We start from the raw sequence: 72089 nt of genomic DNA, 5'->3' as shown, positions 1-72089 counted from the left end.
TGTTGGAATGTAAACGTGTTTTATAGAATCTATTTTTATGGAATATGAAGTGTTTTGGTTAAAAGAAGAAACACGTCAAGCATCTCTTATTTCTTTTCGACATTTTTCTGGATTTATATTAAAGTGAATTCCTTTATGGTTTGTCGATAGAGTGGCTGTGAAAGAAATGATGAAATTTCCTTTTGAATGAAGTAATGAAAATTGCATACATACAAAGATAAGTGTACAAATACATCACGGAAAGTACCTAGGATTTATTTTTAATAGAAAAAAATTGTTGTTGTAGCTTGGAATTCTGGATTTATTTATTGCTTTCATATTACTATTTCTTCGATCTCTCACTGGATCTAATGAATGTGATTTCCCTAAAGGAATATGGATATAATATTGACTATGTGCTTAGTAATGTTCACCGGTACAAGTCATTAAATTCTCATTTCACTATGGAATAGTTCACAAACTATTCCACAGGAAAAGGTAACTTTTCCACAGTAGTAGCAGTTGATAATAGTCGACTTTGTCTCAAATAAACCTCAAGCTTTACCCATAGATGACATCACAGCCATGTTTAAAATAATAGTACTACATGTATTCTCAGATCGCTGTTTGATAAACATATCCGTATATATTGTATCAAAAACGCTACATTGAACATGTTATAACCCTCATCATTGTTAAACGGTCTGAAAATTGAAACTTCGATCCGCACTATTTTTTTTCCATTGTCACATTTTTAATTCATCATTGCACAACACATAACCAAAAACTCACATTGTTAATAAATCGATCTTCCAAAGAAATAAATAAACGCATTTGTTTTCAGAAACAGCAGGTGTTTATACATATATGGGATGCTATTTAAATCTCCATATCGAAATGACGATTGTGATACAAGATGCAGCTTTGATGAACTTGGATCTCTGTGCTGAGGCATGCTCCCCTTCGTCTGTACAATTCTTTGCTATAGAGGTATTGTTTGCTACTTATAATGATTTCACTTCGTTATATACGTATTTAACATTATCACTGCCTACGCTAAGGAGTGAGCTCGCTATAGTGCGGCTAGACTCACCAAAGATAGATATGTAAATATATGTTAGTGTATAGATATGTAAATATATGTTAGTGTCGTCTGAACGTTCCAATTTATCGAACATGAGTACGAGTCTTATTTCATAATATTGCACAATTTTCTTAATATACAGTGATTGTACCATTGTTTAATCATTTTTTTTATATTTCCGCTTTCCGCGGCGACTTATTTGCGTTCTCATCTAAACGTTCCATATTTTCAAGTATCATAATGAATATGTTTAATGAATTTAAACTTCATATTTAGCAGGAATCACATTCGAGGGCTTTTCGCACCAAAACGTTTGCGATAAAATACCATCGTGCTATTAGTATATAATAATGCTTCATATTTAGATTTTTACATTTACATTTTATATCGATGTTCCTGTTCAATGATAAAATAACATCTGATCAATGTAAGAATGTTTAAAGACAAATTGTTCGACCATTAGTTTAGGCTACTTCATAATATTGCACATTTTCCCTAAAACATATATTGTAAATTTGTTTAAAACCGTATTTTTTCCATGTTTCTCGTTCCCTTTATTCTGTAAACCACCCGGTTTCCATGGCGATTTGATTTCGCGTTATCATATCTCAATACTTTTTCACGGATATTAAATTTCACGTTATCATCCCTCCGTACTTTTACACGGATATTTAGTTTTCCGTTATCATCTCTCAGTACTATTTCACGGATATTTAATTTCACGTTATCATCCCTCGGTACTATTTCAAGGATATTTCATTTTTGACTTTAAACATATTTTATTGTAAAACACAAAAGGATCAGGCACAAGTTATTCCAACTTAAACAGCCGTCCCCTAACATTATAACACAATTAACATATTGTACATGATGACTTAGATATCTTATACAGATTAAACAAATCAAATTATATTACTTTAAATAAATTTTATAATAATAATTGTGTAGTTAAAGCTGTTGTGTGTTTAAAGCTTATATGTATGTTCGAAATCTTCCACTGGACCTAATATACGATTGCTCATGTTCAAAGCCAAATTTTCATAACCAAAAAGCAAATTAAGGTGTATTTCCAGATTTTGCTCATTAATTTCGCTAATTAACTTTGTACGGGCATCTAAATAATTTGGACATTATAAGAAATATTGATAAGCATTTTCACAATGATTTCCACAGTTTGTACAACGAGAATTTTCGAATATATTTGAACGGAAAAGATCGACATTTAGAGTGCTACATTTGTACCTCAATCTGGTGTGAAAAATATTTAATTTTCTGTCACCATAGCTAAAATAAATTGGTCGGTGAGAGACTATTTGTTGGAAAAGAGCAATCTTAAAAGAAGAAATGGGTAATGACTTAATATCATGATCTAAATGATTCCAGTTTCTTAAAGTAGAAGGTAAGAAAGACTTGAGAGTAGAGGAGAGTCGATAGGTTGGAATACAATGGCCACTTTATTTCGCATTATCAACCCTCATTATTATTTCACGGATATTTGATCGTGTTATCATCTCTCAATACTTTTTCACGGATATTTAATTTCGCGTGATGATGCCTCAGTACTTTTCCACGGATGTTTAATTTCGCGTTATCAACTCTCGGTACTATTTCACGAATATTAAATCTCACGTTATCATCCCTCAGTACTTTTTCACGGATATTTCATTTCGCGTTATCATGCCTCAGTACTTTTTCACGGATATTTGATATCGCGTTATCATGCCTCAGTACTTTTTCACGGATATTTAATTTCGCGTTATCATGCCTCAATACTTTTTCACGGAATTTTCGCTATCATTTTCACGATATTTCGTTTTTCACGGATATTTATTCGCGTTATCATGCCTCAGTACTTTTTCACGGATATTTAATTTCGCGTTATCATGCCTCAATACTTTTTCACGGATATTTAGTTTTCCGTTATCATCTCTCATTATTTCACGGATATTTAATTTCGCGTTATCAGCCTCAATACTTTTTCAATGATATTTCATTTTTGACTATAAACATATTTTATTGTAAAGCACAAAAGGATCAGGCACAAGTTATTCAAACTTAAACAGACGTTTATTAACATTATAACACACTTAACATAATTATACATGATGACTTACATATCTTATACAGATTAAGCAAATCAAATAATATTACTTTAAATAAAAAAAATAACATAATAATTATCGAGCAAAAGCTTTTGATTTCGCGTTATCATGTCTCAGTACTTTTTCACGGATATTTAATTTCGCGTTATCATACCTCAGTACATTTTCACGGATATTTGATTTCGCGTGATGATGCCTCAGTACTTTTTCACAGATGTTTAATTTCGCGTTATCATGCCTCAGTACTATTTCACGGATATTTAATTTCGCTTTCTGATGCCTCAGCACTATTTCACGGATATTTGATTTCGCGTTATCATTGCTTAGTACTATTTCACGAATATTTAATTTCGCGTTATCATGACTCAGTACTTATTCACGGATATTTAATTTCACGATAAACAGTTAAACTATTATATTTTAATAATAACCTAATCCTCGCTACGATTTATTTCTCGAATTCAACCACCCCGCGAAATACACAAAATAAATCGCGAAAATAAGTTGGTTAACAGCATGATGAGAACATTTTTGGCTAAATGTGTGATTTCGCACGATATTACAGTATCAACATGTACAAAGAGAAAAAAATCGAAAGAGTACCTGTAAACATATTGTTATTTTGGAAGATACCTATGATATGAATCTACGGCAGTTTTGCTTACAGAAGTTTGGGTTTTCCGCAGATTTTGTCAGAATAAACAAGAAGCTCAACAACTTGCATAACATCAGTTACATGTATAGTTACCCATGATGCACAATTATAGTCTTAAATCAAGTTAATTATTTTGGCAAATTGTATCAGAGAAGTGACGTAAATGACTTATATAGAAATGCAAAATATCACTTGAATAAAATGAGGTCACCACCTGAAATAAGAGCACTTGAAGTCGTTTTAGACGTTATATGATCTTGACTACTATTTGTTTCAGTACAATACGCGCTGTTTCTGTGGCGGGTTTGCGAGCAGTTATCAGGATATGGGAATTGCTTTTTGTAATACCTACACGTGTGCTGGAACCACCGATCTGTGTGGTGGGCCAATGGGCTACTTTGCAGTGTACGAAATGTTGATAGGTATTTTTTTTTATTTTTTTTTATAATTATCTTTTTATTCATGATTTTCATTCAGTGCAATTAAATATACAAATACACTCAATAGACTCTCAAACACATACATACTTACTTAAAACTTAAAAAATCATACACTCATATATTTAACACATGCATATACATTCACATACATACAAATACGAAGCTTAAATTTCTAGTACATAAGGAGAAAAAATGATACATATTAGGAGTTTGGAGATGAGAGGAAAAATTATATTGTACTGAATATTAAGGAAAGGAATCAAAGACAGGATTAGAAGAAAAAGAAAAGAGTGATAGAGTTATAAAGAAAGAACAAGGGAAATAAAAAAAAGTTAAAAGAGTCTAGGTAGGATGGAGACGGAGGAACAATTATAACTGTATAAAAAATCTTTAAAAAAATGCAATTTCGGCTTTGTGCAGGGAAAGGGGAAAGTGGGGGGGGGGGGGGGGGGAAGGGGGGGTAAAATGAAATAAAAAAACTAAAATATAAATATGGATTTAAAAAGTTTGATATAGTAAATGTGTGACAAAGTGCAATTATAACTTGATTAGTTTTTCCCATTTTCTCCATTCATTTTCAAATTTAAGTTTTACTTTTTCATCTTTACTATTTGAAATATATTTTTGAATTGTATAATGATCTTTAATTGTGTTGATAAGTACGTTAATGCTTAATGAGTTGTGTAACATCTCATGCTGTAAATGTATTGCTTTATAATTATGATAAATTCATTGTCCACTCTATTACTATGGAGATAATTTTCATGCAAGAGTCCAAAAAGAAAGGATTTTTTATTAACAGAAAAGGGGATTAAGAGAGCTTCTAATAATGTGTCAAAACTTTCAAGTAATCCTTGCACTTCCTCACACTCCCATAACAAGTGTGTAATAGTTTCAGACTCAGTATTGCACAAAGAGTACACAAAGAGGGGAGATAACTACTCTGATTTTAAACAAAAATGAATTTGTTGCCAAAATATAATGGATTAATCTATATTGGAACCACTGTAGTTTAGTATTTGTTGTAACATAGGTATTATCCAGTTATCATTATACCAGTGTGTAGCGAATAATTTACAGAGATATCCACAGTGATTGATCATCGCGTGTAAACATTTCACCAGCATTCATCAATGCATTTTCCATTTTGAATGTCTAATGTAATAGGTTTTGTATGTATACTAATAACTAATGTTTTTCGAATACTTTCTATACAATTTTTAATTTTTATATTTAATTTTGATATGAATGCTAGATTAGGAAATGCACATATTTTTCTTAATGAATGTTTACTCGTAATATTTCTGACACAATTAAAGATGTTGTTCATTTTGAAGGGTATTTATTGGTTATTGCTATTGCCATTTCCATTTAACAATTCATGGAAACAAAGAAAAGAAACAAATTCATTTTGTAGTCTCACATACCCTAAAATTTTCCCGTTCAATATTCTTTAGATTTGTTCTATGAAGTAAATATGCTATTAAGCATCTAAAACAATATATGCATAATAAAAATTGACATTCAGTCTATTTCAAAGAAAATCGAACAACGATTTTTCGAGAAAAAATCTTTTTATTACCATAAAAACCTTTTTATTAAGGACGTTATCAGAATATAGATGTCTCCCTTTCTTTTATATATTTTATCATGCATTTACTACATGGTTTCAATTTATAATAAAACCTAGATGTCAATATAAATAACAATATTTAATAAATATATGTTTAACATAAACTAGCAATATAAAGTTGATTGGGTTATTAATGTTGCTATTTGTAAAACTAATAACAAAATTCATTCATAATTTCAAACTTCAGGAAAAGGTTATTTAATCAAATCATAGACATTCAAATGTTTGAAGAACTTGAGACACTGTTAGAATTCAAGCGTTTGCATGAACATATCATAAGTTGTCTCCCGTACCAGGAGACTACATTCTTAAGATGTAAAAAAAACTGCAACGCGATGTTCTCTGTATCAGATAAAGGTAACATAGGAATCGTGAAATCGAAAAAACTTGTATTGTTCTGAATTTATAAGTTCACTGGATGTTTGTTAATGGACTGAATAGCAAGTGGAAAGACACTGATTGACGTCTTCACATTATATAATGTGGCGAATTTTTTTTTTCATTATTTAAAGAGTAATTTGATTTCGTCGGTTATTCTGCAATAACCTTTTAAACTCACTTCAGGGAAATTCCAAATTGAAGACTTTTTGCCTAAGTACATTTAGTCCTAAAGCTTCAGAAAGGTTATCTTAAGTTGACAAAAAAATCATACTTATCTTTTTATAAAAGTAACATTAGTGTGAATTAGACAGTTTTTAGTTTATTTCTTAAAATAAGTTTATATTTGAAGAACTGAATTGTTGTAGAACCAGTACCTGCTACTGTTCCAACCCTTCCACAACCTATATTGAGGATGACGTTCCCGTATAAGCATACTCTGGGAAAACTGGTAAGATATCATAACCATATCATATTTCATAATTGTTCTTTTTTTATTTAAATATATTTTATTGCCAAATGTGCAATGGGATTGGGCACAAATTGTACAACTTAAACTTATTTAAAGCCCGTTTCCTAATTTTAAAACATTGAAATTACATAGACGAATTAAATATAACAGCAGACACGAAATCCGATTGTATGAACCCCTCAATACGTTTAAGTGAGTGGATCTGTCTTAGGCACTTTTTTATTTCTATTATATATAAATGATATAACTAATATTGTTACTAATGATGGCCGAAAACGGACTAACAGAATCGTGTTACTAGTAACACGTTTTTGTCAGCAAAATATGTACGGGACGTATAAATTTTGTGATTTTTTGTCAAAAACCTATTGTTATAAGGATGCTATAGTAGTACGTTTTCGTCAACAAATTGTGTACGTACATATTGTGTTGACGAAAACCTGTTGTTTATCAAGTAGTAGATTTGTCTGTACATGAAATGTGTACATGACAAAAACGTGTAGTTTGGAAATCTAGTATCCATATACCAATTAACATTCCTTTGTTTCTTTGATTGATTCTTACACGGTCATATGGTGACTTTACCTGATAAGGGCAAGGTATCAAAAGCAAAACGCGATGTTTACTTTACTGCAATGACTCACGATATACAATGTGTAAGACGTTCTAAATAATCACCCATTTAGACTTATTGTAGTGCTATACTGTGAACTATATGGGCCAAGATTAGCCCCCCTTCTTATCCCTCGTTTCGACGCAAAATTTGTACGTACATATTTTGCTGACGAAAACTTGTTACTAGTAACACAATTCTGCCAGTAGAAAAAAACCCACAAAATTTCTCGAATTATGAATATTACTTTGTGTCAGCTCAGATATTCCTGTAGCAACCTAAACTCTGACCTATTTCGCGATCCTGTGGCCTTGGTGATAAAAGAGCAGAGCACTATTTTTTTATATGTCCATTATTTATTGAACCAAGATCATCACTCAGAACGAAAGTACATAATATAACCCTAATATTACCCACTTTAACACAAAAATTCTTCTTCATGGCTGTGACCATTGTGATGAAGAAAATAATACATATTTATTGCAATGTATATCAGAAGATATCTGAAACTAAAATTTATTTTTAAAGATTATCTACGGTGATAGTTTTAAAGAGATACACTAATAATATTCATTCAAGATGTAATGGTAAATGTTAAAATATTTTACTGATATTTGTACTGTACCGAATTTGTTTGGAGATGGCTAATATAGGCTTTGCCTGATGCTTAATCCATTTGCATCTTATTTGCAATAAAATTTGTTGAAATGAAAAAAAAAACCCAAAAGCCTCAATTCGTTAAAGTGAGTACCATTATATCGGGTTTTCAATTGGTAAGAACATTGTAATCAAAAACGGAAAAGTGTACCCTAGAACCTTAAATTACATAAATTGTGTTTAATGTTTTTTATTACAGGTAGATATAGGTCAGCAGGCATCTTTACCATTTTATATGACGTCGATAAAGCTAGAATTTCCCCTTCTCCTTCATTTCTCCTATACTGTTCAATACAAACAGAAGTACCCGTGCATCTACGCTGAGAGGAAGCAAGTGATTGACATATTACAGAGTACAGAAAGGGTATGCTCATATTGTCACCATTTTTGTTGTCTTTTGGTGTTTAATTGGCACAGTGATAGATTTGTTCACATGGCTATAAGTACTGGATGTCCTCCTGTTACAGTTAAATAACTACAGTCAGTGAGGGGTATTCTGTATTCGTTGTTATTATTTTAATATACATGGTAGGTGCGCAAATTCACGAAAGAATATCTTTATTGCATTGTCTTTATCTAATATTACTGTAAAATACCCAATGCACAGAGCTTTCATAGTACAAGCGAAATGGAAGTGAAACAATGCCTGCAGTTAATTAATTTGATAGAACATAAGTTAAGTCTTATACAGCTTTCTTGTGGCAGATTTCGTCTGACTGCCCTATTGTCTCCCTTCAGATATAATTATACTGATTACATGTAGTCTGCTGTAGGTGTGTTAACTAACGTATTATTACAGTTATGTCACATCCCTTTAGTTGGGAAAATTAGCCTGGAACTACCATAAAACCAAATAAAAAATGGTTTATTTCCAGGTATTTGTTGGTTTGATACTCGAGTCTGTTGGCATTATTGAGGTTACTTGTATTTGGATTGAAAGTGAGTTGATCCTTCATCAGACTGGACAAATAGTCCTGGAAAGAATAGGTAAGTGTAGACTACATAGGGAGGAATATATCAGTACCTATATTTGTCTATCATATTGTAAGACAATGCTGTAAACGTGGATATGTTCGTGAGTACTTAATTTGGCGGTTTGCATGTATAAAACTTTCACGGTGTTGTTATTTTCGCGATAGATACACTTGTAGAATCTAATAACTTAGTTCACACATGTACAAGATATTACACGGGAGGGAAATTTTCGTGATCAAACGGCCTTCGCGTAATTGACGTAAATCCCCCCCCCCCCGCAAAATGTCCACGTTAACAGTATAAATTTTTTGTGAAAGCCAGTATCTTTATGCACAAATACCAATTTGCTACTACCTTCCGGAAATCATTTTTCTTTAACATCAGCGTTACTTCTGACTCATTTTATTTTACGTAACTACTAAATCCATTAGCTATTTCTCAATACATGTTTACAAAAAATGAAATAGCCAAAACGACGACCATATGGAATTTTATTACCAATATTAAAGCTAATATTTTCTATGTTAAATGCTGTTTTATTTTCAGTTTATTTTCTTACTTAATCTTTATTCTTTCCTATATTGATCCAATTGCGTGTATTTATATATATAGAAACATCAATTCTTGTAAATAAAAAACTAGAACAAAAACCAATCTACAATGTGTATTTGTTCTGGTGTTGACACTATAATGTAACTTTGTTACGTATCGGTTTTATTTACAGATCCAGACGTGACATTTATTTCAGCGCCCTACCTTGCGGTAGTAGGACTATGGCCAGGTAAGTTACACTATTTCTTTCATAATGTACATGTATATCATGTGTTGTTAGGGAAACGACGATTCTATCTTACACAGGGGATTAGGACTGCTCACACGCGCTAGACAATAACGTGACATCAATAATACAAATGCGTACTCATTCATGCATTGTCGATAATATCTATCACCATGTTCCAGTGGGAAAGGGTAACGGAAGTGATTCTAAACAAATACTATCATAATTTGTCTTAGAATAAGGCCAAGAGTACCCAACATAGATCTGTTTAGTTTTCAATACCCAGTAAAGAGTTGGGCTTCTTAGAAATTGGTAGACCTAGGGCTGACCATCCAAACTAATTCACTCGTGTAGATATCTCTCAGTCTAATCTATATCCAATCATATTTAAAACTCTATATTTGCTAAAATATTTCGATTTGTTGATATTTTATTTGAAATGTTAATTCGAGAAAGCTTAACGTTTCTGAAATTGAATAGTATATATTGGATAAATAGTTTAATTATTCTATTTAGTGCATTAAAACTCACCGTATCATTTAATATTTACTTTTTTCGATATTGTTATAAATAATTTTCATCTTTTACGATCTTATTGTCGTGATATTTAATCATAGAAAATATCGTAAAATATCGTTTTGGTTTCAAATGTCATTTAATCAGCACACCTGTACAGCGTCAAACTCGACGTGATATCGGTGTGGAATGTTAATTGTCTCAAAAGCCAGACACTCGGCAATACGGCTGATATGGACCACGCGTAAGGATGACAAAACAGTTACTTTAGTAAAGCAGTTGCGAACGAGTAAAATGACAAAACATGTTGGCAAGTGGTTTTTTTTACTAAAGCAGTTGCCACAACAACACCCCAAATCTTTGTACAACTACAGTTTATAGTAAAGCAGTTGCCATTTCGGCTTATATGGGCCATCGTACACAGGGTTCATAACATACGCAATATTTGAGATGATTGACAATCGCAAATTGAATGACAATGACAAAAACAGGACTCGATGTGTATGCTTTTGTAAAGTCGATTTCGTTCAAACAAACGCTCCTTGTACCTGATATAGACACTAACAAAATGATAACATTTGGTTATTTAGTGGCATAAATATGTGTTGATCCCTGTGGACTTGCATGTTTTCCTTGCATATCTTATCAAAAGTTACAAGCTACACGATAATTAACCAGTCAATAGTAATGACTTTTCTTATCAATGTTGATGTTCGCCAAAGAGATGACATTCATTGTAAAGACAAGCAAAAAATCACTATTTTAAACAAGAGCTAATAACAAATCCCTAATGTTCTTATATATGTACATGAGCGAGATTCTCGTAAATGCAATAAATAAACATGAAAGTTGACAATTGTGCTATGTAAATACACTGTTGTGAAAACTATTTGAGCCCGTCTCGATAAAATGTGCATAGTTTAAAATGTTAGCATTTTACAAAATGATCACATGTACTCATTTGTGTGTAGGACATAGTGATGCCAACAGCTATTAATTGATGTCGTATATGTTATAATATTGTTTTTAATTTTGACTTTGTATCCAACCGACAGAAACGGAAACAACAACTGCTTTGGCAACATCTACTGAAACATCACTTGGACCGGAAACAACAAACGCCGTCAAAACAACGGAAACAACAAATGGATCAACTGAAGAAACAACGGCAGACACGTCTACGGCAATGTCTGACCAAAGTACAGCTACTGAACCAGTGACTACTGACCAATTGATGTCCAGCATGGAATCGTCTACAGTCAGTTACGACCAAATGTCCACGTCCAGGACGAGCACAATGGTGTCTGGACAAACAAATGTTTCCAGAAGTACCTGCTTTTGTAGATGTACTAACTTCTCTAATATGACCAGAGAGGAGCTGCTTCGGAGGAAAGAGGCCCTGCGGAGGGAACTCGGAGTAAACGTTACACAACTTTCCTCTTACATTCGGAAATTCATCAGCGTCCCGGATAACCGTCCGTCTGCGGCAGGGGTTGGTGCTGTCGGTGTTATGATTTTGGCATTAGTGATTTGTACTATCATGATACTAGACCTTACAACGTTAAGGAAACGGAAGAAGTGAAGGTTGCTATACATTTTAGAAGTATTCAAGATTACACGTACCCCTTCCTTGTCACAAGAGTTGGCTTGGTTATCAAGGGATAGTATTCAATAACCAAACCAGGTTGTTAAAATCACTTTAACAGACGGCACGCTATAGATATTACAAGGCCTGTGTACGATAACATATATAGTCGTTACTTTACATTTGATTGTCACATGATTGTTTATGTAGGCGTTACATATGCTTTACAATTCGTGTCTGTCACATAGAAACGAAATACTTACATGCAATCTCAACTGTGTATTTAATATGAAATATCATAGATTATATTCGTTGACTATTTAATCCCACAATTTGCCTGACATCCAGTGACTTTGCCCGTGTAATATTTTGCATATGTCACTAGTGAGATATAACCTAGAGCTATTTTCATTGGCGGTGCCCGGCAGCAAACCCATTGTGACTTTAGAACAGAAACAATAAAATGACGTCAGGAAAAATGACGTAGTCGGCTCGACAAGGCTCGCAAAAATACAACCCCTAAGTTTCGTTTTATATTAAATGCCTTTAATGACAAAATTTTATTTAAGATGAACTGAAATAGTTGTTAATGTGGTGGGATTGTTGTCATGGTTTTTCTTAAATGCTAAAATTTTATGTTAACTGTAATTGTACCTTTTTTGTATCGATTTAAAACTGTTTTTACCGAATGAAAAAGGGTACTCAAAATGAGAGTTAAATTCATTATTTTGCAACATAGTGCAACTTAAGATACAAAAATAGATTTATGAAGATAGATGATGACGGTCATGTTCGTTATTTTGTAGCCAATAGCCACGTGGAAGAGTGTGATATGAATTAGACAAAGTTTCTAACGTTTAAATGCAATAAAATTAACAACTACTCATCATTAGATGATGAATGCTAAACTTTAATCTTAAACGTTAGCCAGAATCATTTACATATAACATACAATGTCTACTTTAGATTTTGCCTCTATTCACCTCTTTTATCTCTATTGCCATCAAGGTTTTTCAAATTTTGTTTATAGAGAAGGAAACTCTCAATATAAGGGACATAACCGCATTTATGGTTGATTATATCATTCTTCCTTGTCTTATGTCAGATACATCCTTGTCGTGTTAGATTTATCTCCCTTATTATGTTAAAAATCAAAATCAATGGACTCAAGTGAGGGGACTGTCAGAAAGATGCTTTCTTTGTTATATGAAAATAGTTTTTTTAAATACATTTCAATAACTAATATTTGTGATTGTAATTAAAACCTTTAATCTAAATATGTCTTTGACTTGACGCTGCATTATAAAAAATGTAAACGTAGATCAGGGAATGCTTCACTTTGTTATTATCAACGGAAGTCTTATTAGAAACAACATTGCTGTTAAATTACCATTGAGTTATAGTTAGTACGAGAATTAGGACGTGTATTATGCCAACCTGTAACCTTGATATGTATTCAAATTTTATGTATTTCATTTTCATTGTTTTACTACTCAAGCAATAAAAAGGTTTTGTATTCAATTTATTCTGATGTAATTTAACTACAAGGATATGCGATAACATTTAATTGCAATTGTTTAAATATGTGCTAATAGTACAATTAACCGCCATATCAAATTGATACAATTGCTAATCGACAGTTTTCCAATTACGTAAGTTTATTGAATATTAGATAAGAATACGTATTTGAAACGTATAAACTGTGCTTTCAACAGTTTGATTTTTTTTATTTACGTTCTATTGACAACCAGGGTCATGTAAGGTATGAAGTACAAGTGTGGATGTTTGGAGACTGTGGTATATTCGTGTTGTGTCTTTTTGTATTATGGAATTCTTGCCTTTTTTATAGTGATATATCACTGAAGCATACTGCAATACACCCCATCCGTTCACATTATACTGACAACGGGCGACCCATTCGTGCCACTCTCTTTACTCTGAGAGCTAAGCAGAAGAAAAACCTAACATAGACTATGATGTGCCTCGGCTTGGGGACAGAACACAGAGACTACCATACAGGGGCGAGCGCTCAACAGACGGGTAAAAGTGTGGCGGTGTTAAAGGAGACGTTAGGAAGAAGAAAGTTAAGAAGAATTAAAAAGATAAGATCGTAAATTTAGTCACCTTTAAGATCATGCAATAGGGGCAGCAGGTACAATTCTAACGCCCTACCTGGCCCAGTCTCAACAGAGGTTTCCTATCTTCCTTCAAGAACAAAATGCAAATGTGCCCCAAGAATATGCCTTAAGACTAGTTGTATTCTTATAGATTAATGAATTAAACTCTTTGACGATACTTCTCTCTTTGAATGAACAACTAGTAACTACTGTATGTGGATATTGTAGAAAAACTTACCAATGATAACAAATATGAATACTAGGGCAACAAAATGAGTGAATAACTTCAATCCATCAAAGACTGAATTTATACTTTTTTCCAGGAAAAGACACATATGTAGCCTTTATATTTTATATACAAACATCTGGGGGTTACATTTCTTAGTGATAGTAAATGGTTCCAACAAACAAGAAATATTTATAACCAGGCCTTCAAAACAATTAATATACTAAAACTCCTTAATACATTATGAAGATAGAAAAAGCCTGCTAGATACATATAACACCTTTATCAGCACAGTTTAAGAATATAAGGAAAATATGATAATTGTACAAAGCAAGACAGAGATTCATTAGAATCTGTTTATTCATAAGCAAACATTATTACAGTTCTGAAATAAGATACTTCCAAAAACAAATTGTACCCCTAACACACAGACGAATACGTCATATATCAATATAATGTCGATGTCAAATACAATTGTAGATAATGAATGCCCTGGATACCTAACTGATTTAGTTGAACTACATGTATTTAAATGATAAAACTAACCAACCTTTTACATTGCGGAATAATTGCCTCTTTAATCCCTTTCTCTGTTGAAACGATATTATGCTTTAGATATTTTTTCGTCAGTATTTAGAGACTTATAGAGAATTTCTTGCATTTCTCAAATTCTATCTATTATATAGCTTAAGTCACAAAATATCAGGGCTAGGTGAATATTGAACATACATTAATTGTTATTAGTTATATCTATTTTCATAACGTCATATAACTTTATACAGATTATGATTTATAAAATATCGGATATCTCCATAGTCCTGCAGGTTGGGCGTAAAAGGCGAATAAATTTAAAAATTTGATTTTTTTTCTCCTTCATAACGCCTTTCTTGACACCGCTTCTTTTTTGGTCTTTCAACTGCGAGACGTTGATGAATATTTCATGAACATTCATGAATAATTCATGATAAAATAAATCAATATTCTTCAATTATTTAAGAATATGTTCATGCAATTCATGAACTTAAAATTTCATGAATAATATAGGGGGAAAAGTTCATAGACATTAATGAATCCTTTCATTCATGAATTTATGAACGTTCATTTTGAAGAATTTTAATGAATATCAGTCAAGCATAAAACTTCGTGGATAATTTTTGACACATTGATCATGAATGTTTTATGGATTCATAAAAATTCATGAAGTGTTCATGAGAGTGATTTGATGAATATTTATGAACTTTTTCATGAACCAGAATCTGCTAATATGCTTGAAAGTTCATGAAACATTCATGAATATTTATGATGTCATTAATACCATCTCGCAGAGGCTGCTTGAGCGCTCGCCCCTGTGAGGAAAGCTCAAGTGGCTCAAATATATGTAGTCATGTCGCCTGTTCCAGATTCACCTAGCAGCGTGTTCCATTTAGCGGATTGTACCGTGTCATTTTTATTTTGCAGCATATGAAATCAGATTAAAGGATAACAGATCCTTGTGTATGAAAATATAAAACCAGTAATTTTTGAAAATTCATAAGGAATTTGATATACTTTCTTGACCATGTGTAAGACGAGCTGCAAAGCTCTATATGTAGATCTAATCAAGATTAAATAAATATATATTGAAAAAACATGAACATTGATCAAGAAGATTGAGTGACTACTGTTGATGTAAACTTTAATATTTCAATATTCATCTTTAAAGAAGTTATCAAACAGAAAAAAAATGTATATATCATATCAATTTTCAGCTTCCACATTTCATATTATTTACAGTTCAATGATGATCTTTAAAAAAAATCTGTTTTAATTTGATATTTTAAAGCTTTTTTAACTATTATACCTGCAGACCCTATCTTGCCTAACATTGCATATAGAATGCTAGCAAAAGAAGAAGACCTTGGTTCTATTCTGGTTGGACCATATTTGTTAAAAACGAAAGGTATTTCATTAGGATATTTTTGGAATATATATACGCCTAATTGATTTAAAAACATACTTAACCGAAATGGCTTTTATCTTCATAAAGCAAAATTCATTTCGGTTGTATATAAATTAAATAAATAAATCCTTTAAAGTGTACACGGAACGGAAAATAATATTTAGATATGTTATTTTCTTTGATCTCCTGACAAGAATGTTGAAAACCGCATCAAAATCGGCCATTTCAGTACCGAGATACCGCCCTCCGAAGTGCCCGATTTTTACCTGTATATCGACTGCTAATCAGGGAATCGGCCTCTCACGCTGATTTGGGGAATAACCGGATGTGACGTCACGGGGACAACGGCAGTGAGGTGTTTGGTAGTGGGGTTATAGCACAAAGGTGGACATACATATGTATATGTATTCCTGAAATGGGGTTACGAGAATTTTACAATTATATATGTAGTATACAGTTAAGACGACGTTTTAATTATATATAAAATAGGAAATATTGCAACTGAAATCAGGCTAAATACATAAGTAGATTAGAGGATTCATGTATAAGTTATATGTTTCTGGTATAAGCCCTTAATTGTGTACAAACTTTTAACTAGAAATCTTATGTCTGTTTTAACAGCTTACTAAATTAACAGACCTCGAGAATATTCAATTTTCATTATGTGATCTAAAAACAGACGAATTCGAAAAATGATGGCCATATAATTATCCATTTGAATATGTTTCTGTATAAATAAAAATTCACTAGGCCTATGGATTTCAAGAATCAGCATGACGAATAGAAAATGTGTGAAATGTATTTCATAGTTCAATACATGTAAATATCATAGACATAAATTGGGGGGGGGGGGTTAAAAAAAAAGGAAAACCACTTGAGAGATTGAATTTATGATATTTCATTCATCTATAGCTGTAACAAGTCTCTCTTCCTTTTAAAGCTACAAGTACCTGTATACCGACATGTGTTATTTTAACAATCTTCAACGGTACATTTTTTGGTCATGTAGATTATCATTATTGGTATTCAATAATGATCGATATTGACCAAAATTCACTAAGAATTGCATATCCGAAATCTTGCAACTATCAGAAATATCAAAATTCTGACATTGTGCATTTTATTTGTATTGTTTTTTTTTCGACATGCCATTTGTAAATAATTTTGTAGTTTCTGTTATTAAAATGCATATACATGTAACCAGAAACATATTTACGAGACAAATGTATATGCATGAGTCTTTCTGAAATATATACATCTAGTGATTGATACACTTGTTACATGTTATGTACGGACGGTATATTTTACTGTAAACCAAGGATTTATAAGTGTAAACAAATATTACATTATACAACAATTCCATGATGGTCCATCGCTAACTTACCTGTGATCTTACTTTTTACACCTGACGAGAGCTAATTAACAACGCGTGACAGGTCACTAAACACCTTTCTTACGTAATCTGGTTAGCCCCTTCATTAGTCTCGGTTGACCACGCGTTTTAGTTACTGCAGTATACAGGTATAGAAATTTACGCAGCACGACATTGGCAATTCGGAAGTATTTTGATTTGGATACTAGATATTTGGATTAGACATAGACATCTTCAGTCTCATTTTTTTCGTCTGACCCGTGCATGATTTATTTTTCAATTAAAGACACTAATGATTTAACTTGAGCAAAATATCAACAAGTCGTCGGATGTGCTGTATTATATGAAAGCTGAATGTATTTCGTCAAAAAACAAATGGATCGATTTCAGTTATAACGCAGTTAAAAGATGCATTTATATATATGCAAAAAGAACTCTGTTAAGAATCATACCTTAATTTGTATTGACAGGCCTAGGTTATATGAAAAAGTCAGAAATTTATAAAGCGAGTTTGACAAGTAGACATTCAACGACACGAGACGGGTTTTGGATAATCCTTGGTATAATAATGATGTATATGTGGTTTCTACAACGTACGTGGATTATTATGTACATTTTATTGTGTATAATTATGCAGTAATCGCGCAGAGATGTTCATTTATCTACGACAGGTACATCAATATATGCATGGTATAAATCCCTATCTGTGATTGAGGATAATATTAATTATGTATCGGACATGTAAACTGGTATTTGTGTATTTAAAATCGATATTTACCAACAGATAGTTTTTATAAGATGGCAGACACCGAAAATCGCCACTCTATCTTATGCGAGTAGAGTAGGGCCCGTTGTCCTCGTGACGTCACAGGTCAGGGGTCCCGAATCGGGGTCAATGGCTTGGGGCTTCAGGTGTGTTCTAGAGAATAGTCGCATTATCTCCAATACCGTAACCGCTATGAAGCTCGCACTTTCTCCATTCTAAATTTTATCCAATAACGCATTTATCAAGCCATATATGCCTAACCATTCCGTGTACACTTTGAATATTGATAATATGCAAAAATGTATGTATATATGTTCATGTCAATAATTCCTTTATTGTGAAGGCAAATGTAAATTTAAAAAAAAACTTACTGAAAACTGATGTATATTTTACAGACATCTTTGCTTGATGTTATACATATGTTACAGAAACCAACTGTCCAACTGAAACTACATGTAATGATGCTACAGGAAATGGTGATAAAACCACAGGTACATATTGTAAAAGCACTTAGAAAAATCCAGAGCTACTGATACACATGTAACAGCAATTATATTTTTGATTCCAGAGTAATTCCCCCTTTCCAACATTATATTTAATCTTTGTGCATTGATGGATACCATTATGGGTATGTTATTATATAATTCAGTCAAGCCAGTCCATATACAATATGACCAAGGGGGTAAAGAAAAGCCAATCTGTATAGCCAATTTAAGAAGTCTATATGTTGTAATTGACTATTTGGCAAAGATGTGTCACCCAAACTCTTAAGACATCTTTTAGAAATCATTTGAGATATACATTACTGAACTGACACACACGATCCAAATACAAAGACAATTACATGTACCATAAGCAGAAAAATAAAATAATTGAAATCAATGATACATTTATAATGAAATTGTGATGTAATTCACTAATTGGAGTAATTACATTTTTTTAAAAAGTGTCTTATTTGATGAATGTTTATTTAATTAAATATATACAATTATATTATGGAATGAAGGTGATACGGAAATCAACAATGCCTCTAATGATACAACAGGTAAGTAGAAATGTAGCTATTTGACAATACGTTATTGGTATATTGAATTGAATTGTTTCATCATTTTTCTTTATTCAATATAGGCTTACATCATTTTCAAGGATAAATGTTATGATTCTATTAAATGAGATCAATATTATGCAGAATCTCATATCTATGAATTGATGAATAAATTCTAAAAATTAGCAATTGTTTATTTCAAATTTTCAACCCCAGACAAGTCACTAATAAACAATGGAAGAACAACACAAACAAAACCTGACAGTATGATTTAACAATGTTTATCTGATACTTCTTTGGATGGTGATAAAAGTGGCATAAACATGTACATTCAATTCTAATATACATATGTATACATATTTGTTTCTTTTGAATAGATGAGGGAAGAACTGAAGCAGATGGTAAATTTATGTTGAATTAATATATAGACTTATTTGTGTGCAGTAAAGAGTACATTTTAATTAAGAATTGCAATTGTTCAAGTTTTGAATTGAAACAATATATGGATATGCCGGTAGTATGACAGTGCACTGATATGTCTATCATACATACATATGTAAACAATGACTAGCCATCAAATTTCTTCCCAAAACGGAAATATTTTGTTCAATTGTAATAGCTAAATTGTACCCTTTTCTCTTAGTAAATTATGATTGTTATGCAAAGTATCATTGCCTTTGTCATACTGGAAGTGTATGACAGCCAACACTTTGCCTGATGTTATCCCTGTTGTATTGTTTGTTGATGTTAATTACTTGTATGTTTTTACTTTTTAGTAAACTAACTTTAAAGATGCCACAGATTGAATACCAGAGTAACCAACAACTTTGTACAATCACTATTTCATAAAATTAGGAAAAGCACCAATGGATTTCTCTGAGATAATGTTTAAGAGATTTTTTTTTTAAATTTAGCACAATACTTTATGTGTTATTAAATATACACATATATATATTATACATGTACAATGTGATATCTTAATATCTGTAATATGACAGTGTTTGTATATATATCTATCATTTCAGAAAAATTCAACTGGACTACAGAGGCTACCAAACTCCTCATTAGCTTGAGACATGATCACCAGGGCCTTTTTGACAACCATGCAGTAACAAAGAAAAAAAGTGTGGCAAATAATAGCCAAAAAATTTGGAGAAAAGGCTAAGCCAGTTGACTGGAGTCAACTAAAGGGAAAATGGGCAAAGTTGGAGAGAAAGTACAAGGATGTGAAGAGTGGAAATGGTAAGAGTGGGAGTGGGAGGAGGGAGTTTTTGTTTGAGAGGGAAATGGAGGCGGCTATTGGGGGTAACCCAAATATTACCCCCGTGGCTACCTTCAGTTCCATGAATGAGAGTGGGACTGTGAGTGTGGAGAATGAGACAGGTAGGCCCACAAGTAATGAAAAAGTGAGCGAGGCAATTGAGAGAAGTAAGGGACTGAAGAGAAAGAGGGAGAGCGCATATGAAATGTTGAGTGAAATGAGAGAGGAGAGAAAGAAGCAGCATGAAGAGGAAATGAATGTTATGAATAGATTTTTTAGCTGTTTTTTTTCTTCAAAAATGGTGCCAAAAGAACAGTAAATGCTATGACAACATGATTTGTTTAAATATTTTATCTCCACAGGCTTGTAGAGTAGGATATGGCAAGCCACAAGTATAAAGTACTACATTTTGTATACCACCTGTATATATGAAGTGTCATGTAAGTTGTCACTTATTCATGAGGCAGTGATGATACAATTACATGTACTGTAGTACACTGTATTTCATTTGATTGGAAAAATATTTGACATGAATTTTAAACAAAACATAAAAGAGAACTTCTATAATTTGAATGCATTTTATCATCACTGCTTTATGAGTAAATATCATCTTGGCTATAATGACCACCATGAAGTTTATTACTAGTTCGTTATTCAAATAACTTATTCTGTTGCATAATTATTTGTTTGCCAGACAAACTGGTTACACAAGCAACCCCGCGATATAATCTCTCTTGTTATGACCCGTGCTGTTTATGTCATCAGCTAGCCCGTTGTTGTCATCTACACCATCTTCTTCAGCCTCAGGAATGTCTTCTGGCCCATCCTCTACCAAGACGAAGTTGTGTAAGACGCAGCTTGCAGCAATTACCTGACACATACTATCTACTGAAGACATTTCCAAATGATGTAGTCGTCGCCATTTCACCTTTAGCAGGCCGAAAGCTCTCTCTACAACCACACGTGTTGATGAATGTTTTTTGTTGTAGTTTCGCTGCTGGAGAGATAGATGGCCATTATCCCTATATGGTGTCAGCATGGTCCTGGAAAAAAACACCATGTAGTACCTTACACGTATTTTCTCTCCCTTTTTGAGGCCTCAATTTCAATTGCCCAGATATAAATAAGGACCAAAACTACATAAAACGGTATAAATTTGCAATAATTTTGACTTATTAGCACCTTTTCATTTTTATCAATTTTTAAGTGCCCTGGGCGCTTATTGGGTCGAATACGGTATGTACAGAAAATGACACAAAAGCTTACTCACTTTGATAGCGGGTATGCGCCATCTCCAATCAAATGGCCTTGGATTGGAAACAGTTCTGCTGATCTCAAATTAATTTTGCTGTTCGCATACACCCGCGCATCATGAACCGATCCCGGCCATCCAACGTATATGTCTGTGAATCCCATCTGATGGTCAACGACTGCCTGTATAAATTCACAATCAATAATAACTATTCACCTCTACGCAAGTTTTAGTCTCGTTAATGCCAAGTTGTCGTTTATCCAGGGACCAATGTTTATCCAAAATGTATGGATTTATACAATCTACATGTATGTCTCTGAATTTATAACCATATCTTTGTTATTTTTGACTACATTAAGCACACAATATACATTGGTATTGCACAGGGTAACTAAATGGAGTCCGGATACATTGTACCTTTTAGGGTTCAGTTATTTGTGATCGACATCGCAACACTAAAATTGCTAATGATTCAACCGGATATGAATAGTTCAATGATTTATAAGTGATATCCTCATTTACATGTACGTCCTTTGGATAGTTATATTCGATGTTATTTGTTCCTTAGTACATTAACGTCTGTCGTCATAAAAGGTTGGCTGAAATTCTGCTGTTTTTTTTTTTTTTTTTTTTTAATTTTGAAATGCAACTATTCTCCGTCGAAATATACTCGTAGGTAAGTCTAATTTTCCATGGCACACAAGTATTTGTAATATGCTACCGAAAATCAAAGGAAAATCCCAAAACTGAACCTCCACCCCATCCCCTCTTTAAAATACGGACAAGCGACCACAAACCATTTCCGATTCTGTTGCAATTATGGCAATGAATAAAATGTATGTTTGACTAATTAAACATACAGGTAAACAATGGTGTAGCTACAGATCTAGACCTGGTTCGAATTCCCAACCGACGGTATTACTACTATACGACATAGTCCGCTAAACCTGCCTATATTATTAGGATTTTTTTGTCTAATATATATTAGGCAAAAAAAAATTAAAATTAAAAAGCCTAATAATATTGGCAGGTCTAGCGGACTATATACGACATAAATCATATATATATATATATATATATATATATATATATATATATACAAAATGTAGTTAAATCAACGGTTCTTGTCTATATGTTTGTCCAGTTATCCTGCAGTTATCCATATCCAACATGGCGACGGTACAAAAATTAGAGACAATCGTACTGTCTGTTCACAAAATAGACGGGTATTTTTCTTGCATAACCGCCATAGATCGTGTCTTTTAACAATATTAACAAAATTTGAAGAGTAAGTCATATGCACAGAGATCCACAGTCGTTAGAATCAAGGGTTTCCCCCTGTGATATATCTTCGTCATTGAACCAAAGAGACCGACACCGTTTCTGTTTGACAAGTCACACGTTTGTAACACTGAGTGCCTACGTATGTTAATAATATCTAAAATTATAATTTTGATATTATTTAAACTGCACACAATTTTAATAAACTTTTCATTAGATAAATTGCTTAAGCCTTCGGCGATCGCAACCAATGCAATATAGCGATTGACCGAAGGGTACATCCAGACCGCCATTGTCTTTGTAGTTTATTCATGTTTTATATGTACTTTTATTTGTTCTTTTTTTTGTCTTGACAAAGGAGCAGATCGACTCGAAAATTCGACGATATTCTGTCCACAGTTAGAATTACACTCATGTATTTATACTGTGTGTACCAGGTGTAACGATGGCTGTCCTCGTAACACAATTAAGGTATCCCGCCATATTAAATAAATAAATACTGTATCGCCATATAATGTATCTCATAAGATCCAACTTGGATATACCTTGGTCCATAAATAAATGATATTTTGGCTTGAAATGCTAGCGTGTATAGTCGTTGACAATACATGTACTCTTTTCGTCAATTTCTCGGTGATAGATCTATGTTAAATAAGAGCCAACATTGGAGACTTTTCAAGCATAATTTACAGTTTAAACCGGAAAGTGTACAACATACATTGTATACGTAATTAAAGGTATCAATTGCATACATTTGGACATACCTACAGATATGTATATGTAAAGTTATACATCGTTAGAATACAAATTGCTTTCAGATTAATAATTTACACTTCAATTAAAAATACACGTTCAATAATGGTAAGCTGACAACACCTATATTTGGACTAATTGTACTAAATTTGGTTGTACCTGAAGTACCAAGGAGTGGTATTTTTTCCTATTCAGATAGGAAGCCTTGTGATTTTTTGGCGGTACTATGCATACATTTTGTATATGCGTTCCATCAATAGCACCAACAACCCCCGGGAAACCATTTATCTCGTGGAACTTCTCTTGTATTAAATGTAGTCTTGGTCCTTGATAAACATAAAACGTTAAATGGATAGGTTTTTAATTATTTTTATGATGTAGCAAAATCGTTTCGCTTAATACTGAAACATAATTACTTAAGTAGACGTAGCGTTAATAAAATTAACTCAGTAACGGTGTAAACCTGAGATTTACAATAAAGGATGAATATTCTTTATAAATTAAATGTTTTCATTTATTTTCAGCGGATATAATGTGAAATGAAAATATTCGCAGTAAACTTCAGTGAAATGTCAATCTTGTAGACCTACACTCTTTAACATAAAATAAATTACCAATCGAATGCACCAAACAGAAGAGTTATCGCTCCTGTGAACTTTCAACTCGCCATGTTTTGATTTAGGCCTACTGCCAGTCTACAAAACCTGAAACTGTTATGGCTTATGGCGGCCATGCAAAGTGAGAGAAGTGCGGACTTTTTAACTCATCAATAAGGTAAGTGTAAGTGTTATAGGAAAAAAATGATTACCAGTAGGCCAGGTGATGAATTCATTCATCAAACTAGTGATGGCGTTCACAACACGGGCCTTCGTCCTTGTAACACTGCTGCCAGTGATGTTGAACCTATCGGCAATTTCCCGGTGAGAATCTTTGTTTGCCAAATACCATATTGTAATCAAAATTTGTTTTTTAATTGATATGGGTTCACGACCCCGCTCGTGATAAACTGGCACTTTATCAGTTGCAATGATTAAGTGCTGCAAAAAAGAAAAACATCTCCGAGACATTCTAAAATGCGAATGAAATTCATTTTCATTATAGTTTGCAACTACATTTTCCACATATAAAGGAACACGGGTTCTTTCCCGTGTCCTGAATGCAAGAGAGGTGGCGATTTCATCAAAATCATCCTCTTCATCGTCAAAAAAGAAAAGAAAAACAAAAGGCAGCAGACAATATCTGGCTGTTGTCCACCATATTGGATTTCGCGTGCTTAGAACGTGAAAGGATCGTGAGTATACCATTTAACGAACCCGTTCCAAGTTGGAACATCCGGAACGTTCCGCTAAATGGAACACGTTGTAGAAGTGGTAGTTTCTGCTACTACTTAGCGATCAGCATGAAAAGAGTAGGTATAATGTCAGTATAATGTGACCGGGTTGGATGGATTGCGTGGTGTCTTCGGCGGCATGTTTCAATGCACTATATTTACACTTGCTAGGCTTGGTCACTATACGCTAATACTAGCCGATTTTGTTTACCATAACTGCATGGTAACATTGAACTTTGAACTTGCGTAAGGAAATGTTCTGTGCAACGTAAAAGGACTACTTTTTTTTAAAAGAAACACATGGCTTTGTTTACATTTTGACGAAACATTACGTGTATATTGTTGTTTTTCATAGAATTTTGGAAAAATGTAAACAATATATACATGTTTTATATTTATATATGATTCAAACAATTTTTAAATTAACAATTGTATAAAGAAACGGAAAAATATCCCGACCGGGGCGACGTGCTTTCATTTTTGTTAAAAATGATGGGTGTCAAATGTAAACATTACCTCTGTGCCTATGTTCGTCCTACGATCGAGCCTTTGGGGTGGACGGGTGTGAGACCCTCTGATAGAGGTCAGTTATAAACATATCCTCTTGTCTTTGTTCTTTGAGTATTTAATCATGTGTATTATAAAACATGCACCGCTAATAATCCACGTGTTGACAGTTCCGCGTCACCACAAATACATTGTATCCATCGAACACAAGTGAATTTGTTTCATCTATCGATGGCGATATGGATCTAAACGTAGATTATATAATCACATGGCTCCCAAGGATGTAATATCGTCAAGTCAGACGACATCTCAAACACATTGAGCTACTTGAAAATCGGTGTTTTCACAACTTCCGCAAACTAAAGTGTGTAAGCGTGCGTCAGCTTCGCCTCGCTGCACAATAACGGTCACCGAGTTCACACATGTGGCCGTGTACAAATTCTTTATGTTATTACGCTATATATTAACTTTTAGCAAAATTGAATATATATTTAAAGTTCTGATCTGATTAAATAAAATTATCTCTGAAATTTACTTTGTTTGTCATGTTTATTTTACACTAAAATATTGAACTTTTTTGTCGTCGCGGATGAATAATTCTACCTTACGTGAAGCGTCATCATTCGCTGTTCAATTGAGTAAGCTCCTCCCACTTTTGACCGACTTTTATTGAATAATTACGTCACTTTCAAATGACGATTTTATTGCATAAAATATAAATAAAAAGTCGTGTGAGTGTAAATATAGGGATTGGATTTCGTTTTTATGTTAACCATGCTTGTATGGAGCAATTCCTCTAAGAATATATTCAATATGGGGCGCTAACGCGCCCCATAGAATATATTCTTAGAGGAATTGCTCCATACAAGCATGGTTAACATAAAAACGAAATCCAATCCCTATATAAAAATGTGTCCACTATACAAGAAGACACAAAACGAATATACTGCATTCTCTAACTACAAAACAGTCGCATCTCGCATTTTACATACAAAATTAAACGCAATCTCCCTTAAAGATTTTTTTTTCAAAATCAACAAACCAAAATAAATGCCAAGTTATTGACAGACAATATTGCAAGGGGATCTACATTCCAAGGAAATGGGTCAATGTGTATAAACACAGGGACTTTATGGTCCATCATCGCCTTGGATGTACATATGCAAGTACGTTAATAAATGCACATTACTTCAATCTCGCATTCGAAGCTATTTCATTAGCTTTATCATATAAGTAAGTTAACTTCATTATATTATCTACAAAACTTAAGTTTGAGGTATCAACTTTTAGCTATATTAAGATATTCTATATACTTTTATTTGTATGTTTATTTATTTGATAATTTAATGAAGGCATAATATACTGTATATATATTAAAAGTAAATCGAAAATGACTTAAATAGGCGTAGCCTGATGTCAATTTGCTTGATGAATGTAATATCATTAAAATCTTGCTGAAATTGAAATAGCATAATTAAAAGACTGAAAGTCTCAAGACTGAATTCTCAACTTTTGCGTGCTACTGTTAATCCACTGCAAAAAAAAAATCATTGGCTTGAAATTCATTGTGACATCAGACAGAAACAATGAAATGACGTCAAGAAAAATGATGTGACGTCAGAATTACGAGAACGGCGTGACAAAATGGCGATCTCTGCTGGATCTCAGAGTATACATTTTGACGTGAAATTCTTTGTTATGTAGGTATTTGGAGTTATGTAATAAAAAGTATCTTAAATTTGTGTTTATTTCATATGAGATTTTAGGAAATGAACACTCATGTATGATCTTATATATATATATATATGAAAAGTTGTCATTGTTCTAGATATATGTTTTCCATTTAATATGCCTTCACTTGGAGGTTGAACCAAAAATTTAAAACATCAACAGAAATGGCTCCCATTATCTTGTACCCATATAAGCGGCTTATATGGGTAATGCATGTTTATATTAACACAGGTACTAGTAGATCAAAAGGTATAGTGTAGTTTATATGAACCGGAAAAGTTCCCAAGGCTGTTTACTCCAATATCCTGTTATCAAAGGTCGTGATTCACATGTAATATATACAATAAGACTGTGAAAGCCGATAGGCATAATCACTATTCAACTATACAATATATATGATATATATACACGCATCAATAGTGCATATGTACTGGCTACAATAGTAGCATATGTCTAATAGAGATCTGTAAGATTAAGTAGTTTATACTTGTACGTTTATTAAAAGGTGTTACACCCACGTCGAATGATACATTTTATCTATCAAAACAGGAGAAGATGAATTAATATTTTTTGTTCAGTAACAAAAGCTGCTTACTTTACGCTATCACACTTGAAAAGTTTGACCATTTTATTTTACATCCGATTAATGATGTTTTCTTCTGAGGTTTCAGTCCCATTGAAGTTCCATTTCGACAAAGATCAAAAAGTTATTAGGAGATTTCAAATACAATTTATCAATATCTGTAGCCAGTTGCCAGTTGCAAATTTTGTCAAAAAAGTACATTTCTATTTTAGGAGATTTTTTTTATACGGAGATTTCGAGAAATGACCCATTTGGCGGCCATTTTGAAAATGTGTCTTTTTTCGCTTTGAGTAGAGCCACAATTTTACCAATTTTTTTACTGAATTTGTTTTTACTTAAATCATCACTGCGCCACCATTTTTAGCTGTATTGTGGTAATTTCTGCTTTAAATCTTTACTAGGTTCCTGGTAATTAAGATATTGAGCATTAATATGTGAAATGATACACTTTGTTACTTTATTTTTACATTTATTGGTAATTTGAGCACTTTTATTTTTCACTATTAAGTTTTGAAAAATAACAAATATTCGAATGGGGCAAAAGAGTAAGCAAACGGACCCCCGTTTTTCTGCCTGATTTGGAAAGTACAACCCTTTCCCTATTGATACGCAAAATATTAACGGTTTAATACCATGACATTTTCTATAAAGGGTTAAATTTGGCGAAAATGGCTGAAAATGGTGCATGTTGTAGCTCAAAATTAAGGGGTAGGGGTAGCATATGTTGTTATTCTGAGAAAAAAATATGGGTCTTATATATTAAAACTGGTATATTTTAAGGAAGACCACTGGAAAGTAAATTCTACAAACATCAATACATATCAAACACCTAATTGGGAAATTATGGTTTTAATCTTGTATATTTTGTCAAAACGACTAAATTCCTATAAAATCCAATGTTGTCAACTAGGCATCTTTGAGTGGCAATAGCTCAAAAACGAGCACATGGGCATATGTTTTTTCTTCCATTTTCTTTTATGGTATGAACTCCTATTTCCAAAAATCTATAGGAGGAAAAAAAGTTTAATACAAGATAAATTTAGACTTCTCAGAGGTGTACATCCTTAAAAGTATTAACATACTTAATTGCAATCCTAAAAAACCCACATTGTTATGGCACTATGCTATGACGTTCGGATGGCGATGCAACAAAGGGGAATCAAATTATAATACGTTCATTCTTGTATTGTAAATATTATACACAGTTATGTTGTATGTATACGATTAAACATAAATTATTGTCCAAATGATAAATATTGTCTCTGTCGGCGGTGTAGCATCTTTAAATATATTTTATACAACGATTGTAAAAAAAAAGTTCCAACCAATTTCTAAAATACTGTTTTCATGTACACTATGTGACTATGGTATGTAGATGACGTGTCGATTCTCAGTACAGAAAAGCAACACAAAAGTAGGTCTATTTGGAGCTTTCAGTAGGTGTGTTATAAAATGTTGTGGCAGAGATAAAAATGTATCTTGGAATCCCCGTATGTCATTTACCTTTTGACTCGGTTACACCTCAATCGAAAAACAACAACAAAAACCACAAAAAACACAAAAATGTAAAATGTGTTCATTACTTATCAAATGCGATAACATCAAGATAGATCAAAGACGAAGTACACGACATAAGTGTATAAACATCATGCTTTACGCCTCCTTAACAGACGGATTAGCCGGTAACATAAATCGAGTGCATTGGATCGGATGGAAACATAATTTTTTCCAACGAATCCGCATTAAAAGACGGAGACAGGTGTTTGTGTAGGACTGCTGGATCTGTATATAACGAGGCTCGACGACAATCGGACCATCCTCCGCTTCAGCTGCAAACATGAACCTTCTTCTTGTATGTGCCCTCTTCGGGACGGTCGCCATCTCACAAGGTATGCCTTTGCTATATCGGATGTGTTATGTTTCCCCTTTAATACATCTCGGTAATTTCAATCAAATACATTGTTCGAATCCAGCAATGTTGGTGTAGTTAATTTTAATAATGTGTATATTTTAAATTAGGTGCAATATACTGTGACAAATAAATAGAAATCAGCTTAATTATTATGTGTGATAAGTCTCCTTGTTTTTTGACATTCGTTATTCTGTTTGTAAAACTATCTTTGTGTGATACAGTTAATGGTTCAGCTGTTCAAAATGTGATGGGGAACTATCCAGTTGTTAATTGTGGTAGATTATCATGAAGATGAATCATTGATGTTTCAGTTTCTGCCTGGGTATGTGAACGAGGCTGGGTGCCATACTGCAGCCATTGCTATTTCTTCAGTACAGATAAACAGTCATGGTACCAAGCAGCGGTATGTATATATACTAATATTTACATTTCCGTTTTCTCTTTGCTATATAACCTTACCAACGGCGAAATCGTTTACACTTGCTTAAATAAAGTGGTTGCCGCGCAAGAATACACACAGCGGAACACTGACTTCCGCAAGTAGTGTGAATGCGCATCCGGTTAGGCCTATTGTTTCTGTATTAAACATCTTCAAAAGATTGCATGTTTGAATGCTATGTAAATCTTAAATCAAATATCAGCAAATAACAAAATAACAAATATTGTGTAAATGGGATGAAAAAAGATAAAGTCAATGTGGAACTATATTTTGTGTACTCTCTAAATTTGACAACATTTCCCACCATATTGAAGCCAGTTGTTCCGGGATTCCATCAATTGACCGGCTGTTCCAACGATCGTATATCATTGGAAAAACAGAGATTTATTTTATTTAAACACTGATTTGAATGAAATGGTCAATCGAAATGTAAATATAAGGAATAATTTTTATTGTTTGTTGTTTACTGGTGTGTAAACTGCATTTTTGTACATATATCTCAACATGACGCGCTGACGCGCGTCATTTAAAATATATGTACAAAAAATGCAGTTTACACACCAGTAAACAACAAACAATAGAAATCATTCCTTAAGTATATACATCTAATGACAATAAGCGGCATTATCGAATGATAAAGTATATTGTAATAAACAATAGATAAGATAAACATGTATGGTAACATGGAGATGTAGAACATATCTAAACGTCCGTCACTTAGCATGACAGACGTTATATCCATATGAATCACATTTTGATAATACAAGGAAATAACCCTGTTACAAAGAATAATTTAATATAAAATCATACTGTCTAATATAACTTCATATTCGACAACAGACGTTAATGAATGTTGGTATTTTTTGTCTTTGTTGCAAAATTCCAGTTTACATGCGCCGCTAAGGGAGGAACTCTGGTTGCCTTCAACACAAGAGCGGAGATGTACTGGGTCAAGAGCTACGCCAAGAGGAGAAGCAGTGAGTTGCTTCTTTCTCACATTCTGTAATAAGTTAGAGGCCATAATCGAAAACCTAGTCTCAAGTGGTTTTCGACACGATGATATGGGGATTTAAAAGAAACACATTGCAGTAAAACTTGTTTTCCGCTCTACACTAGGGATATTTACAGTAGCAATCGTCAAAAACGCGTACTTTGTAATAGTAATGAGACAAACATTCCTAAAAACTAAAATTGATGTAACAGATAAATGGAATAAATATGAATGCATTCTCTCTTTCAACAACGTTTAAAACTATTTTCAATTAAGATGATGCATGATACCTAAATATTATTTGTAATTTAATAGTTAATAAGGAGTTGTCTCTTTATCTATTGTTTGAAGTAGATCCAAATAATTAGACAAATACTACTATTATATTCATATCTTGTTCATTAAGATATTGTTATCAAACAGAAAGTTGAAAGGGAATCTGAACACATGTCACGTGTCATGGATGTGTTTAAAGAATTACACTCGATAACAGATATAATTACTGTATAGATTGATTAACCGGTCTAATTCATCCGACAATATGACCTTAGTCCATGAGATATTTTTATTGTGTGGTATTGTTGTTGAGAAATGGGTCATCCATATTAGCTGTAAAGGCTGATGACAAGCAAACACAATGATTGCTATATATAATTCTACCATGATAATTATGTGAAGTAGTTCAGAAAGATCTGCATTCAATGCTCGTGGACCAAATTTTACAATGAAACCATATTCATAGTCACACAATCATTCAGCATAGATAATAATATGTAAACGGGGTATTTAAAATCGAGTTTCGTCGAAAACTATAAAAGAATACATCGAACCAGTGACTTTCCATCCCATCAATCAAAATATACACAAATGAAGAGAGGATGATATATTTGTATTGATAATGTTACCTAGACACTGATTGGTGGCTTGGAGGAAATGACATCAGAAATGAACATAGTTGGGTATGGCAGGCGTACAACACCCCCGTGAACAGGGACTGTGTCGACTGGGACCGTGGACAGCCTGACAACCATCAAGGCAACCAGGACTGTATGCTGCTGTGGGCCAGAGCAGACTTCAGATGGGACGACCAGAGCTGTGCCAGCCATAAAAACTACATCTGTGAAAAATACATGGTAAGTCAGAACGTCCGTAAAATCAGCAAATTATCTTTAGCTTGAGCGGGTACTTTTTACATACGTGGTATAATGTTCAGGTAGAAATAAGTACCTTTTATTTAATTGCTGACATGTTATCTACACTTTCTATTGCCTTTTTATTCTTGTTATTGTTATTTCGCTTCGATCAGGTTTTACCATAAACGTTTTGCCAACAATTTTACCCAACATTTGCAATCACATTTTATAAACCGATAACTGTTATATTCCTATGTAGTATCAACGATGCCAACGACATTTATATAGCATAATTCTGCTATTCTGTTTTATTTTTTCTCACAGGGATCCCAAAACGTATGCAGGTGTTTGGTTTAATTACTCCTATGTATACACTAAAGATATACAGTATCTACCCGTACATATATGTTAATCATGATTAATTAAAATTATTGAATCACTGATGTGAACGGATTGTTTTGCTTTTAATTAAAGTGTCACAAACTTTCTAATCGATATTCTAATGATTATGGTGATATTTGTTCAATCTTGTAAAGTACCATAAGAGTCTTTAGCCAGCAGCAGATTTGTTACTTGTAACCCCAATACCGAATACGCTGTTAACACAAGTAAACACATAACAAATTGTGATGTGCATATTTATCATTGGAAATCATAGGTATAATATGAAGATAATTTTATTGTTCATGTTCAAAGTTGTGAACACATGTATATATATTATGGTCCTTATGCTCTATCACTGTTTCCATATGCCAATTGACAGAATATCGAATTGCATTTTACCCTTCCGTAGGGGAATATTATTCCGCCAGTTGCAACGGAACGGCCAGATAAACATGAAACATTCAAAACTGTTTCATTAAATTACTTAATAGCTGTCCCAAACATTAAATTTAAACAGTAACAAAATTAATACCGGTTCTTTATTTTGAAGAGGTTATATTAATTGATGCTAAAACGATCGGATACTAAAAATCACTTTTATTTGTTCTTTACTATGATCTAATAAACAAGTGTACTATTTATTTAACCGACGTTTTAAAGAACACGTTAACACTTATACTGTCGGGGATCAACCGGAATGCAGATGTTCCGGAATCAGAATTCAGATAAGATTTAAAGGTATTACATGTGCAGCAAATTCAGGCTCAGGATGATAAGTTGTACGTACTAAAAATAGCATTACATGTATATAGTAGTTCTAATACGTCGCCGTACTTTTCTGAAGCATAATAAATTCAGCCAATCGACGTTGAAAATATTGATGTTCGGATGTTTGTGCCGCCATAAAAAAGTATTGAAAAGAAAGAAACGCTCTATATAAAGTAGCGCACTGTAGAAGATACAAAAGGTACTGAATGGTAGGGTAAAAATCACACTTTTATGTATGATATTCATTAGTTGAACAATAATTGGTGTTTGATCATGTATATATATATATCTAATTAACACAAAAAATAATATAAAATGCTTCATTTCGCCTTTGATGCATGCGCAATCAGTACTTCCTTCCATATAGGATACAGTGACACGGAATTTTTTCGGGATGCAATTAATTATTTTCCATATTTTTAACTTGAAGTAAAATTAGAAGCTCAAACTTTTCAATGATGGTAATGGAGTAAAATAAGTAACTTTTGTAACTAAAGAAAAATATTTAATCGTCTGTTCCTGTTTTTAATAGTGAAAAAATACCATTTGTCAGCGGTGGAGCATCTTTAACTATGATCTAATAAACAAGTGTAATATTTATTTAACTGACGTTTTAAAGAACACGTTAACACTTATACTGTCGGGGATCAACCGGAATGGAGATGTTCCGGAATCGGAATTCAGATAAGATTCAAAGGTATTACATGTGCAGCAAATTAAGGCTCAGGATATTTAGTTGTACATGCTAGTAGCCCTGATACAGCCCCAGTACTTTTCTGAAGCAAAACAAAAAATCAGCCAATCGATGTTGGAAATATTGATGTTCGGATGTTTGTGCCGCCATAAAAAGTATTGAAAAGAAAGAAACGCTCTATATAAAGTAACGCACTGTAGAAGATAAAAAAGGTACTGAATGGTAGGGTAAAATCACATTTTTATTAATTGTTGATTCAACGATGCCGTAACTTATAAGATATATTGTGCAGTGGATACAGAGTGGAGCAGAGTGCAAAACTATACTAAATAATTTTAGAGCAACATGATTATGTTTAATACATGTGCTATACAATAGACCAGAACTATGAATACATACATGACACTGATGTTATGTCTAGGATGTACAGCACATGCGATGACAACAGCATCAGAATGTATACTTGCATTTCTCTAATTACGTCGATGATGTTTTGAAAGTTAAGCAAAACTTATCCAGTCAGATAGCGTGTGCTTCTATATGAATGGCGGAGTGTTATTCATATTCCTACAACCAAGCCAAAGAGGAATGTCAAACGTTTACCAGGGAGCTCTGTTCTGATGATAGTGTCAACCAGTCCTCAGACATCCTGGTGTATGTGAAGAAGAGAAGACACAATGGTAGTGGTATGCTATCGTTTTAATCATCAATATACAAGAACTGTAAATATTACTATTACATCTGTGTCTGAAATAATCATCTACATCACAAAAGAACCTGCATCACAACATTTATCTTGTCTTATCGATCTTAGTATCAGTTTTCACTTTAATATCAACATAAATTTCCTAGATTTATATAGGAATATTGACTAAATTTGCCCTCTTTCGTTCATTTATTTTTCCATAATTTATTCTTGTTTTATTTCGTATTATTCTCTATATTGTTTTATTTCGTATTATTCTCTATATTGAAAACTCAGGCGAATTTAGCCAAAACGGCGTTTCATTGCTTCGCGCGCAGAATGTTTCAAGCATTTCGTCTTATTTACGATTAGATGTCGGTGTTTCGAACATTATGACCAAACCTCACACGATTCCGCTATATATTTATAGCCAATGAGGTGGATACTGTGTGCTTCGATTTCGCGAGTGACAAGGATTCCGATTTGGATTCATTATACAGCAACTGTGTGGTCATTTCATCATCCCCAGAAGTGTTCAGAACCTCACTGACAAGACCAATAAGTTTGTTTCTGCGTGATTTAAAATTTTGGATCTTGGATATCATATTTTTTTATAAAGATGCTACGGGCACCGAACATATTGTACATACTCGGCTTTCCAAGTGGTTTGCATACTTCTCTTTCTAACACCTAATGGATTGGAGTGAAACCAGTCTATCGGTGTTGTGTGGCTCAAATAGCCCCAGTTAGTTGCTGCAAGTGAAGGTCCTAATTAGTTTTTTTGTCCTTAAGGAAACAGCTTATGGTCTGTAGAAACCTTCTAATGTAGCGTTCCACTTGCCCATTTGAATCTGAAAGGTATGGCGACATACATATCGTAAAATTACAGCAGCTCACAGATTCCAGACACCATGGTTTCATCTATATTTGTACACTGACACCGATTACCAATCGCAAGGTAGGGCATCCAAAGGGACATTCTCACAGTATTACTTGGAATCCGGCAATCTATCGGACACACAGGAGAGACCACCAACATTTACGTGTTCTTTCCCTGTACGATGCTGGTCTATCATCGCAAAGGCAGACAACTCTTCAATCCACCGTGCCAAATGACCCTCAATATGATTGAAACTAAATAGCCTGCTATGTTCCGTCCTGGCAATAAATGGCCTGCAGTAATGGCGTAACTGAGACAGAGTTCTCAATTGGACTGATATGCCATCTTTTGAATTTTCAACTTCATCACTTTGGGCCTATACAGTAAATTATGAAGGCCCTACCTGATACTCGAATCTAGAGGACCTAACAACCGACCTTACACAGGGAATGTCATGCATGCTTGAGTCAAGCTCATCATCCGCGAATGTCGATCTTTATTACCTCAGAATTTTGTTTTGTCACCAATGTTAATCTTGATAACTGAAGTAATTTTAAGTTGGACACACCCTCTAACATTTTAAGTAAGGCCCTCCAAATATCTAACATACAGACATTATTATTTTGCCACATGCCTCCCCAATATTCTTTAACTGGGTAAGGTAACCATGGGAAGCTATATTAATATTCATGATTTTTAGGTTAATTCCCGACTAAATTATATAATACTATGACACGTGGTTAACGCGAGTGAGTGATACAAAATTCAAATAGCAACGACCTTGAAAGGTTAAGCTCGCTGAAATTTTGAAAATATCCAGGCTACCATATGTCTTCCTCACTAGTCATTTGATCCATGGACTAGCAATTTGTCTCTTCCGTAATACGTATGTCGACTACTTCAGAACAGCGATGGCGTTTTAGTGCACTATTGATCACCCTTTACAATACGGTGGTTTCCTAAATCCCTAATTAGTCCCACTTTCCGGTGATAATCATGTCACAGAATTCACGTGAAATGTTGACGTCATAATCACCGAAAGGTGGGACTAATAGACAGTAATTTGTTCTTTGGGTTCGTCGTTTTGGGATCTCGAAACCGCCGTATTGGTACGGCCCATTATATTGTTTACACCATGTGTTACTAAGGTACAAGGATACTCAACGCGTATGTCATCAAGTGTAACTTTCATGAAATACAAAAATAGAAAAAAAATATTCCAAAACCATACTTTGTAACCTGTTGATTTAATCATTAAAGATTCAAGACTAACAGCCGACATAGAAGTTTGAATTCAAATAAATAGAATATGACACTCAACATACACTGTCAAAGCCTACCCTATCTACCTGTAACATTCCATTTAGAGATCTTTTTTGTTTGACATCCCCTGAATACGTTTGAACGTTATCAGATAACTGGAAGGCTCACCACGAGAATAAAATTTCAAAACTTAGATTGATGCAAAGAAAATCAAAATTAAGGTACCTGACAGGTCTATGAAACTGGTATAAATTTAGTTTCCAGTAGCACCCCGGTGGCTGTACTCAACGCCCTGTCGACTGACGCGTTTCACGCTTTGCTATGGGACACATACATTATATATAGATATAATACGTAAAAATGAATTTCTGCAAAAATCATTTGAAGATGATACAGGTTACAACTGCCTTTAAATTGAATAGTCGGGTAACGGAAGGCTAAACTAACAAATGCTTATAAATTTAATAATCGGGTTACGGAAGGCTAAAAAGTTGGTAAAAAAAGAATATATCAAGTATAATATATAATCTTCATATTCTGGGCTGATTCAATAGTTTTATTATAATTGCAGTTTTCATATCTTTTACTGATAAAATGCATAAGAACGGTCAGTTTCCTCAGATTGCTTAGACTTGTAGTTATTAAATGCTTGTCTAAGGGATTGTTTAAATGTGACTTTTGACGTTTTATAATCCATATGATAAAGGCTATTTACATGTTTTAGTCTAGCCTAGTTTATCCAGCTGATTAGCATTTTCATTTGAGTGTCATAACATATATATCATCAGGCCATGGGCTAAGAGGGTCCCACATGCACCCCTCCCCCGTAAACTCCGAACCAATATTTTTCTGAATACTTATGAACCACTGATCACAAATCAAATTGTTAAAATTGTATATGTCGGTATAAACTTCCGGTTATGACGTCATCGAGATGGCCGTCAGCTCGAATTTTACTAAAAATGAAAAGTAGTAAAAAAATTCACATTTTTCAATAGAAGTAGACAAATGAGGTATCAAAATGTCGAAGGCATGGATCCATTTCTTCTCTGGCCGGGACCACGTGCCTATCATGAAGGCACGGATGCTGGTTGAATCATCAGGGGATATCATCTAGATACTGTGAACCAACTTCGTTTCGCGTGCAATATACTTTCACGAATTTCGCAATTCGAGATCAATATATTTGATTGATAGAATAGCTGCTTCGCCATGACGATAATGATTTGTGTATTCGTTAAAGGAGCAAGTCTCTTGCATTTCAAAAATTATCATCAAAAAATATTAACTATTAGCTTGCTCTTATTTACAGGCATTGTGATGATGAAAATCGAGTTGGCAGTATCGAGCTTTTGTCAAAGTGGGTGTATCTTTCTTTTTGTGTGAGCTACAACGGCGATCATTTCGTGCAAGTCAGGGTAACCCATCTTAGATGAGAATCCATGACAGTCTCTTGATCTGTTCTACAGAGTTTAGAAACTCAATGGATCTTAGTTTTCAAAGTGCTGACAATTGAGTGATGTTTATTTACAATCTAACTGTATATTAATATATAATTTAATTTCATATGTTACACTCATTTCTATTGGCTAGATCTTTGAGTTTATTTTTATATAGACCCAAAGAATTGCACGTCATGTATTATGACTTCATATATACAAAATGATTTCGCGGGGAATTTCGAAGCGGCACAATCATTGGCCAAACTGATGTATTGGATAAGATATCACTGCACTACAACTCAATTTATTTTATTGTAAAAGTAAGTAAAATCACGGAAATGTATGCCTAATTAGTACCTGAGTAAGTTATCATAATTAAATTATAAGCATTATTTTGAATATCCTTCATAACCCCAAAAGATATTTAGAATAATGCTTAAATCTATCAAATAGCTTAAGTCACAAAATATCAGGGCTGGATGGATATTAAACATACAGTAATTGCTTATTTCTATTTTGATAACATCATTTAATTATATACATATTATGACTATTATAAAATATCGGATAGCTCCATAGTCCTGCTGGTAGGGCAAAAAAGGCGACTTAATTCAAGATTTTAGTTTTCTCTTCTTTCTATTTAACTTTCTTCTTCTTAACGTCGTCCTTGACACCGCTTCTTTTTTGGCCTTTGCTTGAGCGCTCGCCTCCTGTGGAAAAACGTAAGTGGCTAATAAATGTGGCCCAGATTCACCATACTAGTAGTCTATAGAAGTGGTAGTTTCTGTTATTACTTAGCGATCAGCATTAAAGGAGTAGGACGACTGGTTTCCACATTGTCAGTGTAATGTAGCCGGGTTGCGTGATGTCTTCGGAGGCATGCTTCAATGCACTATAAAAAGATATTCACTATACAAGAAGACATAAAACGGATAAAACTGCATTCTCCCACTGCAAAAAAAGTCGCATCTCGCACTTCACGTAAAAAATTGTACTCAATCTCCCATGACGATTTTTTTTCGAAATCAACAAACCAAGAAAATGCCAAGTTGTTGAGAGACTCATCCTCATTCCAAGGGGATCTACATTCCAAGGGAATGGGTCTAAGTGGGTCTAAGTGTACAAACACAGAGACTTTATAGTCCATTATCTCCTAGGATGTACATATGCAGGTACGTTAACAAATGCACATTACTTCAATCTCGCATTCAAAGCTATTTGATTAGCTTTATCATGTAAGTAATTTAACTCAATTATATTATCTTCAAAACTTAAGTTTGAGTTATCAACTTTGAGCTATAAAGATATTCTTAATACTTTTATTTGTATGCTTGTATATTTGATAATTCAATGAAGGCATGACATACTGTATATATATATATGTTAAAACTAAATCAGAAATAATTTAAATAGGCGTAGCCTGATGTACAATTCGTTTGGTGGATGTAATTTCATTAAAGTCTTGCTGAACTTGAAATTGCATCATTTGAAGACACTTAATTTTCAATGTTTGTGTGCTACTGTTATATATATGAAATGTTGCCATCGAAATAAAATCTAGATATGTTTTCCTTTTAATATACCTTCACTTGGAGGTTGAACCAAACATTTAAAAATCAACAAAATGGTTCCCAATATCTATTTAAGCGGCTTATATGGGTAAGGTATGTTTATATTAACTCATGTACTAGTAGATGTAAAATCGAAAATTGTAGTATAGTTTATATAACCGCCCAACTACCCAAGCCTGTTTACACCGGACCCTGTAATCAAAGGTCGTGATTCACATGTAATGTATACAATAAGACTGTGAAATCCGATAAGCATAATAACTATTCAATTGTACAATATATATGCAAGTATCAATATACAGTTGTTGACTGGGGTTGAGGGCAACAGATGATTTGTTGAACCCGAAGACACACTGTTGCCCGAGGTTGAAGGCCAAGGACAACAGTTTGTGTGAGGGTCAAACAAATCATCTGTTGCCCGAAAACCCAGTCGATAACTGTTTTGTTATACCCATTGACTCAAAACAATGCATTGACGTCACGTATTGTAGGTGTGACGTCACTCCGGTCCAACAGCACATTTTACCAGTCGATTTTAACAGTTCTTTGGACCGCTCGACGAAACAGTTAATTTATTGACATTTTTGGCAATAGAGTTTATATAGGAACTATTTTATAGGGGTATAACAATAGTGCATATGTACTGGCTAAAATAGTAGCATATGTCTAATAGAGATTTGTAAGATAAAGTAACTTATACTTGTACGTTTATTAAAGATGTTACACCAACGGCGAATGATGCTGTTATGACCCAGAATAACAGAAATGAGAAACCAGCAGCTAAATTCAAAACACAATTTAATTATATATACAATATTATACAAAGATGGTTTACAATATCTAAAGTAATCGGTGGTGGTACAAGACAAGAGTAATACGATGATTCAAAGTGTTACTTATCTGTATGCGAATATTCTGGTATAATCCGTTATCCTTCCGGGTTTCAAATTAACAATAATCACAAATCCACGAGGAAAATGAATATCCACAGATGATTTGTAAAGTTCCAGGCAGTAATAATAAATCCACACAAAGTGTTGTAATAATCCACAGATAAAGTCACGATAGCTCTCCCAATAGAATCTAATATGGCACTGTACAATTCTTGATGTGTCTCATTACCGTCTCATTACAGTTCTGTTTAGCTTTGGACAGTTGGAGTATATATAGCTAAACCCTAATTCAAGAATATTGGAGAACCTTCTACTTCTAGAAATATCTAACTAAAAACAGTAAACAAATAAACACTCAGAACTTTCTGGAAATTGATCATTCTAGATCTCTACTTATAATCAACATGTTTACAAACCTAAATAAATGATATGACCTTGATAGGATGTATTGATAATAAAGCTATAGGAGTTATCTCCCTTATCTAATAACAACATGTATTTAGTGTCATACATAACACACCCCTCCTTAAAGAAAAGAAAGTTTTCTTGGAAAAGAAACTTTCTTAAAATATCAAGTTACATTTAAATCCTTAATAAAGCATCAGCCAGAATATTGTCTTTCCCTTTGATATGTTTGATGTCAAGATTGTACTCTTGCAAAGTCAAACTCCACCTGAGAATTCTTTGATTTTTGTTTTTCATTTTCCCAATGAATGTCAAAGGGTTGGGGTCGGTGAAGACTAACACAGGCACAACTGTAGTCAGAGATACACATCGAATTGGTTCAAGGCCAAAATCAATATTAAACATTCTTTCTCAATGGTGGAATAATTTCTCTGGTGTTTGTCAAATTTTGTCGAGAAATAACAAATTGGATTGTCAATTTGTTCAGAACCTTCTTGCATCAAAACAGCACCAACACCTACATCGCTGGCGTCAACAAACAGTTTAAACTGTTTATTAAAATCTGGAGCAGTCAGAACTGGTGAGTTTGATAGTATGGCTTGGCTTTCAATTTCTCAAAGGCAGACTTACATTCGTCTGACAAGCAAATTTGACATTTTTCTTTAACAAAGCAGTAAGTGGAGCTGCTATAACAGAGACATTTTGACAAAATTTTCTGTAGTATCCAGCCATACCAAGAAATCTCATCAGCTCTCTCTTACCTCCAGGAGTTTGAAAATCTATAATTGATTCTACTTTGGCCTGAACAGGTTTAACCTGCCCCTGTCCTACAACATGGCCTAAAAATTCAACAGCTGCATGAAAAAATTCACATTTCAATAAGTTTTCAGTCAATTTCATGGTAGTGAGTCTCTCGAAGAATTCACGAATCCCGCGTAGATGGTCTGCCCACGTGTCGTGGTAGTTGATGACGTCATCAATGTATCCATCACAGCCTTCCAGGTCTGATATCACGCTGTTAAGAAGACGTTGAAATGTTGCCGGGGCATTCTTCATACCAAACGGCATAACTTTGTACTGGTACAAACCTTGTAAGGTTACAAATGCCGACACTTCTTTAGCTCGTTCTGTTAATGACACCAGCCAATATCCTTTCAACAGGTCAAACTTGCTTACGTACTTGGCTTTGCCAACTTTGTCAAGACACTGTCTGTTTTACTGACAGAGTTTACTTTTCTGAAGTCAGTACAGAACCGGTATGTCTTGTCTGGCTTTGGTACCAGAACACATGGAGAGCTCCATTCACTTTTGCTTGGTTTAATAATATCATTGTCCAACATGTATTGAATTTCTTTCTTTTAATGTTCTTCTTTCAAAGGATTGACACAGTAAGGATGTTGCTTGACAGGTGGCGCATTGCCTACATCCACGTCATGATAGATAGCATCTGTTTTGCCTGGTGTATCCGGAAACAAATGTTTATACTCAAGTATAAGATCTTTCAGTTCATTTCGTTCCTTTTCCGATAAATTACATAGTTTCTTGTCCAAGTTCGCGAGCACATCTGAGTTTCGTAACTTAACACCACAGTCTAAACCTACATCTTGTACACCACCATCTGAGTCTAATTTACAAATGTCAGCTGTACTTTCACTTTGTGATGGTACAGAGGCCAAAGTAGCAATAGGTTGAGAGGTCTTGCTCTCTTCTCTATCTACATATTTCTTAAGCATATTAACATGACATAATTGAGTTTTCTTGCGCCTCCCTGGAGTTTGTACAATGTAGTTAACATCATCGACCTTTTTCTCAACAACATAAGGTCCAAAATATCTAGCTTGCAAAGGCTGACTCGGTATTGGTAATAGAGCCAAAATTTTGTCACCTGGATCAAAACTTCTTGCACGGGCATCTTTATCATACCATGTTTTCATTTTGTTTTGAGTAACGGCCAAATTTTCTTTTGCCAGTTCACATGCCCTTGTCAATCTTTGCTTAAAGTTAGACACATACTCTAAGAGATTCACTTTAGAATCTTCGTCCAAAATTTTGTCTTTCAAAATTTTCAAAGGACCACGTACAGTGTGTCCAAACACAAGTTCAAAGGGACTGAAGCCAAGAGATTCTTGTACAGATTCTCTAACGCCAAACAACAACATGTGTATACCTTCGTCCCAATCTCTTTTGTTTTCAAAACAATAAGATCTCATCATATTCTTCAATGTCTGATGAAAACGTTCTAAAGCACCCTGAGACTCTGGATGATAAGCACTAGACTTATACTGCTTGATCTGGAGCTGGTACATGACTTGTTGAAAAATACCAGACATGAAATTCGAACCTTGGTCCGATTGGACAGCTTATGGAAGACCAACCAGTGTAAAGAATTTAACCAAAGCCTTGACTATGTTAGGGGCCTTAATATTTCTGAGTGGAATGGCTTCAGGAAAGCGTGTGGAAGCACACATAATAGTTAAAAGATACTCATTCCCAGACTTAGTTTTGGGTAGAGGACCTACACAGTATATAATGACTCTACTAAATGGTTCCTCAAATGCTGGAATGGGGTGCAGAGGTGCCACAGGGATTTTCTGATTAGGTTTCCCTACCACCTGACAAGTATGACAAGACCTACAAAAATCAGCCACATCCCTTCTCAACTTGGGCCAAAAGAAGTGATCTAAGATCCTGTTATAAGTCTTGGTCACACCTAAATGCCCTGCCATAGGTACATCATGAGACAAACTAGGAATATCTTGACTATACCTCGGTGGGACAACTATTTGATTGACAACCTTCCAGTCTTCCTCGGGAGTCACATCAGGGGGGCGCCACTTGCGCATCAACACACCTGACCGACGGAAGTAACAAACCGGGACTTCGCAGCCTCTTCCTCACTCAAAGCCCGATTACACAATAAGGAGATTTCAGGATCTTTTTCCTGTTCTACTATAAGCTCCTCTCTAGACAAAGATGATTTACTCATCATGTCAGCCAAAGAAGTACCTTTGTTAAGAACAACTCTATCACTATCAAAGTCTACAGGATTGCTCAAAAGATCACACTTACTCCCGACATCCTCTATATCATGAACCAAGAAAGTGTCACCTAACCCTGGACTATTATGATCCTCAACTACTGCAACATCAGAAACCTTCTTACTCATTGAACGAGTTACAGCACAAGAAGGGAAAATACCAGGGAAGTCCTGTTGAATAGTCTCAGCATCACCTGTTTTATCAGGAATACTGGACACTAAGGGATCTACCCTAACTTTCTCTCCAGCCAAGTCATTGCCTAAAATAAGCGACACGCCCTCTATGGGAAGTTCCGGTCTAACACCTCTGACTTTAAATAAACACAATGGAGAGGCACATTAACAAAACCTAACTCTACACCTTGATGCAAAACACTACTACCACACGAGGTCTCATCAGAGAAAGGCACTACGCCATCTAATATTAAAGAATGAGAAGCCCCAGTATCTCTCAAAATCTTCACAGGTTTCAAGTTGGTGATATCACTAGTAAGTGAAACAAAACCTTCAGAAATGAAGGGAGAGTACTTCTCCAAGACACTATCAGACTCTGGGCTCTTAATCTCAACAGACACTTTAGAATCTTCCCCAATATTACTAAGTTTCTGACTAGGCATTGACATAGCTAACACAGAAGGAACTGACTGTTTACGCCTTTGCTCCTTACGCTGGAGAGAATAACATTCAGACATAACATGTCCTACTTTCTTGCAGTAATTACAAACAGGACCAGAAGGAGACCACACACCTGCCGTATGATCTGTTTTAGAATCAGTCTTATCACCTAATTTAGGTTTGTCGTTAGAAGGGCCACTAAAGATTGGGTTCCTAGGCTGACCAAATTTACTAGTACCTGTGGTACTGTTTTTGTCTTGAGAATTGTTTTTAACAAATGAGCCTTTGTGGGTGAGAGCGTAATCATCAGCCATTGTAGCTGCTTCACTAAGTGTTTCAACTTTTCTCTCATCTAAATGAGTTTTTATCTTTATGTGGACACAACGTTTATATCCTCTATCAACAATAATTGCCTCAATTTACCGAAATCCTCATCAATTTCTTTAGAATCACACCACCTATTAAATAATTGTTCTTTTTCTCTGGCAAATTCTATATGAGTTTTTTCATCTCTCTTTCTCGAGTTTCGAAATTTCTGGCGGTAAGCCTCAGGAACTAACTCATAAGCTTTCAAAATAGCTTTCTTGACTACTTGGTAATTTTATATCTCATCTACAGACAAAGAAGAATAAATGTCTCCAGCTTTACCAATCAAGACACTTTGAAGAAGCATTGTAAGCTTATCTTTAGACCATTTCATACTATCAGCTATTTTCTCAAAATGCAGAAATACTTGTCAACTTCTTTCTCTTGAAAAGGAGGAACTAACCTACTGTTTCTACAGACATCAAAACCTCTGTTTCCTTGTAAATCCCTAAAAGTTGGATTACTTGAACTGTCCTGAGAAGCTAGCTCTAATTCTTTAATTCTAAGTTCTGTTTCAGTTTTAATTTTCTGCTTCTCTGGCTCAAACATCTGATCTCTCTCAATCAGTTTTCCTCCTAACTCCTTTTCTATTTTTCTTTCTCTCATTTCTTTCTCTATTTGTTTCATTTTCATATCATGTTCAAGTTCCATTTGTCTAATTTGGATTTCTGAAGTGACTGTTTCCTCTATATTATCTAATGCACTAGAGTCAAATTTGCCATTGTCAACAAAATATCTTATAATTACATTCCGAATTTCAGCTTTCCTCAAATTAGTTTTGATAGTTAGGCCTAAATTTTTACTCAATAACAGTAAATCCTTCTTATTAAGTTGCAAAAGAACGTCCAGGGATGGCGCTTCAACAAACTGTTCTACCTCCATAATAGTCATGTTTATCTAGCTGTTGGTTTCAAATGTAAACTCAAAGTTTGTACACAAATTTTGAAAATTTCTTAATTAATTTTTCAAAGTTAGATTTCACAAATAAAATATCGATCTCGGACACGAGCCCCCAATTCTGTTATGACCCAGAATAACAGAAATGAGAAACCAGCAGCTAAATTCAAAACACAATTTAATTATATATGCAATATTATATAGAGATGGTTTACAATATCTTAAGTAATTGGTGGTGGTACAAGAGTAATACGATGATTTAAAGTTTTACTTATCTGTATGCGAATATCCTGGTATAATTGTTCAAATGATAATTATTTTCTCTGTCGGCGGTCCAGAATTTTAAAAACATTTTATACAACGGTTGTAAAAAATATTAGAAAAGTTCCAACTTATTTCTTAAAATATTGTTTTCATGTACACTATGTGACTATGGTATGTAGAAGACGTGTCGATTCTCAGTACAGAAAAGCAACACAAAAGTAGGTCTATTTGGAACTTTCAGTAGGTGTGTTATAAAATGTTGTGGCAGAGTAAAATATATCTTGGAACACAAACAACAAAAGCACAAAAATGTAAAATGTGTTGATTATATATCAAATGCGATAACATCAAGATGAAATCAAAGACGGAGTACATGACAGAAGTGTATAAACATCATGCTTTACGCCTCCTTTACAGACGGATTAGCCGGTAACACAAATCGAGTGCACTGGATCGGATGAAAACATATTTTTTCCAACGAATCCGCATTAAAAGACGGGGACAGGTGTTTGTGTAGGACTGCTGGATCTGTATATAACGAGGCTCGACGGCAATCGGAGCATCGTCCGCTTCAGCAGCAAACATGAACCTTCTTCTTGTATGTGCCCTCCTCGGGACGGTCGCCATCTCACAAGGTATGACTTTGCTATATCGGATGTATTATGTTTTACCCTTTAATACATCTCGGTAATTTTGATCAAATGTATGGTTCGAATCCAGCAATGTTGGTGTGGTTAATATTAATAATGTGTAGATTTTAAATTAGGTGCAAAATACTGTGACAAATAAATAGAAATCAGCTTAATTATTATGTGTGATAAGTCTCCTTGTTTTTTGACATTCGTTATTCTGTTGGTAAAACTATCTTTGTGTGATACAGTTAATGGTTCAGCTGTTCAAAATGTGATGGGGAACTATCCAGTTGTAAATTGTGGTAGATTATCATGAAGATGAATCATTGATGTTTCAGTTTCTGCCTGGGGATGTGAACGAGGCTGGGTGCCATACTGCAGCCATTGCTATTTCTTCAGTACAGATAAACAGTCATGGTACCAAGCAGCGGTATGTATATATAATAATATTTACATTTCCGTTTTTCTCTTTGCTATATAACCTTACCAATGGCGAAATCGTTTACACTTGCGTAAATGAAGTGGTTGCCGCGCAAGAATACACACAGCGGAACACTGACTTCCGCAAGTAGTGTGAATGCGCATCGGGTTAGGCCTATTGTTTCTGTATGAAACATCTTCAAAAGATTGCATGTTTGGATGTTATGTAAATCTTAAATTAAATATCAGCAAATAAAAAATAACAAATATTGTGTAAATGGGATGAAAAAAAGATAAAGTATATGTGGAACTATATTTTGTGTACTCTCTAAATTTGACAACATTTCCCCTCCAAATTGAAGATAGCTGTTCCGGGATTCCACCAATTGACCGGCTGTTCCAACGATCGTATATCAGTGGAAAAACAGAGATTTATTTTATTTAAACACTTGATTTGAATGAAATGGTCAATCGAAATGTAAATATAAGGAATAATTTTGATTGTTTGTTGTTTAATGGTGTGTAAACTGCATTTTTTTGTACATATATTTCAACATCATGCACTGACGCGCGTCATTTAAAATATATGTACAAAAAATGCAGTTTAAACACCACTAAACAACAAACAATAAAAATCATTCCTTAAATATATACATCTAATGACAATAAGCGGTATTATCGAATGATAAAGTATATTGTAATAAACAATAGATAAGATAAACATTTATATAATTATGGTAACATGGAGATGTAGAACATATTTAAACGTCCGTCACTTAGCATGATAAACGTTATATCCATATGAATCACATTTTGATAATACAAGGTAATAACCCTGTTACAAAGAATAATTTGATATAAAATCATACTGTCTAATATAACTTCATATTCGACAACAGACGTTAATGAATGTTGGTATTTTTTGTCTTTGTTGCAAAATTCCAGTTTACATGCGCCGCTAAGGGTGGAACTCTGGTTGCCTTCAACACAAGAGCGGAGATGTACTGGGTCAAGAACTACGCCAAGAGGAGATGCAGTGAGTTGCTTCTTTCTCACATTCTGTAATAAGTTAGAGGCCATAATCGAAAACCTAGTCTCAAGTGGTTTTCGACACGATGATATGGGGATTTAAAAGAAACACATTGCAGTAAAACTTGTTTTCCGCTCTACACTAGGTACATCTACAGTAGCAATCGTCAAAAACGCTTGCTTTGTAATAGCAATGAGACAAACATTTCTAAAAACTAAAATTGATGTAACAGTTAAATGGAATACATATGAATTCATTCTCTCTTTCAACAACGTTTAAAACTATTTTCAATAAAGATAATGCATGATACCTAAATATTATTTGTAATTTAATAGTTAATAAGGAGTTGTCTCTTTATCTATTGTTTGAAGTAGATCCAAATAATTAGACAAATACTACTATTGTATTAATATCTTGTTAAATTGTTATCAAACAGAAAGTTGAAAGGGAATCTGAACACATGTCACGTGTCATAGATGTGCTTAAAGAATTACACTCGTTGACAGATCTAATAACTGTATAGATTGTTTAACCGGTCTAATTTTGTATTGAAATTGAAATACTGAATCATTCGACAATATGACCTTAGTCCATGAGATATTTTTATTATATGGTATTGTTGTTGAGAAATGGGTCATCCATATTAGCTGTAAAGGCTGATGACAAACAAACACAATGAATGATATATATTATTCTACCATTATAATTATGTGAAATAGTTCAGAAAGATCCGCATTCAATGCTCGTGGGCCAAATTTTACAATGAAATCATATTCATAGTAACACAATCATTCAGCATGGATAATAATATGTAAACGGGGTATTTAAAATCGAGTTTCGTCGAATACTATAAAAAATACATCGAACCAGTGACTTTCCATCCTATCTATCAAAACATACACCAATGTAGAGAGGATGATATATTTGTATTGACAATGTTACTTAGACACTGATTGGTGGCTTGGAGGAAATGACATCAGAAATGAACGTAGTTGGGTATGGCAGGCGTACAACACCCCCGTGAACAGGGACTGTGTCGACTGGGACCGTGGACAGCCTGACAACGCCGGCGGCAACCAGGACTGTATGCTGCTGTGGGCCAGACGAGACTTCAGATGGGACGACCAGAACTGTGCCAGCCTTAAAAACTACATCTGTGAAAAATACACGGTAAGTCAGAACGTCCGTAAAATCAGCAAATTATCTTTAGCTTGAGCGGGTACTTTTTACATACGAGGTATAATGTCCAGGTAGAACTAAGTACCTTTCATTCAATTGCTGACATGTTATCTACACTTTCTATTGCCTTTTTATTCTTGTTATTGTTATTTCGCTTCGATCAGGTTTTACCATAAACGTTTTGCCAACAACTTTACCCAACATTTGCAATCACATTTTATAAACTGATAACTGTTATATTCCTATGTAGCATCAACGATACCAACGACATTTATATAGCATAATTCTGCTATTCTGTTTTACTTTTTCTCACAGGGATCCCAAAACGTATGCAGGTGTTTGGTTTAATTACTCCTATGTATACACTAAAGATATAAGTATCTACCCGTACATATATGTTAATCATGATTAATTAAAATTATTGAATCACTGATGTTAACAGATTGTTTTGCTTTTAATTTAAGTGTCACAAACTTTCTAATCGATATTCTAATGATTATGGTGATATTTGTTCAATCTTGTTAAGTACCATAAGAGTCTTTAGCCAGCAGCAGATTTGTTACTTGTAACCCCAATACCGAATACGCTGTTAACACAAGTAAACACATAACAAATTGTGATGTGCATATTTATCATTGGAAATCATAGGTATAATATGAAGATAATTTTATTGTTCATGTTCAAAGTTGTGAACACATGTATATATATTATGGTCCTTATGCTCTATCGCTGTTTCCATATGCCAATTGACAGAATATCGAATAGCATTTTACCCTTCCGTAGAGGTATATTATTCCGCCAGTTGCAACGGAACGGCCAGATAAACATGAAACATTCAGAACTGTTTCATTAAATTACTTAATAGCTCTCCCAAAACATTAAATTTAAACAGTAACAAAATTGATACCGGTTCTTTATTTTGAAGAGGTTATATTAATTGATGCTAAAACGATCGGATACTAAAAATCGCTTTTATTTGTTCTTTACTATGATCTAATAAACAAGTGTAATATTTATTTAACTGACGTTTTAAAGAACACGTTAATACTGATACTGTCGGGGATCAACCGGAATGGAGATGTTCCGGAATCAGAATTCAGATAAGATTTAAAGGTATTACATGTGTAGCAAATTAAGGCTCAGGATATTTAGTTGTACATGCTAGTAGCCCTGATACAGCCCCCGTACTTTTCTGAAGCAAAACAAAAAATCAGCCAATCGATGTGGAAATATTGATGTTCGGATGTTTGTGCCGCCATAAAAAAGTCTTGAAAAGAAAGAAACGCTCTATATAAAGAAGCCCACTGTAGAAGATACAAAAGGTACTGAATGGTAGGGTAAAATCACACTTTTATTAATTGTTGATTCTGCGATGCCGTAACTTATAAGATATATTGTGCAGTGGATACTTAGCAGAGTGCAAAACTATACTAAATAATTTTAGAGCAACATGATTATGTTTAATACATGTGCTATACAATAGACCAGAACTATGAATACATACATGACACTGATGTTATGTCTAGGATGTACAGCACATGCAATGACAACAGCATCAGAATTCATACATGCATTTCTCCAACTACATCGATGACGTTTTGGAAGTTAAAGAAAGCTCAGATCAGATGGCGTGTGCTTGTAAATGTATGGCGGACTGTTAATCATATTCCAATAACCAAGTAATAGAGGAATGTCAAACGTTTACCAGGGAGCTCTGTTCTGATGATAGTGTCAACCAGTCCTCAGACATCCTGGTGTATGTGAAGAAGAGAAGACACAATGGTAGTGGTATGCTATCGTTTTAATCATCAATATACAAAAACTGTAAATATTACTATTACATCTGTGTCTGAAATAATCATCTACATCACAAAAAAACCTGCATCACAACATTTATCTTGTCTTATCGATCTTAGTATCAGTTTTCACTTTAATATCAACATAAATTTCCTAGATTTATATAGGAATATTGACTAAATTTGCCCTCTTTCGTTCATTTATTTTTCCATAATTTATTCTTGTTTTATTTCGTAAATATCCAGGCTACCATATGTTTTCCTCACTAGTCATTTGATCCATGGATTAGCAATTTGTCTCTTCCGTAATACGTATGTCGACTGCTTCAGAACAGTGATGGCGTTTTAGTGCACTAATGATCACCCTTTACAATATAGTGGTTTTCTAAATCCCTAATTAGTCACAATTTTCGGTGATTATTACGTCACAGAATTCACGTGAAATGTTGACGTCATAATCACCGAAAGGTGGGAATAATAGACAATAATTTGTTCTTTGGCTTCGTTGTTTTGGGATCTCGAAACCGCCGTATTGGTATGGCCCATTATAATTACATTGCTTACACCATGTTTTACTAAGGTACAAGGATACTCAACGCGTATGTAATCAAGTGTAACTTTTATGAAATACAAAAATATTCTTTTTATTCCAAAACCTTACTTTGTAACCTGTTGATTTAATCATTAAAGATTCAAGACTAACAACCGAAATAGAAGTTTGAATTCAAATAAGTACAATATTACACTCAACATATACTCTCAAAGCCTAACCTATCTACCTGTAACATTCCATAAGAGACCTTTTTTGTTTGACATCCCCTGAATACGTTAGAATGTTATCAGATAACTGAAAGGCTCACCACGAGAATAAAATTTCAAAACTTAGATTGATGCAACGAAAATCAAAATTAAGGTACCTGACAGGTCTATGAAACTTGTATAAATTTAGTTTCCAGTAGCACCCCGGTGTCTGTACTCAACGCCCTGTCGAGCTGACGCGCTTCACGCTTTGCTATGGGAAACATATATTATATATAGATATAATACGAAAAAATGAATTTCTGTTAAAATCATTTGAAGATACATGTAACAACTGATTTTAAATTGAAAAGTAGGGTAACGGAAGGCTAAAACTAAGAACTGCTTTTAAATTGAATAATCGGGTAACGGAAGGCTAAAAAGTTGGTAAAAAAGAGTATATCAAGTATAATATCTAATCTTCATATTCTGGGCTGATTCAATAGTTTTATTATTGCAGTTTTCATATCTGTTACTGATAAAATTCATAAGAACGGTCAATTTCCTCAGATTGCTTAGACTTGTAGTTATTGAATGCTTGTCTTAGGGATTGTTTAAATGTGACTTTTGACGTTTTATAATCCATATGATAAGGTCTATTTACATGTCTTAGTCTAGCCTAGTTTATCCAGCTGATTCGCATTTTTATTTGAGTGTCCTAACATATATATCATAAGGCCATGGCCTAAGAGGGTCCCATATGCACCCCTCCCCGCAACCTCCGAACCATTTTTTTCTGAATACTTATGACCCACTGATCACAAATCAAACTGTTAAATTTGCATAAGTTGGGATGAACTTTCGGTTATGACGTCATCGAGATGGTCGCCAGCTCGCATTTTACTATAAATGAAAAGTAGTCATAACATTCACATTTTTCAATAGAAGTAGACAAATGGGGTATCAAATTTAAAATGACCACAACGCAGGGAATGAAAATATCGGATTTTAAGCTCAAAATGGTAATTGTTTAGCAAATTTTTCATATATGGCTTGACACAGCAAAAATATTTCCTAACTGCAAATTATTGCTTCTTATCAGTTTTTTGACCAAAAATCAATCAGTTTTAGCAACAACAACAAAAAAACCCAATGATAATATTGTATAAGTTCCGATTATGACGTCATTAAAATATATTTTCACTTTCACTATCAAGTGAAAAATATTCATAACATTCACATTTGTCAACTGAAGTAGTGATTTGTACGCAGAAAATGAAAAAATAAGATTTTAAGCTCAAAAATGGTAATTTTTCATCATTGTTTTTTGCATATTTGGCTTGACACACAATTATCAGTCGAAGGCATTGATCCATTTCTCTCTGGCCGGGACCACGTTCCTATGATGAAGGAATGGATGCTGGTTAAAGTTGGGTATCATCAGAGGATATCATCTAGATACTGTGAACCAACTTCCTTTAGCGAAAAAAAAAGCAAAAAAATAAATCTTAAATATGTAATGTAACTAAATGGTATAAATGTTGACGACTAACATTATATCCTTGAATACGCAAGTATTAAGAGACATGGAAAACAGATATAGATGTTATGAATGGTTTAAAAAAATCATATTGCTTTTCTTCAAGAAACGCATTTCACTGATGAATTATACAATACGATTCACGGAGAATTACATGAGTACGAATGTAGCAGCTATAACAGTTATGGTAGTGGTAAAAGTTGTGGAGTTTCTATCTTCGTTAAAACAATCGCTGCACAACAATATTGTAAAGTTTAAGGTTTCAAATGAAGGAAGATATGTCTTAATGAATATGGAATTTGATAAAACATTGATTACTTTTAAATTAGTAAATGTTTATGCACTTAACGACGAGAAAAACCGAAACTCGTATTTCAAGAAATTAAAAACAGAAATAGAAAACTTCATTATGGGATAAGTAATACTAGAAGGGGATTTCAATGAAATTCTTAACGAAAAAGACAGGAAAAGCAACGCAGTAAGTTTCAAAACAGGAACTACTTATGGATTAAAACAAATAAGGCATTCGTACAAATTGATAGACATCTGGAGAGAAAGAAATAGACAAAAATATACCATTTACATGGAGACGAAACATATATTGAACTAGTAGAGTTGATTATTTTTTGATAAATGAATAAATTTCAACTTTTGTAAAACATGTAGATATTAGACCTGCCCAAATTAAATCAACAGATCATCAAGCAATATCAATGAAGCTACCGCTAGAGCAAAATGATATAGCTGGTCCAGGAGTCTCGAAAATAAACAATAGCATTTTGGATAACAAAGAAATGTATGTACAATTGTGTTGAACAAACACTAGAAGAAAGTAGTAAAGCAGGTCTCAAAAAAAGACAAACTTGGGACTACTGCAAAGCTACGATAAAAAGTGAAACAATAAAATTTTGCAAAAACAGTAACGATGAAAAAAAGATACAAAATTAGCCAGATATAAGATAATTTAGCACACATATACAACAAAAATGAAATTTCTACTACAGACGAAAGAGATATAGGGGTTTTAGAAAAAAAGCAAGAACTATTGTATGAATAAAAGACAGGAGGGACACAGGTTAGGGCGCGAGAGAAATGGCTAGAACAGGGCGAAAAAAAAACACAAAATATTTCTTAACTCTTGAAAAACAAAGGCAGACAACAAGAATGATTAGAAGTATTAGAGATGAAAAAGGAAATGTTGTAACGGAGTCTAGTGATATTTTAAGATCTATACATAATTTCTATACTAAATTATACATGTCTTTAAATCTAAATAAAACTCAGATCGATGAATATGTGCACAACACAGATGAAGGTGCTAAGTTATCAGAAAGTGAAAGTAGATCATGTGGAGGCTACATTACGTACGAGGAAAGCACCAAAGCTATTTTTAAAATGAAATTAAATAAAAGTCCAGGAACTGATGACCTATCTGTTGAATTCTATAGATGTTTTTGGGATAATATTGGTAAACTGGTAACAGAATCCTTAAATGAAGGGTCTGAAGATCAAGAGCTAAGCGAAACACAAAAAAATTGGGCTAGTTTCACTAATTTATAAAAAAGATTGAAGCTTTAAATCTTGAAAATTGGAGACTTATCTCCTTATTAAATAAGGATTATTAAATTGCTGCATTTGTTATAGCTACACGAATGAAAGAAGAAATGCCAAAAATCATCCACACAGATCAAAATGGTTATTTGGAAAATAGGTTTATTGGGTATAATATTAGACAAAGTCAAGATATCATAGATTATTCAAAATAATTTAGTATAGATGCATGTATTCTCTTTCTTGACTTTGCTAAAGCTTTTGATACAATAGAATGGGATTTATGTTTTCTTGTCTTTCAAAATTTGGGTTTGTGATTTCATTCATTAATTGGGTTAAGACTTTTTATTCAAACATTAGGGTCTTTGTCAAAAACAATAATTGGATTACAGAAAATTTTGAAATTACTAGAGGTATCAGAAAAGGCTGTCCATCATCATGTCTTCTTTCTGTTATAGCAGTAGAAGTGATGGCCTGAAACAGAAGAAGAATACCGTTAAACACAAAGAGCCTGATAAGTTTGATAAATACTCTATAGTGTAACTATTTTTCTCAGTTTCTCTATTACTGAAAACTACGGTGGCAGGGAGCGGACATGATGTAAATAAAATTATTGCGTGGGAACGAAATATTATTGCGTGGGAACGAAATACTATTGCGTGGGAACGAAATATTATTGCGTTCGAACGAAATATTATTGCGTGAGAACGAAATACTATTGCGTTCGAACGAAATATTATTGCGTGGGAACGAAATACTATTGCGTTCGAACGAAATATTATTGCGTGGGAACGAAATATTATTGCGTGCGAACGAAATATTATTGCGTTCGAACGGAATATTATTGCGTTCGAACGGAATAGTATTTCGTTCCCACGCAATAATATTTCGTTCGAACGAAATAATTATTTCGTGGGAACGAAATAATTATTGCGTGGGAACGAAATATCAACGGTTTACCTTTGGCTATTTCAAATGTGGCAGTCTGCAATTTCATATCAATATTCTTTGTAATTGGTCATTTAATGTGGTTTTGTGTAAACCTTCTTAATAAGGTATATTTTATAAAGTATATTTTGCTTCGAAACCATTAATTTAAAGTTTATTGCATGTATTATTTTGATTTGTATTCTATTTCAGTATTTGCCTTCAATGATTTGCATTAAAATTGCAGAGAAAGTCATGTAAATTCATTGTTTTACTTTTTAAAATAGTTGACTAAGTATTGATACAAAACAACTTTCGTTGTAACACAATTGCACACATTCAAATGGAAATATTGAAGCATAATGTATTAAAAGTCATATACACAGTAATATAAAAGCACATTACAATGCTTTTATTTACGGCAGCGTGTTAGGACCAATATATAGTTTTATTTATCATGTCCATACAGATTATTATCTTGTACGTTTAACTTAGTATCTTTTTAGTATCTATTGTTACAGTATCGTGTACATCTGTACGTACGTATGCACAAACACTTATCTTGTACGTCTGTACGTACATCGTTGTATCATGTACGTACATGTACAACCTAGTATCTTGTACCTACAAATTATTATCTTGTACGTACAACTTCATATCTTACAAATTATTACAGTATCTTGTACGTACAAATTATGATATAGTACATTTGCACGCACAACGTAGTATCTTGTACGTACAAGTTTATACACTAAGTTGTTCATATGTACAAGATACTTTATATATATATGCTGTACGTACAAGATAGATACAATTATATACATGTATAGTGTCCCTTGTACGCCATCATAGGTACGTGTATTTCATTAGATATATAAAGTATAATACAATAAAAACAAGACTTTAAATCGTTAAAAATAAGGAAAACATCTTTTTTAGATAAGGTGCCGTTTCATAAGTTGTAGGCCATATCTTAATCATATTACTACGGTGGCATGATTACTGTCATATCATCCATGCATGTATGATAATGTGTTCAATAGTTATTTCGTTTGAACGCAATAATTATTTCGTTCGCACGCAATAATTATTTCGTTCGCACGCAATAATTATTTCGTTCGAACGCAATAATATTTCGTTCGAACGCAATAATATTCCGTTCGAACGCAATAATATTTCGTTCCCACGCAATAGTATTTCGTTTCCACGCAATAGTATTTCGTTCGAACGCAATAATATTTCGTTCCCACGCAATAATATTTCGTTCCCACGCAATAGTATTTCGTTCGAACGCAATAATATTTCGTTCCCACGCAATAATATTTTCGTTCGAACGCAATAATATTTCGTTCCCACGCAATAATATTTCGTTCCCACGCAATAATATTTCGTTCGAACGCAATAATATTTCGTTCCCACGCAATAATATTTCGTTCCCACGCAATAATATTTCGTTACCACGCAATAATTTTATTTATTTCATGTCCGCTCCCAGCCACCGTAGAAAACGACCCGTATGTTCGTTGTGACTTTCGTCTTTGCATGCCTAACTTTTTTCAAAGGCGGTTTAATTTCGCTATCTGCAGTTAAAATGCTACATTGTACTTGTATTCTTAGCATTTTCGCATTTGTTATTTTTGCAGACCCTAATTGACCATGAAATACATGAAATATCATCGCGTGCGATAATAAGTTGGTTTAAAATATAAGATAATAGTTTGAAGAAAATCAAATCCTATAGATTGTGTATAGCTCCTTTTATATAATTGAAGTCGTTATTTGTACCTTGGAAATGTTAACCAGCTTGTTTTCTGTGTGTTGTTTTATTTTATCCTTCGCGAGAAGAAATTACCACAAAAAAGTTGCAATTATTGGTAAGTAAAACGTTCATTATTTTTAGTTACGAAACTAAATTGCCGGTTGTAAAAATACGCATATGCATGAAATCGCAAAGAATACGTGGACACGAAAATAGGTCTCTATATTTTGAGTGATATAGGATTGTCGCCATTACCCACCTCGCTAAGTTCTGTTGTACTCAGCTTATCAAAGCGAACTGGCTTGTAACCGTTAGTTGTACCGTCAAACGTGAATACTGATGAGTCGTTCGGACTGTCCATGGGGTCAGGGGAGAGACTGAATGTCACGCCTCCTGAAAGTTCACTTTCAGTTGACACAGATCTTAATAACTCTGAAATACTGTGTGTTCTTCCGATGTGTTTATCATCGTCGTCTTCATCCTCTGACGAGGAGCGTTCATGTAGATCAGGTCCAGGATTCCCCACAGCGCCAAGCATCGCTAAAGATGCAAAGCTTGACAGTACTGGGAATAAGCTACTACTGCGGCGGCGTTGCTTCACTGGAAAATATTATAAGAAGACTAATTACATTAAAATAACTGCCTATTTCGTATGATTTAAGAAAAAACACTATGCATCGGTATGATCGCTATATCAGAATTATCTATCTCATCCACGTACAATTTAGTTGGTTTTGCTAACTCATTTTAAAACATTTATTTGCTTTTGATCCAGAAACTCTAAAGAGTCTATAAAGTAAGAAAATGTACACCGAAAATAAGACAAACCCGCAAAGAGAACGTGAAGTTTCAATTGGGAAGGGGTTACGAAGTAAGTTGAACAAGTGCCGGGGACAACGTACTTTAATATATTGCACCATGCACTAAGATGTCTGATCTTTTAAACTTTTGCATGTATATCAAATATCACCATGCTTTAAACAGTTTTCGATATGTTTTGCAATTCATCATCCGAGGAAGACGTAAATCAATCTCTAAGGCGAGCCGGTAGACAGTGGATTTGCATTGGTCAATGTGCAACAATACATCCACGATACGAATTATTCATCAGTTGCTTTGTTCCATATTTAGCAAATATAAATCACTAAAAACACTTTAACGGAAACGGGTTCCAGAAATATTTAGTCACCCAGTGTATGATTTTATGCGTGTATGTGACGGTATCGAATGTTCCGCTGTGTCTTACTCTATCGATATGTAGTATTCTGATTGTTAACAGATTCCATTTATCTATTTTACTGCCTCTACTATATTTACTGCCCGTGTCTGACGTTGTAATGATACGTGTAGGAGTCTCAGGTTGATGCCAGACATAAAGAAGGTATATTTATATCACCTGTACGCCGGTCAGATCGCCAGTATATATATTACGGTTTTAGGTTGTAGGCCCAAGTGTGTGTATTCTTGACCCATCACTAGTATATAGCTGTCCATTTGTCATTGTTATGTTACACATCGAAGGTCACATTCTATTTTTAGAACGGACCACAACGTGTATCGTGAAGATTGTCCTCGTTATGATGAGATGGTTTAGGGAATTTGTTTGCCGTCCATCTTTATTTTATAATTTAATATCCACATTTAATTTCAATATCATTGAGCAATTTTCATGGATTTTGTTTAAAACCTGGTAAGACCTACACGTTTAACGCGCCAGATGAAAATACAGCAGACACTGCTAACTCTTCTCGATCAACCACCTCATCTGTTTTTATAATATTTAATCAGTCCCAATACGTCGCGATGTCTTAAAATGTTTTATTGTAAAGTTTACCTTGTGTGTAAGTTAACTAAAAAAATAAAAGATAATCATACAATAGATGACCCCCTTACTCTACAAACCAATACTGTGAAGATTTCTCCCTGAAAGTTAGGTTTGGACCTCTGCAAACTATTTACATATCTATTTTCATTTTTGTATTTGTCAGATGATGAACATTTTGTTGTGTACCATCGGATACAAAATGCACACAATATACTGCAACGTCGTGGTATCCTATTACATGTTTAAAAATTGTGTGACGGTAAAATGTCTGCAATTGCTAGAATTGTCGTACATTGTAGCACATTTTGAGTTTTAAAATTGTTTATTAGACTGTCATAGGACTTGCAAAGAACAAAAAAAAACATTCTCACATGATATTAGTACATTCTATCATGATATAAAATGAGTGACTGTGAAGTAAGGGAGACAACACTACTTTCAGTTTATGTGTACATTACCTATAGGCGCACAAGCAATGATTTCAGATTCGTCCACTTTGTGTTTTCTACAGAGACCCTGTAGCTGTCTGGATTCAACCTATACAATAGTGAATGATAGAAAATGAACTATAAGTAGAATGAAATATAGGTACGGATATTACTATCTGCAAACATTAACTACACATGTATTGATTGAAAGGGTGTTGTTCATCGTTAATGCATTTAATATAATCATCTAAAAACTGAAAAAAATGTATTTTCTGTGTTGATGCTAAAAAGTATCTAAATGTTCGGATAGGAATTTAAATTACACGTATGACGTTGTATATCATATTGATGTCTAATACAAGGATATACCCACCCTATACAAATCGCGCTTCTTTTTAAGCGCTCTAGCGACCTTTATTGCAGACCTGTACTGCTGCTTCACAACCTTTAACTCGACAAGATCCTTCTCTTTGATTACCAACACAAAACCTAGTGGAAAGAAGAGATATACAATAATACTATGAATGATATCACTGGTGCTAAAAAAATCCGAATAAATAAAACTTATTTGTTTTACATCGATTGCAAAATAAACCATACAACTTCTTCAAATCACTTTCGATGACCTGGATGAAAGCGCACGAGGGGTCTAAGGTTAGACGAAAACGAAACCGGAGTTTCCGAAGAAAACACTTGTGATTGGACCGGTTCCTTAATCAAATTTAATAATTGTATATATAGTGTCGTAGGTTCGAAACCCACGCCAGGAAGATTGCAGGTACCGTTTGTAGGTCTGTGATATCTGATTTACCTCCGATTACTCCGGATTTCATCTACCTCCTTGACCTGTTGCGTTCTTAAATACCCCTTGTGATTAACAGACCATTAGGCTAAAATCAACTCATACTATAACATGGGAAGATGTGCACTTTTTATCTTCAAGTAAAAGACGATCACACTCATTAACTTAGTTCTTATGCAGACATATTCTCCAGATTAGTCATGGAAACAAAGCGTTTGGGGAAACTTAATTTGTATTCTAGTCGTGACCACAGAAATATTTTCATTAAAAAAAAAATAAACAGACTGTATGCATGGATTTTCATATTTGATCTTTGAAGAAACACATAACACTGTTTCCTGGTCGTACGAAAACTGTATTAAATGGTGATGTACAATGTGCGTATGTTTGAACATATCTAATCAATCCGTATATGAGTATTACATACAATATTATGTAAATAAATGTTTGTTTTAAATACTATTATCAATATCACTTTTAAAGGGACAATGATTATATACACCCCTTTAGTTGTTTTATTTTGCAATATTCTATTATCTATATGTAAGTAAATGACCGAAATATATATCTCAAAATATAATATCCTCAAAATTTTATTACTGTTAACTATCCTGATGATTCGCCACGGCAAAATGATGATGAGAATTGTGGCAGCTTCAGTTCCAGGATGTGCCCATATACCTTCCCAGAATGCAACATCCAAACACCAGGACACAGTCACAACGAAGGCGTCGAATACCTCCAATGAAATCACAACAGGTAGAAAATGAAAATCAAAACAACGTGATAACTAACAAGGAAAGGGAAAGTAACTTCTATCAAATAGAAACTGTGTATATAACAATGTAAATAAAAATGGATAACACGAAAGCTTACGAAGTTTTTATCAACATAAATCTGAAAAGAATTACAAACTTGTTTCACATACATTGTTTGTGTTTCACTCAAACATTCCACTGTGGTATCATTTTACATTGGACTTGCATACTTGGATCATTCAAAGTTTAATAAACCTACGGACGTTAATTAAACTATGCTTGATTAGATATTAAAAGAAAATAACATTAATTACTAAATATCTATCTCAGAAAATAGAAGTTAACATAGTAATTGTTTATATTGAAACTGAAAATATATAATATAGTTTGAGTTAGAAATGTTTGTATACAATTACCTCCAATCTATGTTTGAGAAAGTGGCGACCCATTCCGATCACTTTGAGAAACGCCTATAGAAATATGAGATATAGTTACAATTCATTAAACAATAAAATGGTGAAATATCATTTTGAAAATGTTATTTTAAAATTGCTTAATCAAGGTTAATTGTAACCTTATCACGTTAGTATTAACACTTTGATTGACTCCGTGTTATTAATTCATCATATTATCTAAACAACTGAAATGTAGAGGTATGTAGTGTTATTACATTCCATAATCAGTTTCATTGCAGTTTTTGTACTACTAGTTTATAAACAATACTAAATCCACCAATAACTTGTTATGTTAGCGTATTCATCCAAAGGACATCCTACATCCATAGTGCAAACGTTTGAGAAATACCTCTGATATAGCACTGAAATTACACTAACCTCGAACAGCAATATGGACAGTATAGCCATACTCCCGATATGGAAATAGTGTGTCACCTCATGCGTAACAGAATGACCATGGTCATGGCTACCACCACCTGCAGCGCGTTTCGATCGGTGATGCTGATTTGTAGCCGATCGCTTCCGTCTTTGGATCTTCTGCTCGGAGATTCGCTGTTGTACATTCGACCCTATATTAAAGTTTGTAATTTCTTCACTGTCCATCAGATCATTCTGGGATCCGCTACTACTGAAGAGGGTAGCAGAATGTAAGTGGCTGTGGTCTTCATCACTGCAGATAGTGTTATTTGCCTCCAGGGTTTCTACGATTTCGTCCAGATGTAATGTATGACTAGGATCGTGATGATGGTCAAGAGCTGGACACAGAAGCTTAAACTGCTCGGCTGCCTTCTCCTGTAGAATTTCGTTCTCGTGTTGTGTGTCTGAAAATAAACAAAATGTGTCATGACCTCCATGAATAGATACGGATGAGATTCAAGGGAAAGCTCTTTGCGGGTTTTTTTTTTTTTTTTTTTTTTTTTTTGTCATTCGATGCATAAATCAAATATTCAATTCAATCGTTTCAATTATGTGTCTATGGTAATTTATGGTATGATTGTATTCCGTGGCTTCATTAAGATTATCTTAACATATAGCTGTCAATTTCATATCAGTTTACTAAAACTAAATACTTTTAAGCTTCATACGAATGAATTTATTGCAAAACGAAAAAAAAAAGATCATTCGAGGTAAAATCAAATGTTTATCAGATAAGACAAATATTTTCTGAACACCAAATGTATGTACTGGACATTGGGCACTGGTACACTAAAAGGGAGACAACTCAATCCAAACGTATGGTGATATGATCGTCAGTGTGTATCAGCAATATCTATGCATGCAATATTCATGACCAAAATATGTATGCATTACTCGAACTCAGATAATTGTCATGGCTATTATTAGCCATTTAACATTCAGATCGAAGGTAATATTTACTATATTCAATTTTTTTGTAGGAGTTCTAACCTAGAATGCAAAAAATGATTAAACATTTCCTTTGGTAGAACGCCTGATTAATATAATTCAATAATATACAAACAATGTACTTAATTTTACAGATATGTCCGTTGCACCAAAGCAAAGACTAACATAATGAAAGAAATGATGGTGATGAAATTAAAATATTACAAATTGTCTAAACCATTATTGCTGAATCGACGTTATAACAACTTAAAATGTTGTTCATGTAAACTTCTTACCGGACATAATGAGAATGTCGCAAATAATCTGTCCTAGAACACATGATGCATCAAGCGCACTGAGGATACAGACGGATATCAGAACAACATGGGTATGTAGCAGCTGGGACAAGCGTCTCCGACACCTGGAAGTGATAATTGATTTTTACTAGATACAATGTAGCACACATGAAGTGATTTTAAAACAATCCAAAGTTTACAAAACATATTATTTACGAGTATCAAGTATAGAACACAGGCTCAAGTGATTGTCAAAACAAAAGAACTTGTTATGTATTCATAGAAGTAACCTATATACAAAATATCAATTTCTTCCTGAAAGTTTTTTTTCACCGTGTAATTTGATGGCCGCTATCTACCAAGCTATCACATATTTTACGTCACTCTTATCCTAAGATAGAAGTGCAGTACTATCAATTCTTAACAACAACCTGGAGACATAATAAAAACAGTCATGCTTTTGATAATCAAATTTAGTATCGCACTATACTAAAAATATCAAACGGAAAGTCATGTTCATAATGAACATTGAAATTAAAATGTATAGAAGTGAACTCTCAATCTTAAAGTAGTTTGAGCAAATGGATTTTTTGTTTAGGCTAAAGACCTATTCTCCAAGAAAACACATCAACATGTCTCCATCAATAGTCATATACATGGATTGCCATTGTAAACTAGGTATCCTTAAAATAATTATATTTCCTTCCAAACTGAAAATGTCCAACCCACTGTCAGTAAATATAATTTATATAATACTGTTTCCCACAACATGCTCTTAACGTTATTAATTTTCAACAAAACAAAACTGCATTGTACCAATATATTTTTTTGTTTATTATATTAATAACAATATATATAAATATATTATATATAAATATATTAATAACTGATTATAAATGAGGCAATAAAAAGGACGGTTTCAAAGTTCTGATGGCGTCCTCATTGCTATTATTTCACGTGAAATTAACCGTTTTAGATTTTAGTTTATCATATATATCCTTTATTGTATTTGCAACAAACGGCTTTTTGTCAATTAATTGTGATGTTTTAAAGTGGTACCTTTTATAGTGGAGGATCATTTACATCAGAGGATAAATAGATAGATTCAGAGCCGCAATGATAATAAACGTTTAAACCCCATTCAACTAATATAAATACAACTGAGTTTATATCCGTAGGTTATAAAACTACCACATACGTAAAATTGCATATTCCTTTCAAAACTATTCCTCGACATTAATACTTAAAGTACATAGAAGGTTGGAGGTTGTCACATTTCTCAATGATATACCACTATACTAAATCACGCAGGTAAACACCATGGATATAGTCTAGTGATGTTTGTTTAGTTCGATGTCGACTCTTCTATTAACAATGTGAAGGTTTCCATGCGTTATCACCCGAACAAGTGTAAGTCCAAGGCCCTTATTTTTTTTTCGTTTTTACATTTTGATTGATTTATTGATATTTATCCCGAGATTTTGCGCGGGTAGTTTTACAACACATAATATTTTTCTATGTGTTAACAATATATTCGTCTCTCCCCTCTTAGCATGTAAAAGGTGGGATGCATCGTTTACCCATTGTCAGTAAGTTTGGTGAGGCTGGGTTCCTTACTCATGCTGCATCACGCCAGCCATTTCTATTGTTTTATTGTGACTTAACGACACAATGTTTCATTAGCTATGTTACCTTGCAAAAACAAATATATATGGAAACAAATGAATATGATATATCCTATTGCTATGTTGGTAAAAGTAAAATAAGTGTAGTTCCCCCTGTCACGTTTACAAAACAATTTGTATTAGGCAGTCTAGATTATAAGTTGGAGTGGCCAGAACTTGAATGTCTACAAAAATCGGTTGTTTGAGCTGCACGAAGGGTTTCTTTGATGTATCGGTTCTAACGTTACATGCACAATTATAATATAACTGAAAAGGGATAAATATGATAACGTCAGTCTAGAATTTGATTTCATCTTTTAGCTGAATGTAAGAGTGGATATAACGTGCAAGTCTAAAACACCCAGGTGTTTGAGCAAACAAAAGTTTTCTTTGATGTATCGGTTCTAACTGAAAAGGAATAACGATAACAACTAACATGCATGTTATCAAGAGAAACATGACGGAAGCATAAATACCAAACGATCAAACTAATAACAATTAATATAACGTGCATGTCTAAAACACCCATGTGTTTTGAGCTAACAGAGATTTTCTTTGAAGTATCGATCTATTGGTTACAGTTATACCTAGTATTAAAATTACCGTATCAATGAAGCATAGTATATACAATAAAATAAAAATACCAAACGGTCAAAATGTTTTCAATATTAAGAAAAAATCGCAACTCAAGCAATAATGAGCAAACAATGAAAACGATAGTCAGATAAAGGAAATAATGATCACGGCAGTTCGTGTAAGGCTGTGTCATAGCGGATATCGTCGTTGAAATTGACGAAATAATTAAAACAGTCTAAAGTCTAAAACAGTCATACACTAAGTCTCAGTCAATAATTGTCTTAGTCAAAGTTAAGTCAAAGATTGTATGATGGTTCTGGAGCTAGGTTCTATACTTCTATAATTTGTTAGATTTTTATCCTACAAATCTAACAATCACCTTTCCTTTATAAATACGTGTCTAGTTCAGAGATACGTTTATGGTTCTGCTTTTTGATATTTTATAAAAACAGATAAAACTGAATGTAATCAGGGTCGATTAAAAGGTACAAACATACACAATGTATACGAGTCTACACGGAATTATTATTGTAAAACATTACGCGTGTCTAGTATGTGTTATAAGTGGTATCATACACAATTTGTAAATAAAAGTCTTTCTTTTGAAGTCAACAGACTACGTCATAGATAAGCCTTTTTACTACTCTCGTACTTGGATCAAAGCGATAGTGGTTATGTAACACTAACACACTTGTTGGACATGGCCTTGATCGCATATACCTATATAACTACCCATAACGCTAACATATTTAGGTGTTGAATGAGTTTTTTATTGACACAATATTGACATGAAAAAGCCCAAATTCACCTGTAGTCGACATGGTAAATTCTGCAAATGTTAGGCTATATTTGCATTATTTTCTAAAAATTCCAATGTAAATGTATTGTAAAACTTTGCTTGGGTATTGGGTTCAATCAAGAACTTACAAGATCAATCTTCCAAACTGCCAAAGAATATAACTTAACTTTTAATGATGAAATGTTCTAAAAAGATAGATTACTAATGATTAAACAAATGTTGACTGCAATAAAAACTCCTGCTGATTAATTTTGATTTCCTTAACAAAAAAGTACAAGGTCATTGCTTTAAACAAATAACTAGATCAAAACGTATCCAAGTATAATTCAATAGAAAGGAAATCAGGAGGAGAGACAGGAAATAAATTACCGTATTGTATCTGGAAAATATTAACTGTTCTAGTATATATTCATAAAAAATGGCTTGTTTGAAGCCAGATGTGCCATTGCAACGCGGCAATATAGGAACACAGATGTAAGATGTTAACACTAAGATTATTATCTCATAGTATATTTCTCACGTTAATATTATAGATGAGATATAAACGCAATGGCTTTGTCCATACATGTAATAAACGCGAATCGCATTTTCGTTTAAAAAAAAACCGTATTCATAAAGGTATGACAACAGATGTTTTACAAGTTAGGATAGATTACTTCTCTGTTTGTGTTAACTTACAACATTTAAATACTAGATGTATACATGTATAACTTCATTTGTCAAACATCATTATCTATTTATAATCCAAAATTAGAATTAATGTAACAACATCACATCTCATACCTGTTATAACATAAATATAATAATAATACTTTTTTCTTCTTATTATACTCAATTTATCATGATGTGTTCCCTAATTTTTGTAATGATAAGCAATTTCCCTTAATTGTGTATTCATACATGATATACCTAGATACATTTTAAAGTTATATGGTTATGATTTATCTAGGAGCTATATCATTGTGACGTATATACAGTGGTAATTGTAAATTTCCGTGTCAGATAATCAACAATAAATAAAATCAATAGTATGACGCAATCAATCGACATTTTTTACCACATGTACCTGTACTGTCGTGACTTCTGTTTCAGCCTAAGTCGCCCCGGCTTCTCCCGTAGTATTACTTCCTCGTGTTTTTCAAGACTTTTATCGAAGGATTTATCCAAAGAATGTACGCTTCTGCTACTGAGGTTATTGTGTTTTTGATAAGCACCCATACTTGTTTCGAAAAACTTCTAATCAAAACCCGTCATATGGGCTCAATAGTATTTGTGTACAGGTATTGTACCATGGAACTCCACTTTTCGTTGTATCAGAGGAATAGTTCTTGGTCTATATGCTACAAAGTCGAGAATAAAGCAAATACGACGAAATTGTAAATTAAACGTCGACATTTACCACGAGTTCGGATCGGTGACCATAAATACAGGGTAGAGATATGGGAAGGGGCTATTTGACATGGAGTAGGTTTATTATAGAGGTCTAATTTATAGAACAAACTGCTCCATATGTATATTATAACGTATTTACCGATTTCGAGTGCTTACTCACGTTTACTTACATTAGTACTACGTTATGAACATACAAAATGTTATATTAAATGATTAAAAGTTGTACTTTCAGTTTTATACCTAAATGATATAAAGCGTTGTTCTTTTAATAACTATGCTATGTACATGTACTTGAAACGTATGAACTAATTAGACATGTAACGGTCTTTTCATAAAATCTCTGATATACATATATAGATGCCAGCGCTTTGCATACAATATCCCTATTGCGTCTTTATATAACATAACATAAAGACTGTAGATTTTATCAAAAACATTTTAATATTTCTAATCACATTATTTAGACATTTTTTTGTTTTTGTTTTTTTGCTAAAAGCTGTTGATTTTAGATAATGAAAACTGTTTATCAAAGATTATTTAATCTGTAAGATGGAATAGTCATTATGACGGTCATCAGTTGAAGTCTCCATATTAATGATAGCACCATTGACTCCATTTCGCATTGCTTGGTTTATATAGTTATTGTGGCAAACGAATGTAAATATAGTGGCACATACTTTTTAGTTGTAATAGTCAGAACAGTGAGCGAAATGTTATCTTCACGAGCGATAAAGTAAACTACCACACCTCATAATATCTAATAGAAAATTAATATTATAATCAGTCATAATGAGTTAGGCGTGCCATAACTGGGCATGAAAATGTACCATGTGTATTTCTCTATTATATTAGAAATCACAAATTTGACTAATTAAGCTTAATTAAGCTGTGAAAATCATTTATTGGCACCAATAAACATGCATGATATATATATAAAAGCATTTTAGCAACACAGATTTTAATCACGAATATCATTGTATCATTATAAAATGTGAACTGAAATGGCCATTACATGCCACTATACTTACATTTATTCTACCCCGGTGAAATAGGGACATTTATGCTGATAACTTCCAGATTACTTGATAGAATAGAATACGTTTAAATGTTGGGATCATTTTTCTCAAAATCAATACGCAATGTTAACATCTCTATTGTGACGTCATAGTAACGTCGGAATCCGTGCCATTCTTGGTTTTTTTTTCTTCGTGTTGAATGTAAAGCATTCTTTAGTATTGTAGTTTTAAGCAAAGCTTAATTTCAAAAGTTATATATGAAAACATATATCTACTAATGCAACGATTGTTCCATTCAATCAATAGCCAAGTCAAACACTATATATTCAGAAATTGCTATTTTTAAAAGGACATTTTTTAAATACTAAAATGTATCCTTTGAAATTGTTGGTCTTTATAGAAGCCAGAGTTTTGCAGATAATCTTACCATTTAACAATGCGTGCTAGCGAAGCTCTGGCATCTGGATAGACCAAAGCTGCCATAGGAAGAAAGTTTATACTTATATTCACATTATTAACTCCTTTTGGGGTGTTTGCATTAGCATTATTTTAGCGATTGAATCCACAAGATAGAACAACCAGTTTGACGGTGATCAGTGGACGTTACATGTCAACTTAAATGACATCATAATGGTCACGTTTTTGGGTGTCAGTTTTACCCAATTAAGTGACTTCTTGCATTAGTTAGTTTATATAGTAGAAGTGCCAAGTGAATAGAATACGCTGAATCAGATTTAGATGATAAAATAAGTAATTGTAGGCTTTCGAAACATCGTAATAACAAGAGGACCTTTGGGCATGTATCGCTCACCTGCTTCAGGCTAAGAACACAAGCTACAAACTTGAAGGCTATAGAATTGAACTTAATCTATTTATTTCTACAGATGGATTTTAAAGAATTTGCTATATTTTTTCCGATTGGGCCCTGCCCCTCTTGCCTTTAGGGGAACAGTCCCACCGTTTATACAAAATTGGTTTCCCTTCACCCAAGGAAGCTCCAGACCAAATTAGAACTAAATCCCTTCATTAATAAAGTAAGAGATTTTAAAGTTTTTGCTATTTGGGCTCTGCCCCTCAGGCCCCTTGGCGGGGGGGGGGGGGGGGGGGGGGGGAGGCTCACCATTTTTACAAAATTGGTTTCTCAAATCATTTCGTTCCTACAAAATCCTACAGAAGAAGAAGGATTTTAAAGAATTTGCTATATTTCCCCAATTGGGCCCCGCCTATCAGGCCCCTTGGGGCCAGGGTCATCGTTAATACAAAATTTGTTACCCTTCACTCACGGAAACTTCAGACCAAATTTGATGAAAATCCATTCAGCCGTTTATGACTAGTAGGGATTTTTGAGAAAAGTTGACGGACTACGGACGACGGACACCGCGTTACTTCATAAGCTCACTGGCACTAAAAAAGTGCTGTAAATATTTCAAGGTTTTGATTCATGATCAAGGCATAATAGATGTTTTACGATGTTCTTCAGTATAGATGCAACAATAGGGGCTAAAATGTGTATTTCATAAAAAAAAAACTGCATTGCAAAGTATGTGGTTCTCTTTACTAAGACAATGACATTGTTGTGGTGACTGATCTTTAGTGTTTTAACAGCACTTTGTCATCAATAGGTGGCATTTTAATGTTGTTTGTATACTAAATATCTGAAGACGACTGTAGATATAAAGATGTCAGGAATTAGCTTTATATTTATGATAGTCAAGTGGAGTTATAAAAATATACCTAGACGGGTATGTCACTGTTACCAATACACTAACAATGATCTCGGTAATACCACCTCCTTAAATGAGGACATGTATACGTAACCTAACGTAAGCCAACATATACCTACAATGGTTGACTTCGATCGAATTATAGTGCAATCTTAATTAATAACATTCATTTCTTTTTTAAATCTGAAGTACAAGGCATAGTGCCGTGACAAAAATATAGTAAAACAGGAGGGAAAATACGCCGAGAGGTAAAAGTCATGTTATATACGTCAGGAAAGGTAACCCCAAATCAAAACAATTTAGGTCTAGTAAGGTCAATCACTAAAATGAAAACGTCGTGGATTAAGTGATGATTTACAAAGTTGTGTCGAATTCGGATCTGGAAATTCTGTAACAATGCATTAACGTAAGGCATAAGCACTGAATACTTAGAACGTCGTGTCATAAAAGAAATAGAGTACATGCCCATGGTACGATGATATTATCATATTTTCCTTCATACTATATCTACCCCTATCTTGAACACCTCCGTGAATATTGGAGGGCATCTAACATATACCGATTGAAACAAGTTGTAGAATATCATATCAAATTGTAATCTGAAGCCAACAAATCGTTATAAAAATGTCTCTTATATAACTGAAAGGCTAATGAATAAAAATATAATACCAAAGTAAACTAGTAATAATGAATGTTGTATCATAGTCATGGAGTTCGATATCCACAACAAATCTACATGATGGATGTATGTAATTTAAAACCGTAAACG

The 72089-nt window shown here is 33.6% G+C and overlaps 5 protein-coding genes across 5 annotated transcripts in view; 3 read left to right on the top strand and 2 right to left on the bottom strand.

Moving 5' to 3' along the window:
• Positions 1 to 6642: 6642 nt before the first annotated feature.
• On the top strand, positions 6643 to 13388 carry LOC138328800 (uncharacterized). The gene is made up of 5 exons (XM_069275536.1): positions 6643 to 6722; positions 8213 to 8377; positions 8889 to 9000; positions 9713 to 9769; positions 11338 to 13388. The coding sequence occupies exons 1-5, from the start codon at positions 6687 to 6689 to the stop codon at positions 11862 to 11864; spliced, it is 897 nt and encodes a 298-aa protein (XP_069131637.1). The 5' UTR covers positions 6643 to 6686; the 3' UTR covers positions 11865 to 13388.
• Positions 13389 to 21296: 7908 nt separating this feature from the next.
• Positions 21297 to 22009, bottom strand: LOC138329747 (uncharacterized). Its single transcript, XM_069277037.1, has 2 exons — positions 21864 to 22009; positions 21297 to 21636 (listed from the first exon to the last, which is right to left on the bottom strand). Exons 1-2 carry the CDS (start codon positions 22007 to 22009, stop codon positions 21297 to 21299), a joined length of 486 nt encoding a protein of 161 aa, XP_069133138.1.
• Positions 22010 to 29867: 7858 nt separating this feature from the next.
• LOC138329746 (perlucin-like protein) lies at positions 29868 to 33207 on the top strand. The gene is made up of 5 exons (XM_069277036.1): positions 29868 to 29919; positions 30254 to 30345; positions 31268 to 31358; positions 32282 to 32505; positions 33202 to 33207. The coding sequence occupies exons 1-5, from the start codon at positions 29868 to 29870 to the stop codon at positions 33205 to 33207; spliced, it is 465 nt and encodes a 154-aa protein (XP_069133137.1).
• A 14045-nt stretch (positions 33208 to 47252) lies between these two features.
• LOC138329745 (perlucin-like protein) lies at positions 47253 to 50622 on the top strand. Its single transcript, XM_069277035.1, has 5 exons — positions 47253 to 47304; positions 47640 to 47731; positions 48667 to 48757; positions 49698 to 49921; positions 50617 to 50622. Exons 1-5 carry the CDS (start codon positions 47253 to 47255, stop codon positions 50620 to 50622), a joined length of 465 nt encoding a protein of 154 aa, XP_069133136.1.
• Positions 50623 to 58461: 7839 nt separating this feature from the next.
• LOC138329744 (uncharacterized) overlaps positions 58462 to 72089 on the bottom strand; it is a 21301-nt gene continuing 7673 nt past the window's right edge. The window contains exons 2-8 of the mRNA XM_069277034.1: positions 64150 to 64274; positions 62888 to 63330; positions 62471 to 62524; positions 61897 to 62035; positions 60868 to 60983; positions 60525 to 60603; positions 58462 to 58841 (exon numbers count right to left, since the gene is read on the bottom strand). Of these exons, the coding sequence (XP_069133135.1) occupies positions 58462 to 58841; positions 60525 to 60603; positions 60868 to 60983; positions 61897 to 62035; positions 62471 to 62524; positions 62888 to 63330; positions 64150 to 64274 (1336 nt within the window). The remainder of the gene's footprint in view (positions 58842 to 60524; positions 60604 to 60867; positions 60984 to 61896; positions 62036 to 62470; positions 62525 to 62887; positions 63331 to 64149; positions 64275 to 72089) is intronic.

The sequence above is a fragment of the Argopecten irradians genome, chromosome 8 (assembly GCF_041381155.1).
Source record: "Argopecten irradians isolate NY chromosome 8, Ai_NY, whole genome shotgun sequence".
Lineage (NCBI taxonomy): Eukaryota > Metazoa > Mollusca > Bivalvia > Pectinida > Pectinidae > Argopecten > Argopecten irradians.
The sequence above is the reverse complement of the archived record's forward strand: the minus strand, read 5'-3'. Positions and strand labels throughout refer to the sequence as shown.

Coding starts and splice junctions, on each gene's coding strand:
- LOC138328800 (XM_069275536.1), top strand. CDS start 6,687: ATGACGTTCCCGTATAAGCATACTCTGGGAAAACTG. Junction 6,723..8,212: donor AGCATACTCTGGGAAAACTG/GTAAGATATCAT, acceptor TTTTTATTACAG/GTAGATATAGGTCAGCAGGC. Junction 8,378..8,888: donor TATTACAGAGTACAGAAAGG/GTATGCTCATAT, acceptor GTTTATTTCCAG/GTATTTGTTGGTTTGATACT.
- LOC138329747 (XM_069277037.1), bottom strand. CDS start 22,009: ATGGGATTCACAGACATATACGTTGGATGGCCGGGATCGGTTCATGAT. Junction 21,637..21,863: donor GGCGCATACCCGCTATCAAA/GTGAGTAAGCTT, acceptor GTTTTTTTCCAG/GACCATGCTGACACCATATA.
- LOC138329746 (XM_069277036.1), top strand. CDS start 29,868: ATGAACCTTCTTCTTGTATGTGCCCTCTTCGGGACGGTCGCCATCTCA. Junction 29,920..30,253: donor GACGGTCGCCATCTCACAAG/GTATGCCTTTGC, acceptor TTGATGTTTCAG/TTTCTGCCTGGGTATGTGAA. Junction 31,359..32,281: donor CTACGCCAAGAGGAGAAGCA/GTGAGTTGCTTC, acceptor AATGTTACCTAG/ACACTGATTGGTGGCTTGGA.
- LOC138329745 (XM_069277035.1), top strand. CDS start 47,253: ATGAACCTTCTTCTTGTATGTGCCCTCCTCGGGACGGTCGCCATCTCA. Junction 47,305..47,639: donor GACGGTCGCCATCTCACAAG/GTATGACTTTGC, acceptor TTGATGTTTCAG/TTTCTGCCTGGGGATGTGAA. Junction 48,758..49,697: donor CTACGCCAAGAGGAGATGCA/GTGAGTTGCTTC, acceptor AATGTTACTTAG/ACACTGATTGGTGGCTTGGA.